The sequence below is a fragment of the Mangifera indica genome, chromosome 1, assembly GCF_011075055.1.
Source record: "Mangifera indica cultivar Alphonso chromosome 1, CATAS_Mindica_2.1, whole genome shotgun sequence".
NCBI lineage: Eukaryota > Viridiplantae > Streptophyta > Magnoliopsida > Sapindales > Anacardiaceae > Mangifera > Mangifera indica.
Genome location: NC_058137.1, coordinates 10257806 through 10329894, shown reverse-complemented (window position 1 = coordinate 10329894; position 72089 = coordinate 10257806). Strand labels below are relative to the sequence as shown.

Below are 72089 nucleotides of genomic sequence, written 5' to 3'. Positions count from 1 at the left end.
GATTAGTAATTTAATAGAATGATACTATTTTAATTAAATGATAGGTAAAAATACTATTTCAAATTATAAATATAAATCAAACTAAATCATAAATTTAAATCATAGATTCGAACTATAAATTTGAGACAAATCAAATTCTAAATTTGAATCATAAACTCAAACTAAACTTGAGTTAAAACATGTCGAACACATTCTAACTTGATTTCGGCTTAATTTAAAAAATAAATCAAATCTTTTAACTTGAATTTAAATTAAATAAATTTAAGTCATATTGAATCGAATCGAATCGATTCAACTTGTCCCAAATTGGTTTCTTCTCAATTAAGTGAATGGATTGGATTGGGGGAATAATATTTGATTACAAAGTGTAGCTTTTTTGGTTTATTCTATGTTTAAACAAAATTCACAAATCTGTATACAAAATATGAATATGAAAAATGAAACAGCAAACTAAGTTTCACACCTCTACAACCCAAGCCTGTGAGTAATTTGTTAATCAACTTCTTAATTGTCGTTATTGAGAGCATGTTCTTGGTACAAATTCCAATTATAATTTGAGAATTCATCACAGTACAAATTCCAATAACATGTTCTTGGAAAAAGAAAATGAATGAACTCAGGCTCAACATAATGAAAGGGCAGTGCTTTAGTGAAGACACCTAAATGGTGTGTACTGATATGTGTGTGCATGTGTCATGTTTGTGTATGTGTAGGTATATGAACAAAAAGAATACCTACAAGAACTTTACGGAGAGCTTTACTATTTTAATATGAAGACAAACCTGACAAGCAGAAAAATACTTTAATTTACATATGGATAAACAAAGAAGAATTAAAAGATGAAAGGAAGAAGCTTCCTCCAACTACAAGACAAAGAAGCTTTGGCTGGGAGAGGGAGTGTGCGATTGTGGAGTGAAAAATGGAAGGAAAAGGAGATTTAGATTTAGGGTTAAAAGATGGGTGGCAATTTTGTAATAAAAAATATTAAGGTTATAATTTTTAGTAAATATGTATGTGATTTAGGGTAATTTTGTAATAACATTAAATTTAACACTTTTCATTCACTTCAATTGATTTTATATATCCTCACCCCTTTCCCCATTTTTATCGGAGAATCTCTTCCGCATTAGAGTCGGAGAGGGTCGGGGCCCCTAAAATCGGGTTTAAATTGCCATCCTTAAGAGTTTTCATTATTTAGAGTGTTTGATGTGGCGATGGTGTTGGCAATTGCGTTTGCGTGAGTGGGGCTTGAGTAGTCCACAGTGTGTAAAGTGGCAAAGAAACTAAATCCATAGAAAATGAACTTGTTCTCGGCAATATTATTTTTGTTCGCGAGTTTGCCTAAGCTTGCGAAAGCCTAATTTTTGTTCTCCCTTTATGAAAAGAATTATAATCAACATTATTACAAAAGAATAAATAAAATCAAACAAAAACTTTATAGGAACCCTCAAAATGACCTCTTCAAATTCTTGAAATTTGCAAATTTAGTGTATTCCAAACCAATTCTATAAGGATTCATCAACTTCAAAAGTTGAGTTGTTTTCTCCTTTGTCAAATCATCACAGTTGCACTATAAAAGCAACACTAGTTTCAGATAACTATAACTTGTTAGAAATTTTTTGATGCGTGCTAATATTAATTATGAATTTGGTTTAATAAAATTAGATAATTGAATAGTCTAATGACAGTTTACAAATGAGCTTAAATGATCAATAAAGATAAACCTAATACACTTAAAAGTTATAATATAGGTGGACAGTATAAGTGTGGATCATAAGGTTTATTAGATTTTAATAGGGGGATCAATTAACCTAGTATATATTTGTTAGGTATCTGCTCCAAAACCTAATGCAGTATAGTTTACTCATTCAAAACTATTTTTAGGGAGATTTACGAAGTAGAAGACTAAGTCATATCGAGAAGTGATCTTGATAGATAATTTCAAATGTTTTATGGATTTAATTTGAATGACGATCTAGGTATTTCTAAAACCCTAAAGTTTAATTTTGTATTTTATAATGTATGTGTAGATGATGTAGTTTAGGATTGCATGATTTTATTTATTTGTTCATGTGTATTAAGCCTTCCATGTGATATTAGAGCCATATGCATTAGATTGTAAAATCTGAACTTTTGAAGTTGTAATAAGTTTTTTTTTCCCCATTCTGAATTAGGGTTTTTAAATTTTAGAATTAAGGAATGAAATTTTCAAATTGTGTTTGATTGAATTTCAATAGTAAGGTTTAGTTGAATTCCTATTAAAGTTTAAAATTTCAAAATTAGGGTTCTTTTGAATTTGGGTTTAATTCAATTTTAAAATTAGTTTAAATTGAATATGGTAAAATACTGTTGCGATCAGCGACATAATATGGGCAAATAAGCCAGTGGCGGGTGAGCCTTATCTCATGCCACCTCTTCATTAGATGAAACCTCCCATCTGTGAACGAAATCAGGATACAAAGACCAATCGAGCCAGTACATTTGACTTCTTGCTTCGTTTTTTAATCATATTTGGAGTTGGAGACGCTATTGGAGCCAACAATGACATGGTCTAAAGCTTCCTTGTCATCCAAGATCACAGATTGTTGCTAAAATAGAGTGAAATCAATGTCGACAATAAAGAAATAGTAGTCTAGGGTTTTATCAAATCAGGGGTCATAATTAGGTTAAGAATACCTAAAAAGTTGGCCTTCAAAGAAAATTGGTTAAAATAAATCGTAAGTCAAACATATGCTTGGTCAAACCAGATCAATTTAACCCATAAAAAACCAACCTGATCCATTGAAAAAACCCAACCCAGATAGAGATGCACATGGTTACAGGCATATGGAAAGGTGATAGAAGCATGTGCATATACATGTAAGAGCGTGAAAACACATGAGATAAAAAAAAAGTTTTTGGTTAGTGCATTGAAAGGATTTGCCATATGTGCAAGCCACCCCCTAGCTTGTGAAAGTGTGTAGAGACATTTTCGATGACGCATTTAGTGCTTGAAATAGTTATTTCGATGCTTTAGTTGTCCTTGGAGATGCATGTAAGCTTATGGTTGGTGCAAGTAGCATGTAGATAGTGTGTAATTCATTCATGGTTGTGTGTATACACGTATTAAGGATTTTTGGTCATATCAATGTGTGAGAGCATGTAATAAGGTTTTAAAATTTTTTTGGGCTACGTAAGTGCACATGAAAAGGGATTATATGGTGCATATGAGGGCATAAAGGTTATTTAAGCATGTTAGAGTGTGTAAAAGCCTAAGGTTGCATATGAAGAACAATAAAGACATGTGACAATAAGTGAGATCACATTAAAGGTTTAAGGATGCACTTTAGAACTAGTGAAAGACAAGCAACAATCCACAACGTGCATGAAGGACTTATGGTAGCATGTAAATGGCTTGTGATAACATATAAAGACATATTAGGCACCTTGCAAGTCTCCATTTGAAAGTGAATTGAATTCTTGGTTAATATTGTGGCATAAAGTATCGATAAATTTAAATATCAACTTTGTCATATGTGGTTAAATTACCAAATTAGGTCAAAATTATTGTTTACTAGGTTAAATGCAACAGTTTTAAGGAAGACTATTAGAGACATAAAATATCGTGTCTCATGAAATCTTAATTAAAATAATAGTGTTTGGTATCATTGGAATATTTTATGAGTTTCATGATATTAATCACTAAAGTGGTACATTATTGAGACATACAAAATTTTCCCTTCAATGATGATACATTCTTTGGTTTTTAATACTTAAATTAATTTTGGAAATGCACTGATTGTGAAGAACTCAATACACCCAAAGGTGTTTGGGCTTACTCAATTGACATGCTATTAAATAAAGGATGAATAGTGGTCTAAAAAGTATATCTACTCAAAGGTGATTTCTCTTTCAAAAGTTATATGTTCTAAAAGTCCTTTTATGGGCATGTAACATAGTGTCTGGGATTCTAATAGCATGTCATTTTTTCTACCCAATGGTAATTTAATGATGATATGGACATTATTAGACATGACATCAGCTAAAAAGATATGGACACTTTTTCAAGAAAGACAACGTATAAAAGAAACAGGGACGAAGTCGACATTAAAGAAAATGGAAAAGAAAGTGAATAAGGTGAAAGATCAACGAAATGCAACTCATCAAAGGTTGGAGCTATTGAAAGTTATAGGAGAAGTTTAGATGGATGAAGATTTTAAGATGAAAGGGATGTCTCTTAGGTCAATATGTTTTGCACCTATCCACCCCATATCATTTTGCTTCATTTTTCTCCCAAACCCAATCGATCACCACTTAGGCCCAAGCCATCTAATGCATTCAATCAATCACTAACCAACGCACCCAACACAAAATTAATTACAAAACCCAACAATGGTTCTTCATTCTAGCCCATATATAACTTGGACTATCCTAACCACATACAAGCCGTTACTCCACAACTATTTAATTAGTTCTAGCCTCATCGATCTCTTTAATCTGACCCAACCCAATCATCCTAACCACTACAATTCAAACCAAATTAACCCAACCTAACTTCTTTAAAAATTCTTGATCAAGTTCTTCTTCCCCAAAGCAACTCAAACATAGCAAGTCTTGCTACATTCTTGATTGAAATCAACTAACTATCCAAACATTATTTAAACAATTTATCATACCAAACTCATTCACAAGAAACCCACACCACAAATCTATCGTCCATATTATATACCTTTCCCACCTTCTCTTGTATTCCATTCCATAGTCTTATTCTTTTGATAATCTTCTTTGAAAATTATCACAAAAGCAACAACCCTATCCTTGTTGAAAATAATGCAAAACGGTAATTTATAAATATCATAATGACATCATTCCATCCTATCATTTTTCTTTTTCAACCCTTATGGCTTCTCAAGGAAAGAAAATTCATCAATTACACCAAAATAGAGTCTCAAGTAGCTCATTGAGTTGTTGCCACATGCCTTTTTAAACACCATCCTACTATTCTAAAGACCAACAAAGACATGATTTCCTACAATTCCATCTTAGAAAAAGTGGTCCATGAGTTAGATTTCTAAGTATGACCAATTAAATAGATTGGGGTATTTTTTATGAATTGAGTTTACTTCTTTGCTCTTAGTAGGTTATTTTAATTTTCGAAGGATTGTTCAAAATCATATCTTACAAATAAGCTTCCTAGATATTATTCATGTTGTGAATGAATTTCTTAGAATGAATGATGAAAAGAGATGAATTAATTATTATTGTGAGATGTCTAATAAAACAAGAAATCATGTTTCGAGGAATACCATGGTTTCTACCTTTGAAATGAACTATTCTCTTGATTATGGTTTTGAGATGAATAAAAAAAGGCAATTAGAAAAATTAGAGCCAAATCTTAATATGTGACCTTCATTCCTTGCAAGTTATGCTCAATACAAGTGGCATGAAGATATTGTTAAATGGTTTGATATGACCAGGATAAGAGAAATTAGAGTTAATGTTAAAGCCTACTAATTTAATTACCTTGGGAAAAGATATGCTCAATCATGCATGTGCTATAAATGGGGGGTTTGCAAATTCTCGATTTAAGTAGAATCAATTCCCAAACTATAAGAACTCATGAGAGTCATATAAGGCTCTTAAATGCCTATTCCCTTATTCGTACATTGAGGACTAGGTGCTTCTCAAGGAAAAGGGTAACGTTACAACCAATGTTTATATCAAGAAAAAAGAAGAGACAATACATTTAGTAGAAAATTAGAAGTAACAGATGACAACCATCCTGTGGGAAATTATGCAGTAGGTGTACGCCAATAGCAGCAACAACAAATTATAGGCAAACCATCAAGAACATATACTATAGCAGCACTCCAGGTTGAGGTGGTAGAAAATTATTGGCAAGGTTATTGTAATAGAAAGAAAGAAATAGTGAAGAATGAAAGAAAGTAGGATAAGAAGAAAATTTGTGAGGAATAGGGTTTAGGAAAGTCCTAGCCTTTCAAAAGCTTGAGTATTTATGGTTGTTTTGTTAATTTCCAATAGCTTACTTGTAATAGGAGGGATGAGAGGCATTCTAATGTAAATCTATTTTCATTTCTAAATAGTAATATTACAAAGAGTTTCTATTACATTAGAGCACCATTTTCTACTACATCTTATTCATTACATCTTTCAATTTCATCATATACACAAAATACTTTAGCAACATACATTCTAGGTTGCACTACACGTAAAGAGTTAAGTACTAGAGTTCCATTTAATAGTAGCAATCTAGACCAAACCATTTCAGGTACCCATCGGGGTTGTACTTATGCAAGATGGTAGACCCATTCCTTTTCTAAGTAAGGCATTGTCACTTCAAAATAAAGGAAAATTACTCTATAAGTAAGAGTTAATGGCTATCATCATGACATTCCAAAAATAACATCACTACTTACTAAAAAGGCACTTCAAGGTAAAAACTGATCTAAAAAGTCTAAAAATCTTAATAAAGCAAAATGTAGTAGGGTATGATCAACAAAAATGGTTGCTAGAAATACCTGTATTTGATTTTGAGATTGTATATTGGTCAGGTTGCAAAAATAAGGTTGTTGATGCCTTATCAAGAAGGTCAAAGTGTGGGAATGAATTAAAGACAGTTTCGGTGATTAATATGATGGGAATGGACAATATCCAAAGAGAAGTGCCGCATAATAATAATTTAAAAAAACTCATTCAAGACTTGTTAAGAGACTCTAGCTCTCATATGGGATATTCTTTAAGGAATAAGAATTAATTGTATAAGAAGAGGTTGGTAATGTCAAAGATCTCCATATTTATTCCTTAATTTTTAATGGAACTTCATTATTCTCCCTATGACATCCATTCAAGTTTCTTTCAAACTTATAAGAGGATTGCTTCATTTTTAATTGAGGGTTATGAAAATGACGTGAAAATATTTGTAGCTGAGTATGAAGTATTTCAACGTGCAAAGTATGAAGCATCATCGTCGATGAGTTTACTACAACTCTTTTTTATTCTAACAAAAATCTAAGAGATTTGTCTATGGATTTTATTTTGGGGCTACCAAAAATGAAGGGAGTGGATATCATATTAGTTATAGTGGATAGGCATTTCAACAAAAACCAAGTGTAAGCATTTCATTGTGATTTGTCACCTATTCACGACAACAGATGAGGTCAGAATTTTTATTAAAGAAATAGTTCAACTCTATGGGTTCCTACATATTATTGTATGGATAAAGACTGAGTTTTCATGATAAACTTTTGGATGAAACAATTTAAAGTTGCTACCACATTGTTGAAATTTAGTTTGGCCTACCACCCTTAAACTAACAGAAAAACTAAAATGGTGAATCAATACTTAAAAACATACCTCAAGGGCTTTTATTTTAGGTAGCAGAAAACTTGGTCAAAAAGGTTATCTTGGGTGAAGTATTGGTATAATACCACATTTCACAAGTCCACGAGAATGACTTTATTCAAAGTGGTTTATGGTAAAAGAAGTCTTGAAAGTAGAGGAAGTGAATGTCATGATTAAAGAAAGAAATGATGTTTTAGATAGGCTAAAAGAAAATCTCCACAAGGCTCAAGCTAGGATGAATAAAATGGCTAAAAATATAATGGAAGTTGATTTTAAGGTTGGTAACCATGTATTTTTTAAATTGTAGCTTTATCGTTTTTGTTCTATAACCTCTTGACCAAATGAAAAGCTTAGCCCTCATTTCCATAACATGTATGAAATTGAAGAATTGTCTACAAACTGAAGTTACTTGAGATAACAAAGATCCACCCGATTTTTCATGTTTCTTAATTGAAGAGGCACATTAGGCCTACGATTTTAAGTCAACCATTTTCAAAATATCTAAGTGAAGGAGAGCTGAAAGTTTAGTCGGAAGATGTGTCAAGCCTTTGATATTCCCCCTAAGGCAATCTAGATCTACTTATAAAATGGAAAGGATTGTTATACTTTCATAATTCGTCGTAGTTGTATAAGGACCTAAAACAACTTTTTTCCATAGCTACACCTTTAAAACAAAGTGCTTCTTTATAGGAGGAACAATTTTAAAACTCATGTCCATGTGAAGAAGAGAAGAGAGCACAAATGGCAAGGGCTTGAAGGCAACAAATAACAATCACCCAGTAATGGAGCATGTATAGACAAGTAATAAAAAAATTATGAATGTAGCCACAAAAAGAGACCAAAAAGATACTTCATGCTAAGGTGGAAAAACAACATTAGCAAAACAATTATAAAAAGGGAAAAAAATAAGGGACCTGAAGTGGAAAGAGAGCAAAGAAGATTTGTGAAGAATTGGGTTGTGAGAGAGCTCTAATCTCTCAAAAGCTAGAAAAATAGTGCTACAAAATTTTTTGGGTTATGTTTAGGAGTTTTCTATTTGGTTTATGTCAATTTACTAATGTCCTTATCTAATTAGAGATATGAGAGATAGTATGATGTAAAAAACTATTTCACTTCTATTTCAATGATATAATCAATACAAGTTTGCTCCCTATCACATTAGCTTTATTGATCTTAATATCTTAAACCTATTACAATTTATGTTCACATTATCAATCACATATATACCTCTAGCAAACCTTTTAAGACACAACATCATTAGTCGACAACAGGGAGTCTAGTTGTTAAAGTTCTTCAAATCTTCAATAGTTCAGGTCAAACCATCTCCAAGTATGTATTAGTTAGTAACAACTAATAAAAGTTAAATTTTTCCAAGAGATTGATTACACTATGGAAGCTGAGAATGCAGAACATTTTGCTAGTAGTTTCAAAAACATGGATTACTTTAAAGTCTCAACTATAATGTGAGAGTACACCACAACCACACCATAGGTTTAACCTCTTAAAAAATTACTTATTTGTTAGTAATTCTTCTCAAAATTGTATGCAATATTTCATTTATTTATTTATTTATTTATTTTTACTTGTAGGTTCTTATAATAGAATATGTCCTAGGAATCAAAATAAACAAGATACAAGTTTTAGATCAATTAGGTGTTGATCGAAAAAGGTAAGAAAATCATGATAATCTTTCCAAATTACATCATGCTATCATGCCACTCTCTACATAATGTTTTCAACAATAATTTCAATTTGAAGAAAACAGTTAACTTTTTTGCCAATCATAATGGTATACAGGTTGGATAGATATGTGGTTGAATCTTATATGGAACAAATTTTATCTCATGGTTTTTTCCATGATGACCTTGTGTGATTCTCCTAGTTACTATTACTAAATAAATTTTATATCATTATCTAACAGTTATGTGTTAGGGCAAATATGTGGAATTAGAAAGTGAATCTTGAACTCTTATAAAAAATATTCATAATGCACAAGAATTTTTGAGAAACTATTTGACCAAAAACTAAGTTTGAATAATATGTGAGGCACATGAATCAAATTCAACTACAACAACAAATACAATTGTAAACACATATACAACTTACTACAATCTCTCAAACAATAGGACATTTTGTTAAAAATTGTGCAAAGCTTTTGTTCAAAATTCTATATATATTAAAAAATATATGATAGCAATAGGGTGCCAACATGAGGATTTACATGGAATAACTTGTAAAGTGTCTGAAAACTACTTTGTAATTGACTTATCTATATAAAGAAAAGCAAATAAGTATTAAAAAGATGTTTTAGATCTTGACCTATATACTTGTATTATGATATAAAAATAACAATGGTGGTAATGCAATAAGCTACAAGGTGTTTTTCTCAAAAAAAAAAAAAAATTGTCTTTGACTTATTATTAAGTCTGAAAAGTTATTATTATTATTATTTTTGCCTTCAAGCCTTACAATTGGTATTAGAGCATTAAGTGTTCTCGAGGGATCTGTGTATGAAAATTGCTTAAGAGAGTGTGAGTTACTTTGAGGGAGAAGCACTTGTGACATATACAAAATAAAAGCTGAATAAAAATGGCTTCTTCATCAAATTCTTTTTTACTTGTAGAACTAGTTTTTAATAGAGTTCACTACCACATATGAGTAGTGAAAATGAAGAGTTTTTATAAACGCCTAATTTATAGGATGTTGTTGAAACAAATGGCAATTTTCCAACCATATTTGAGAATCCTACGATGACTTAAAAATAAGGCAAAAACCAAGAAAAAGAGCAAGGTTCAATCTTTCTTGCATTCAGCGATTGCTGACAATATTTTTATCAAGAATATGTACTACATTACTACCAAGCAAGTATAGGAGAAGTTGCAGCAAGAATATCATGGTTTAGAGAAGACTCAAACCATAAAGATCATCACATTGAAAAGAACTTGAGAACACTAGAATGAATGACACAAAGAGTGTTTCATAATACTTAAATAGGATTATGAAATTGGTGAATGAGATAAGAATTTTGGGGGAAGATTTTCTCTCTTACAATTGCTACCAAAAACAGAGGCAACAAAAACCAGCACTATTGGTCCAACAAAATCAAAATTTGAATGTAACAAAAAAAGAGGAGAATGAAGAATATTTGTTTATGATGTTGAATAACTAAGAACAAAACCACTCTTGAATTATTGATAATAGGTGCACTTAACACATGACAAGTAATGCAAAGTTGTTCACTCACATAGAATAGTCAAAGAGAGTGGTTCGAATGGGAAATGGAGAAAAAATGTTTATCATAGGAAACGACACTATGGCCTTACAAACAAATTATGATATCAAATTAATTTATGATGTACTTTGGTACCTAGCTTAGAACAAAATTTGTTGAGTGTTGGTCAATTAATGCAAAAAGGCTTTGTACTAGAATTTGAAAATGAAGTGTGTAGAATTACGGGTTCTAATGGTTTAGAATTTAAATGTGTTCCTATAGAAAATAAAAGTTTTGTGGTGGATTGGAACACTATAAAACCTTATGCATTGAGTAGTAGACATGAAGATGATGTAGGATTTTGGCAAGAAAATTAAAATTTTAAGATCATGTTCATATCATATGTAACAATAGTAATATAAAATTTACATGTTGTTTCAAAAAATAAAGCATAGAAATATGTAAACTACCTTGTACCTTATAATTTGATTTGAAGTTAGAAAGCTTGAATCACTAAAATAAGTGATCTCTTGACTTGCACCCTTCAAGGAAGAAAAATGAAAGCCTTTCCCGACAAAAAGAAAAAGAAGAAGAAAAATCCCTATATATTCTTCTTTTTTCTCTCATTTATTAAACTTAAACTTGATATTTATCAAGTTAAATCATGTGTTTATTTCCCATTGGTTGATAATTAAGAGTAAATTATAATTTGACACATGTTGAATAATTTGTGCCCAAAATTATTCATTCAACTTTCTAAACAATTTAAAAAGTGCAAAATGATAATTTCACCCCTTTTTTGAATCTTATTTGAAAAGCATCATTTTTATCTACGAAAAGTGCTAGCCAACCATGGATAAATATTTTTAGCTTCATAATAGCATTTTCTTCCTTGAAATATGGGTGTGACCTTAAAGGTTTATAGTGATGTAGTCGTGGGCTTCATATCAAACGATATGTTTCAATATATCACTGTATAACCCAAAACTATCATTAACCGATATATTTCATTTTTCACTACAAAACGAAGCTCCCATGATCATGTGGTGTCATCTAGCAATGTCCTATGACCCTTATATCACAATGAAGTACAAATTTCATATAATACTAAGTGAACCTTTCTTACTCATACTTACCATGTAGTATAATCCCTTTATCATTACATCCCGATTAAACTTGGATTCATGGAATGTCAAAATCCAATATTTAATCTTTTCGAATATCAAGTCATACCTCAGAACGTGCCATATCGAAACTCTTTTCATGTGGACTTTTATCTACACTGACCAGTGTCTTAAATTTTCATGTTTCTTGATATTCGTATAGGAACTCGGGAACAGTCAAGCTGACGGATCCCTATATGATCATCACTTGTCCTTTCGCTCAAGCAACATATGATGAAAGCGGCTTCTAAATAAGATATGATTAGCCTCATGATATATACCATATGAATTATACGTTCTGTAATGAAGCACAACTGTGATATCTCAAGTCAAGAGATCTATACACTAGTATGATTTACGATATGTCATTGACTACATATTAATGCTCATGTGATCATCGTTCAATAGTCACGTTCGATAAACAATATAATATAATAACTTTGATCAGTTCTCTAACTATCAAGCAGTTCTATTGTTTACCTATGTGTATATCCACCATGTTTAATATCATCCACTGATATACTATGGTGATATAGCACACACCCACTATGCAATACTATTGCCCAAATAGATTATCTATGTAAAGAACGATTTGATGATGTTTATTAAAACTCATCGGGACCTTTCACATGTCATATGCATGTAGCTAATATAGATATAATATATAACTACAACATAGATATAAAAGTGACGCAGAAAATATGTGAAGTATAATAGAACTCCTTTTTTTTTTTAAATTAATAATGTATATGCAAGATATACAAGCCTTGAAACCAACAAAACGATTGGTTTTTAGGGCATATTCTAACAAGAACTCCCACTTGCACTAAAGCCAATCATTGTAGTACCTAATGCCTATTCTCTCTAGATGTTGGTCCAACAATCTTTGTGTCAGTGCTTTAGTTAAGGGGTCTGCAAGATTGTTCATTGAAGTAATCTTCTGAATGGCAATATCTCTAGCTCTAACGAATTCTCTCAAGATGTGATATTTTCGTTGAACATGCTTTGACCTTTGATGCACTTTTGGTTCCTTTGCCTGTGCAATGGCACCGGTATTGTCACAGAATATAATTGTTGGTTGACTCATCTGAGGAACCACGCCCAATTTTGTGGTAAATTTATGCATCCAAACGACCTCTTTCGTAGTTTTTGAAGCACCAAGATACTCGGCTTTTGTAGTAGAGTCTATAGTAGTCGATTATTTGGCACTTTTCCAACTGACTATACCTCCATTACAGATAAAAACAAATGCACACGTAGAATTTCTATCGTCTACATCTGACTGAAAATCAGAATTTGAGTATTCTTTGAGTGTTAACTTTGAACCCCCATAACCCAGTATCAATTCTTTAGTCCTCTTTAAATATTTTAGGATAGCTTTTACTATTGTCTAGTGTTTTTCTCTAGGATTTGACTGATATTTGCTTACTGCACTAACTACAAAAATAATATCTGGTTGTGTACATAACATGACATACATGAGACTACCTAATGTCGAAGCATATGACACCTCACACATTCGTTGTCGCTCCTCATTAGTTTTTGGACACATATCTTTTAGTAGATGTGTTCTATGAGGAAACGGTAGAAGACCTCTCTTAGAATTTTGCATATGAAAGTGTTTCAACACTTTCTTTATGTACAACTTTTGAGATAAACCTATTAATCCTTTCGCTTTATCTTTATTGATGCGAATACTTAGAATATAGGTTATTTTTCCTAGATCCTTTATAGAGAAGATTTCGCTAGCCATAGCTTAACCTCAGTCATAGTGCCAATATCATTTCTAATTAATAATATGTTATCTACATATAAGACTAAGAAAATGATAATTATATCCCTATCCAATTTATAGACACATGACTTGTCTAGATTTTTAATGAAACCAAATACTTGGATCGTTTCATCAAACCTGATATTCCAACTTCTTGAAGCTTATTTCAATCCATATATAGATCGATGTAGTTTGCACACTTTATGCCTCTTGGTAGCGGATACAAAACCAATTGGTTGAAATGGCTAATAGGATTCTAATGGATTTAAGCATCGCGACTGATGAAAAAGTCTTCTCATAATCTAACCCTTGTTTTTTAATATAACCCTTAGCTACCAATCGAGCTTTATAAATTTCAACTTTTCTATCCTTGTCAATTTTCCTCTTGAAGATCCATTTACATCCGATTGAAACTATTCCATCAGATAGATCAACAAATTTCCAGACTTGATTGACATTCATAGATTTAATTTCTGAATTCATTACCTCTAGCCATCTACTAGAGTCAATATCTAATATTGCTTCTTGATAAGTTTTTTTATCATCTAGATGTTTAGTTTCTCCCATTAAAAGCGATTCAAAATTCTCATCTGTTAGAAATTTATATCTCTTAGGAGGTCGAGACACTCTAGCAGACTTTCTTACTTGAGCCATTGTAATCGATACAGGTGATTGTATACTAGGAGGATTTACCTGAATAGGCTCGATTACTAGCTCTCTAAACTCTTCTTCGAGCACAATTTTCTTTCGAGCACAATTTTCCTTCCTGCACTACTTTCCTCCAAGAATTTTTTCTTGAGAAATATGCATTTCTACTAACCATAATCCTTTGATCAGAGTGAAAGTAGAAATAATATCCTAAACTTTCTTTTGGATACCTAATGAATCAACCTTTTTCTGCTTGAGACTCCAATTTATCAGTTCTAACCACTTTGACAAATACTGGACATCCCCAGATTTTCAAATAGTTTACACTTGGAAGTCTCTCATACCATAATTCATATGGTGTTTTTTGAATAGACTTTGATAGTGCTTTATTCAACATATGTAGAGATGTTTGAAGAGCATATCCCCATAAATAAACTGGCAAGTCAGTAAAACTCATCATAGATCGTACCATATCTAACAAAGTATGATTTTTTCATTCAAACACACCATTATGTTGTGGTGTGAATGACAGAGTCAACTGAGATAGTATTCTTTTGTCTCTTAAGAACTCTTGGAATCTTGTACTCAAGTATTCACCTCTACGATCTGAACGTAAAGTTTTAATATTCTTTCCAGTTTGGTTTTCTACTTCCTTTTGGAACTCTTTGAACTTTTCAAAAGCTTCAAATTTGTATTTCATCAAATACAAATACCCGTATCGAGAATAATCATCAATAAAGGTAATGAAGTATGAAAAACCTCATCGGGTTATTTCATTAAAAAGGCCACACACATCAGTGTGTATCAATTCTAATATATTTTTGGCTCACTCCCTTTTATTCTTAAACAGAAGTTTAATCATTTTTCCTCGAAGACAAGATTCACAAATAAGATAGGGTTCTGAACCCAATGAACCTAAAAGTACATTTTCTCCTAATTGTTGAATCCAGTCCTCTCCAATATGACCAAATTTGTGATGTCATAGAACTATTGGATTTATATGTTCTCTTGTTTTTTTAGACGATATGGAAGACATGACGTTATGTAAATCAAGTTCTACCACATACAAATCATTTGTATTGATAGCATTTCCTATTAATCTATTTCCAAAATAAATTAGATTCATTCCCATTAAATGTAAACTGATAACCATTTTAACACAAAACTGGAATACAGACAATATTTCTAGTGGCATTAGCAAAATACAAAGTTTTATACAAAGTTATTACATGCCCAATAGGTAATTATACACTACATACACTTATAGCTTCTACGAAAACTCATGTCCTATCGGCTAGTCTCAGTGTGATCTCATCACATCTCAAGGCAGAATTATTCTACAGATACTGTAAATAAGCACAAACATATGAAGTTGTAGCATAATCAATATCTAAGAATCAATATCTGAATTAATATTTAATTCAAATTCAATTACATAACACTGATATGTACCTGTTTTACTTTTTCTCAGATCATCAAGGTATAAAGGGTAGTTTCTTTTTCAATGCCCATCTTGATTGCAATAAAAGCAATTGCTCTTCTTTTGTTTCTTTTCTTTCAGTGAAACAGATGGTTGTGGAGGCAGAGAACATGATAGCCGAATACCAAAACCCTTCATCCTAGAAGGCTTGGTAGTGGTTTTCTTAAAACCTTTTCTTTGTGCTTTTGGTCCACCAGATCTCATCTGTGAACCTCTCCTCCAAGGTTTTTAAGCTTGCCTCTTATGGCAAAGGTAGCTAGCAACTCAGCTAGTGTTTGCCCTTTCTTCTCATTATTGTAAAATTCTTGAATATCATTGAAAAGCTTAAGAATAGTGCGTTCAATCCTATTGAGATTATAATTTGTAATAAATGGCTTAAAAGTTGAAAGGAGTGAATGGAGAATCAAATTCGCCCGAACATTATGTGGCAAATATGTGCCCATAATTTGTAACTCCCCAGTCTTGTTAATCATTTTAATAACATAATCATTTGGGGAAATGCCCTCCTTAAGCTGCATACTGAATAGTGAAGTTATCAAATTATATTCCTTCACTCAAGCATTTTCACTATATAATTCTCTTAAAGTAGTGATAATTTCATACACACTTTGCACGTTCTCAAACCGAGTTTGAAGTTCAGAGTTCATTGATGCCAACATATAACTGCGGACTTGTAAGTCGACATCTACCCATTCAACATAAGCCTTTTGCTATTCCTCAGGGGTATCAGGGTCCACTACTGTTGGTAAAGGTGCCTCTAAGACATAAGTTGACTTTTCAAGATTAAGAACAATTGTCAGATTTCTCAGCCAATCTTTAAAATTAGGACCAATAAGCATATAAAAGTCCATCAATTTCAAAAGTATGTTGTTTGCCATTGACATTTTGAGATTTTATATCACAAGAGAGAGTGTTACAAGAAATAACAAATTCATTAGTAATTACCAATAAACCTAATCTTATTAACTCCCACTATTTTATTTAAATCTTATACTTCCCTGATTGAAGATTCGAAAAGTTCATTGGATCACTTTCTAGTGGGGAATTAAGTTCTTATCAAACTTGACAAACCACACATAATAGATCTAAGTCCGTCAAGCTCAATAAGTAGGAATCGATTCCTTTTTACATTCCAAATGCAAGCTATGATTTATGTGAGCCTCAAGTTTTGAACACCGCACACAATAGATCTAAGCACTCTAAACTAGTCAAATTCAACCCATTGTACTTTCCAGATATAATACCTCATCACTCCCGCACATAATAGAATCTAGGGAATGACATAAATAGTACTCTAGACACCAATCGACTAATTTTATGCCACATGACATAATATCCGTCACATAATAGAAATCCATGATTTCCAGCCTTATGACGTAACCCTAATCAACCCACAATGGAAGGCTCGAATTTGATATTGAAAATTTGGGAAAGATTTCATTATTATTAATTAGGTTCAGTTTATATCTTGAGTAGTCTAGTATGTATCTTTGGATACGTATTTGTCACCCAAGACATGTTACGAAACCATATTCTTACAATTTATGCCATTGAAAACTTTTCTAATATCCTAAATGGTATTATAAGAATATTTCATGCCTAAAAGTTTTAGTTCTCTAAAGCACAAAACTATGTATTATATGTCATAAATAAATTACATGATAATATAAAACATAAAACTTAGGCATACTATTGAACACATATCAACTATATTATTTAATAATCAAAAGAGATAATATTTTTATACAACTTAGCATATCACATATCTAAAATGTACATTAGGTTGATTTTGCATATAAGAGATTCAATATCTTATAACTTAATTCTAGACTAGCAAACTTGAGTTCTTATTTATGTATCTAAGACAACAAACATATCCAATATTTTAAGTCCATTTCAATCTAGCATACATAATGTTAAGCATTTAGATGCATGATGTCTAACATGTCATAATGTCTCATATATAACATACACATGTTACACATTAATGCTATCATATATACCTATAATAACATGACATTGTGGGCACCATATTAATATTTGTAACCCTATAGTCAAACATTCAAACTTAGAAATTAAATTTGTAATTTAGTAAACTTAACAAATAATTTATCATACTTTATGCTTTTTGTTCAAGTCTGCTAAAACACAAACACATCCAATGTTTGGTATCTACAAGATCAAACTATAACAAGTATACAAAGTAATTAAACCAAAATTTTATATTACATTTTTCTTGAAACCAACCATGAAACCCTAACTCTTGATGTTTCCAAAACACATACAAAGTTCACCAAAATCTCACTAAACATGTTTCAATTCATACTTAAACATGAATAGATTTTGAAATGATAAGCTGTAAAATAAATATATAACACATGTCTAATGTGAGCCAAATTCACAAGTGTCATGCATTTCACCAAATCATGACATATATGAATCATTCATCACTCAAACATAATCCATCTCACCATGTAATAATTATTCAAGCATGAATATGGTTACTCATAATGTAATTTATCTAATCCAAGCTATCAAGAATTCAATTGTCAATCAAACCAAGTCAAACACTAGTTTAATGAATTAATAACAATTCAATCAATATTGAATGTTATTTCCATCAACCAAACACATGGAAATCATGTCAACTTGTTCATGCCCTTCACTAGGTCACACAAACTAAGTTTCTTAAAAACACATTCCCATGTAAAGTCAAGATTAAAATTCGTGTGTATATCATGACAATCATGTATAAATCATGATTAAACCATTAATTTTAAAAACACTCAAATTTCTAAAATTAGGGGTTTTTTTTTTAATTATGTCAAAAATTATCCAACACAATTTCAACAATTTAAAGCTTCTCAAATGCTATAAGACATTCCTAATAACATATGTACACTTGGTTTGAACCAATCAAACATAACAAAACTTATATCTTAGGTTTTAATCACTAACACTTCCAAACACCTAAAAATATGACATGTTCTTGTCATTCAAAGATCAAACTCTTGCTTTGATACCATTTGTATAATTTTGGCAAGAAAATTAAAAGTTTAAGATTATGTTCACATCATATGTAACAATGGTAATATAAAATTTATATGTTGTTTCAAGAAATAAAATATAAAAACATGTAAACTACCTTGTACCTTGTAATTTGATTTGAAGTTAGAAAGCTTGAATCACTAAAATAAGTGATCTCTTGACTTGCACCCTTCAAGGAAGAAAAATGGAAGCCTTTCCCGACAAAAGGAAGAAGGAGAAGAAAAATCTCTATATATTCTTCTTTTTTCTCCCATTTATTAAACTTAAACTTGATATTTATCAAGTTAAATCATGTGTTTATTTCCCATTGTTGATAATTAAGAGTAAATTATAATTTCACACATGTTGAATAATTTGTGCCCATAATTATTCATTCAACTTTCTAAACAATTTAGTAAGTGCAAAATGACAATTTCGCCCCTTTTTCGAATCTTATTCGAAAAACACCATTTTTATCTACAGAAAGTGCTAGCCAACTATGGATAAATATTTTTAGCTTCATAACACCATTTTGATCCTTGAAATATGGGTGTGACTTTCAAGGTTTATAGTGACGTAGTCGTGGATCCCATATTAGACGATACATTTCATTATATCACTGTATAATCCAAAACTGTCGTTAACCAATATACTTCATTTTTCGCTACAAGACGAAGCTTCCACTGATCATGTGGTGTCATCTAGCAATGTCTCATGACTCTTATATCACAATGAAGTACAAACTTCACATAATACCAAACGAACCTTTCTTACTCACACTTACCATGTAGTCTAATCCCTCTGTTGTTACATTCCAATTAAACTTGGATTCATAGAATATCAAAATCCAATATTTAATCTTTTCGAATATCAAGTCATACCTCAAAACGTGCCACATTGAAACTATTTTCATATAGACTTTTATCTATATTGGCCAGTGTCTTAGATTTTCATGTTTCTCGATATTCGTATAGGAACTCAAGAGCAGTCGAACTAACGGATCCCTATATGATCATCACTTGTCCTCTCGCTCAAGCAACATATGATCAAAGCGGCTTTTGAACAAGACATGATTAGCCCCGTGATATACACAATATGAACCATACGTTTCAGAACGAAGCACAGCCATGATATCTCAAGTCAAAGGATCTATACACTAGTATGATTTACAATGTATCATTGACTACATATTAATGCCCATGTGATCATCGTTTAGTAGTTACATTTGATAAACAATATAATATAATAATCTTTGATTAGTTCTCTAACCATCAAATAGTTCTATTGTTTACCTTTGTGTATATCCACTATGTCTAATATCATCCACTGATATACTGTGGTGATATAGCACACACCCATTATGCAATACTATTGCCCAAATAGATTGTCTATGCAGGAAACGATTTGATGACGTTTATTAAAACTCATCAGGACCTTTCACATGTCATATGCATGTAGCTAATATGGATGTAATATATAACTACAACATAGATATAAAAGTGATGCAGAAAACATGTGAAGTATGACAGAACTCCTTTTTTTTTTTTACTAATAATGTATATACAAGATATACAACATTTGAAATCAACAAAGCGATTGGTTTTTAGGGTATATTCTAACAGATGAATCATTGTTTTGGCATAAAAGGTTGAGGCATTGTCATCTTAGCTCTATTTAACTAGCACAAAAGAAAAATTTTGTGAGTGATTTACCAATTATTGAAGTTAGTGATAAGGAGTGTAAGAGTTCCCAAATTGGGATTGTGTGATAAGGAAGAGTGTTGAAGATCGTGTGAACCTTTTATTCAAAATTATACACAAACACACATTAAAAAATATATGATAGCAATGGAGTGCCAACATGAGGATTTACATGAAAGCAGTTGAGAATAACTTGTAAACTATTAGAAAACTACTTTGTAATTGACTTGTCTTGTTTGAGATCCTAATTCTGACCTATATACTTGTATTATGATATAAAAATAAGAGTGATAGTTGCACAATATGCTACAAGATGTTTTTCTCAAAAAATGTCTTTGACTTATTATTTTTAAGTCTGAAAATTTTCTTTTTTTACCTTTAAGCCTTACACATTTGAATAATAGACCACTTGGTCAACTCGGCTTTAATACCACACTAGGGTTTAGGTTGGAGAAAAAAATTAAGACACAAGAAAATGGATTTTCTACCATGAACTTGAAGTTACTTATTATGTTTAATGATTACTTGATGGTCTAGTTTACACTGTCGTATAGCCTGGTCATCTTATTTTCTTTTTCCATTTTCTGCAGCATTCTAGAAGTATTGTTGTAGATTATGTAAATGGTGGAAAATTGATCTTTTATGACTTTGAGATGATGGGAAGGTACTCTCTAGACTTGATGTTGATTACTTGGGACAGGTTTTTTCAGTTTATGTGAAAGTTGGTGTTAACTCTGATTTATTCATGTGTTTTCTTTCATGGCACCATGCAGTATTCGTCTAAATATCAGAGAAGGTCTGCTAGAAATGTTCTGTGGAGTCTGAGAAGGATATGAACAAGGTGATTCTGTCCTTATTTTATTTGATCAATGATAATGTAGTTCTCATACATTGCCTTTATATACTTCCCCATTGAAACTTTTACCATAGTTCAGGTCCTTCAAGCAATGATTTAAATGGGCATTCTTATGCCTACTGGAGATATGACATTTTTAGAAAAACTGCACAGTTCTAAACAGGTGCTCCCATTGGAGACTGAAAACTTTTTTGTGCTCTTTTTGCTGCTAATATTAATGCTTCATTTGCTTGTTTGGACAATTATTCCATTAATGTCTTGTGAAAATTATTACAAAAGAAGCTTTTATGCAATATGATAATATACAAAATAGTTTGAATAATTGTCAAAAGACCTCGTTAAATTAGATTGAATAGTTATCCTCTCTTTTTCTTTTCTTTTTTCTTTCAAGAGGTTATAGTTAATTTACTTTTTTCTCTCATTCTTTGTTTTTAACCTCTCAACAACACTCTTATTCTTAGCCTATGACTTATCAAGGGGTTGCCATTCTGCCTTGTACCAGACTATTCCCATGATTGCAAGCCAATGGATTATTTCCCACCCAAGGTCTAGTGCAAAGACAAACATATACCCGTGGGGTTTCAAAAATCCAAACACTCACTCATCCCTAAACTTCTATTAAAATTGTAGTTAAATCTAAGAGTAAAACTATCATTTTAATAATAATATGAAAAAAATATATAATTTTATGTCATTCTCCCCCTCTCCAAAGTTTTAAAAACTAACGACTTCACTCTTACATAAAGTTTTCAATATTTGAAAAGTCACATTTTCCCCCAAATCTAGGTTTTTTTTTTTACCTCTCCAGCCACCGACAACCGTCTCTTTCCACCCTAAACCCAACCATCATCTTTGTTGTCATCTTTCTCTTCTCTTACCACGTCATCGAGTTCAAATGAAGGGATGACAAAGCATCATCCTTTGTCATATGGACAACAAAGGCATTGTCCAAGTGAAGGTTTTGTCCTTCGTCATCGCCGAAGAAAGAGTCATTGGGAGAAAGCGTCAACAAGAAAGAAACGCTAGAGAGGGAGGTCACTGTTCACTGGGTTAGTTGGCTGGATTTGTTTTCCAAACCCTAGGGGAAAAACTAAATTTTTCATCGTCTGGGTGGTGCAACGATGAGACCTTTGTCTCTTCTTCACATCGTGCGACAAAGAGATGAAAATCTTTTCATTGCACCACCGTCGTCGCACCAGGAGAAGGAGGAGGCCAGAGACGACGTCGAAAGATGAAGTTGAAGAATGGGGGTGAAACTGCTATTTTTGAAAGTTATGGGGGCGATTGAGTTCTAAAAAATATGAAAACCCTAGGTTTGGGGGTAAAAATGTTACTTTTCAAAGTTTGATAACTTCAGGTAAAAGTAAAATGTTAGTTTCTAAAATCTGAGGAGGTGGAGAGTAATAAACTTTATAACTTTTAATATAAACAGTAAAATAACTATTTTACCCCTCCCTTTAACAAAAAAAATTAACAAAAGTTTGGCTATGGGTGCGAATTGGGGTTTTTCATCTCCCCTGGGTGCTTTTCCCAATATTACAACTTGTGTCATCCTTTGTTAAAATGATGTGACTATGTATTAATGCTGGTTTTTCTTGGTTTAGCAGGACGATTTTGGTCCAACAACTTATTTGCACTCTGAACCAAAATTTATAAACCATTTAAACTGACAAGAAAGAGCTATCAATCATCATGGAGCTCCTTCCTATCATTCAAGCATTTTTGTGATCATGAAATTCATATTTGAATTATTGCAGCTTTGAAGAGCATCTTGCTACACAAAGGAGACACAAAGAAATAGCGACAGCAGAACTTGGATTTAAAAAGCCACTGAGCGAGGAGGAAAAGATAGCAAAAAAGAAGCAATGTCTTGCTGCTATTGTTAATTCACTTGTGTAATTTTATACGTTAGAAAAATAATATAAAATGGATTAAGTCTTAGCTAAAACCATATTATTTCTCGTGGATGTTAAGATTAGAATAATAATACATTTACTAACTTTTCTTAATAATTTATCCATACAAATTGGTGTATCTTAATGTGATTTGATGATTTTAAATTAAAAATAAAATAAACAATTAGATTATCCATTCACTTTAAGACACATCAGTTAGGTTTAATACAAAATTTGTAAGTGCAGTCTTTTTCTTAAGATTGTCAGAGTAGGTAATTTACTAGGTTGTCAGGTAACAGTTTGTCCACTAAATATGTTTTGTAAATTAATTTCGTAAATGTGCTAAAAGTATAAACAATGCCGGCATCAAATTTAGGACTGATGAAGTCATATCCATAGAGTATAGCTTGGTAATGTGTTACTAAATTGTGTTGTCCTCGTTGGTTTTGTTTCATTTTTTAATTTTGAGATACTTAACCAAATTGTCAAGGGTAAGTTGATCATGAAATATATGTTGATAGTATACAAACTCTAGGTCTTTAGACTTCTTTGATATGAGGTTGATTTGCGCTGCTCAGTACTCACAGTTATTATTTGCAATTTGCAGGGGAAGATTTGTTAGCCATTGCAGCAGATCAACCTTTCCGATTTCCTACCATATTCACATTTGTTGTAAGAGCATTTTCGTAAAACTTGGTGGATTTATGCTGTTTCATGTTTTATTCAACAATAATCTGAGTGTAGGGAAGGGTCTTGATCCTCGTTTTGATATTACTGAAATCGCAAAACCGTGAGTATGCTTAAGTTGACACTGTTGTTTCTAAATTTTTTCGATCATTTGAACTTTTAGAAACTTTATCAGCCTATTTTGTTGGCTGTATCTGAAATACATCGCTTTCTCTATTTAGCTAAGCACTAGAACTGATGCAATTTCGTGAAGCTGGAGTTGAATTTATCTTGAAGGCAAAACATCTCGACTCTACTCTGATTCTATATTCTGTTCTCATTGTCTATTGTTTAAACATTTCAGGATTTCAGAAATAGATAGGATCGTCGATCCCGTGCATTCTACAAGTTATTTAGCCAAGCTGACAGAGTTGAAAGAATTGCGGAGATTATACAACATTTGGTAGGATTTGGTATTATTTTTTGTGCTTTAATCTACATGGTTTATGTTATTTTATGTTGTCAATGCGAGACTTTGACTGATTTCACCAACTTTTTTAACTCTATCTAGAGGAGCAAGGTGATTTGAAGCTTTGAGTTCGAGCCTTGGACTCTGAAAGTACAGCTGTTCAGATGACAGTGGGGAGCATGAGTCTCTCTGCCTCATATTACTTATGTATCTTATTCAATAATAACTTCTCCATAACTATGTATTTGACCATTCAACAGGGTGTTGCAGCTGTAGGCCTGGTTAACTTTGGAACAATTTTGTATCTCAATTCTATTCGGGTAAGCTATCCATTGTTTCGGCTTGATAGGTTCCTAATTTACACCCACCTTCCAACTATTTTGATTTTCTACTGCAGACCCCAGCCATTTGGTTAGTAAATCCTCTTGTGTATCCTCCACTCATCTCAATCTGAAAAATGAAGCATTTTACACAACAGACTGGGAACTTTTGCAGTTGAAATAGAGTGAGTTTTCCACAAGAAAATGTTGTCAATGGGTGTCCTATATGAATACTTTCGGTATGTAAAATTTCTACGGACAGTTTGGGCTAAATTTGTGTGGCCACCCATTATTATTCTGCAAAATGGGCTGACCACACAGTGTATAATGTTATAATATAAGACAACTTTTTGTATGAAAGTTCTTAATTATGAAACTCAGAAACACCACCGAACGTTGCTCAAAAGTTTAAGAGACTTGGCCTTATTAGAAAGCTGATTCTGAGGATATTATTAATGGCGGTTTGTCTTGTTCATCTTCTGTATCTGCAGAATCACAGGTTGATTTAGATTTCATTAATTAGGGTGAGAGAATTGTCATTTTGTATATAACAGAACAATTTGCAGTTGCCTGCGTTTTTGTCTCTTGTTTTATTTGTTTCAGGGATTGTGTGATTGATGTTAATACCTAATTAAGAAATTTGATTATTTTATATTTATTAAGATACTTTAAATAAATAGATTTGATCATTAATTAACAAGAAAATTAAATCATTAATTTTAGAACTATAAATAATTTCACTAACAAATTTAGATGTGACAGAAAATGATATAAAGGGTGGGATTTTCACTATATTTATTAAATGCAAATCAGAGGACAATTATTAGATTGTTTAGTCTTCTAATTCAATGATGGAATCAATGTAATAGTTGTTATACTGTAATTTATTTATAAATAATTAAATTATAGTCTGTTTGGTCGACATGTTTGGAATCAGCTTTTTAAACTTTATGACTTTTCACTTTGGACTCTTCTACCAAACACCACTTTAACAGTTATTTTTTAAACTGTAAGAGTTATAACAATTTACCCCACTAGGTTTAGGAAAATTTTGTTAGATTCCATATTAAAAATAAAATAAAATAAAATGAGAACTGAAGTGTAATAACATAATAATAAAGAATACTAAAATATGTTTGAGACAATTTTTGGAATTTTTGTATTATAGTTTTTTTATGTGATAAAATAATCACTTGTTTGGATGCCTTTGTTATTATCTCAAACAAACCCTTCTACGTCTTTGTAATTTTCTCAAACCTTGATATAATCCCTTTAGTTTAGTTATATATTATTTTAATACCCATCGGTGCTTTGCACATACTCAAAATAGTAGTGAAATGGACGTTAAAACATTAAATAATTATAATAAAGTTTGGATTATATTAGTGTTATTTTGCATATTCATTTTAAATAAATAAATTGATACATATTTATTTATTTATTTATATTATTATATATTTTAATATTATTTTATTTTTTTAATTTAAATTTATTTAATTATATAATAATACATATTAAATAAATATATATATATTTATATATTTAAAATAAATAACTATAATTTTATTGCTACATCTAATTAAAATCTTTTTGCATTATGTGTGTTCAATTTGGAAGAAAATGTCTATTTTATATATATTAAATATAAAAATATAAAAATGTTAATATTAATTTAATCAAGGGAGAGAGCTGGTGTTGATGTAATGTTCATGCACTAATAGAGCTCTCTTTTGATTCTTGCTTGCACTCCACTTCCTTCTTTCTACACTCGACTCCTATTTATATTCATTTAATTACGTCCTTCAATTATGACATCATAATCAATATAAATAAATAACTTACATTTTCACACAATAAAAATATATCAATAAGATTATATATATAATTTTATTTTAAATTTTATAAAATGAATGAAGAAGCAATAGTGTATAGAATCAATAAAGCAAATACTCATGTAGAAAAACAAAAACAAACATAATTTATCTTAATTCATTTAAAACAAAGTTACGTTAAGCAAATTTAATATTATGTCCATATTTTTTCATTTCTCTAGATAAAATTAATGTATTTGTTAATAAATAATTATGTAACTCATACAAGAAAATAATTTGTTTATATAAACAAACAAATTATAATATCATATACATCAATGTAACACCTTATAGACAAAGTAATGGTCAATTTCAATGTATAATATACATTTATAGACCCGAACTTAAAAAAGGTGGCATAAATATATATACAATTAGCTTACACTCGTTCTACCTAAATCATTATTTTTACATGCATACTTATAATAAACTGACCACATTGTTGGCTGAATTCTGAGTACCACCAACGACAAGTTCCTTGGAAATATCCTCTTTCCCGCCATGAACAGAAACCATCAAGAAGAAGAAGACAAGAGCAAGAAAGTGAAAGAAAATTACTTGGAACTTTTCATCATTAATACAAAATGAGATATCAGAAATGATATCAAAATTTCAAAAATCAGAGGAAACAAGCTCTTGATGTTTCTTCCATTGCTCCATCTCTGAAGTGCAATAACTGAATTATACATTTTATATGGGCAAAATAGTGAGAGTTCTAATTAAGCTCTGTTTTGACCTGCCTCCTGATTCCTTGGCAGTAAACTCATGCCTCTAGAAAATGAGCTGAAACAAATTTTTGCTTTGTTAATCTTCAAATGGGATTTCTGTATGAATTGTACTTACCTTAATCTTACAAGACTGCGACACAAATTCTTGCTTATTAATTCGAACAATTAAGTCATTAACTTTCCAATGTTCAGCCATTGTAAATTACAGGCCAAGAATTTGCGTTGTAAATTTTTGTATCAATAAAACTATGTATACCTATTTTTGATACACAATTTATGTACACAGATGAGGTGTTATTATGTGATTGAATGTTTTTTTATCATATGATGATATATGTTTTAAAATCACCTAATTACATGATGACACATCACTGTATATATGAATTGTATATCAAAAATAGATACACATAGTATTACTCTTTTTGTATAGTCTGATCCATTATTATCGATTCTTGTTATATAAATTATATCAACATTTTTCATGTGTTTTTAATGTGTAGTAATTGCTAATTAATAAAAAAAAACTAAGTAAATAAGAGCATTATTTTTATTATTTAGAAATCAACTACAATTAAAGAGATATTTAAAACACGTTTTTCATGAAAATATTTTAAAAACCATTTTATAAATGCGATCATTTTAACTTTGAAAACAGTTTTTAAACCATTAATTAAAAAATTACAATTTTTATTATAATTATTTATTTATTTATTTAGTTATTTCCTTTATTGAAAATTTGTGGGCTATATCTTGGATTTGGTTGATGATTATTGGGGCCCCGTAAACTTCCCAACTAACTACGCAAGTGGGATGACTGCAATGGACTTTTTGAAAAACATATTAAAGGCATTTCTTTCAAGAAAATTATTCTAAGTTTAATTTATTATTTTTTTTTTTTCAAATAAAACGTTTTTATAATGTTATATATAAATGAAAGCTTAATTAAGATATTAAATAATTTGATTTATTGAGGATATTCAAAAATGCAACCTTTAACTCACATATCATATTCTAGAAAAAATGGTACACTAAGATCCAATGTTAATAAGATTATAAATTTATTTAATGTTAGATGTAAATTAAAAATAGGGATAGAAATATTTTTACATGGTTGTATTTTGAAATATCATAACATGTTATTTTAAACATATGTATTTGTATTTTGGAATATTATAACATGTTAACATACCATTTATTTTATTCAATATTATAGTTGTACATGCATAAGGTATCATTTTCTTGTTTGATTATGATATCAGACACCAATAGAATGTTGAATTATTCAAAAATATTAGAGATTCTCAATCAATTGATTCAATAAGTCACAAATTATAAAAAGGGTTATAAAAAAAAGATAATAATATATCGAAATATTAAACTATTACTTTTTTTTTTATTAATCGGGGTAAATTTTATTTATTTATTTTGAATATACTGAACTCTCATATTATTCTATTGAAGAGGCTAAATTTTTAGATTTTTTTATTAGCAAAAATACACTCTTAGAATTTTGTATTTAAATGAATTAAATTTTCAATCTTGGATTTTTCTATAAAATAGACTAAATTTTTAATATTTTCCCATTAAAGCTATCAAACCAACACAATTAGAATAGTTTGGTTTGTTTTAAAAATAATATAATTAATTTGATACTTTCAATAAAAAATAGTGAAAGATTAATAAAAAATCTCTTCCATTTGAAATCCTTTCAATAAAAAAATTTTAATGTTTAATTTTTAATTTTTTAAATAGAAAATTTTAAAAATTCATTCCCTTTAGTAAGAAAAAAAAAATTTGATCTTTTCAATGAAAAAAAAAATGAAATAATTTGATATATTAAATGTTTTCATCTCATTAAAAAAATTACTCCTAAAAGTATAAGCTAGAATGATGTCTACCCTAGTTAACTAAATTTACTCATATACATAAATTTATATAAAAATAAATATTAATCTTCTTTCATAATTTTTTTTCTTTCTATTTTTATGACACAAAAATAATTATTTAACTTTAAATATGAAAAGTTAGTATCACTAACAAAATTTAAAAAAAGATCCCAAAATTTTTTTGAATTATAATTACCCCCTAAAATTTCAAAATTTTAAAAAATTATAGTTTACCCCTAATGTATGATTTTATAACAAATACATCCTTATCTATAGGAAGAGAGAAAGAAAGGGTGAAGATGAAGGGAAATGAAAATAAAAGATCTTTTATATAATTTGAATATTTTTAAGGCTATTTTTTATTTATTGAGGGTTATATGATATTTTTGTAAAATAAAATAATAAAGATAAAATAATACTTTCAATTTATAATATTGTTGTTTCATTAATATAGTTTAATTTTGCATAAAAAAAATTATTTATGTTTGATTTCTACCAAAAAAGTATTATTTATATTAAATAAGAATGAAAAAGTATTTTACGGTCAAATCTTGGGTGCGAAAATGTAAATTACTCAAAAATTTTAATGCAAATTAACTTCTACAAACCCATGTGTTTTAAGACTTAGAACAATTTTAAATTAAAAGGTAAATCAAATAATTAAAACAAATTATTTGTCAAACGGATAAAATTGTCACGCTCGGTTATATTGAACTGTTTGTACATAGAGTTTGCACATGCGATGTTACACTTTTTAATAATATCATAATTCTATAAATATTTTTTGTTCTAAAATTTTTTTTAAAAGGGTATATAGTTTAAAAATATGCTTATAATCAAATCAATCCCAATTTAAAAGACAAAGTGTAATTGATAAGATATAATATAAGATTGTGAGTCCACTCTATTAAAAAAAATTCAAAAAAATTCTTAATTATTAAACATTAGTAAATAAAAAAAAAAACCCACATAAGTAACAAAAAAATGCATTTGAAGATAGAAGCAAAAATTATAATATTTCTTAAAATGTCAAAAATTATAATAGATACCGTAAATTTTATTAAAGATTAAATCAAAATTTTCATAATTCAATTGAGAAACTTCTCCTCTACATGAGAAATCTATACCTACTTTCCAAATCAAATTAATTGTTTATAATTAGATTAATATAATGATAATTTTAATAAAATTAGGTGTATTTGTAATAAGTACTAATTTATTTATTAATAATAACATTTTATTATACAATTAAATAATTTAAAATTTAAAATAAAGTAATAAAAAATCCAATATTAGTCTAAATAATTTTAATTTAATGATAATCAGATGCATAATTAGTTGTGATTATACTAATTCAATTATTTAATTATAATTTATTACTTCTTCCCTTAGAAGGCATATGCGTAAGGCCAACTAACGGCGTTAGGTTGTCATGAGTTGGGATATGTTATGGTACAAGCATGCCCATCATAGTAGATCTATATTTGAATCTAGGGACAAAGTCACAAAGAGAAGATTTATTTAATTCCACTCAACAATCACAATAATACTAATAATCATCATCATTTCTATGGAAAATTTCATTGACACCCTTAAGGTATTTTTGTATAACATCATCATTGAATGTTACAAGTTTATCTAATTTTTTATACAATTAAACCTAGCTCAAAATTGGAACAAAAATACACTTCATAATGTTCAGTAATATTTATTAGATGTTATTAAACCATCGTTCTTAATTTATTAATAAGTAAAATACATAGGAGTTGATCAATTTTACAATAAACCTGGGGGAATGTTATGATTTTTACAACTTCTAACGGTGCTGTTAGTTTAGTTTAGGGGTATGGTTGTTAATATTGAAAATATATGATAGTTGACTGTAATCTCAGTTATTTAAATTCCTTAAATTAGCCTCATGGATCTAATGAAATATTTTAATGATAGCATATGATGTAACATCCGCACGATTATTAAAAAAATAATGACTTTGCAATGGTCCAGTATTCCAATTTGTGGAGTGCACTATTAAATTATGTGGATTATTTTAGTCATAAATATTTATTTACATTTTTCATCATATGCTTAGGGTAATTTGTGGGGTGATTTCAATTGTCACATCGTATCAAGAGATAATTTCAATCATATTAAAAATTATATGATTTGATTAAATTTGACAGCATCCATCCATTGCTTGATTTGTGCCATTTGATAAAATTGCTCCTTCAAGTATGATTTTGATAGTTGAATCTGACTATATTTTGGTTGACCTTCTTAAAAGTAAAACATAAAATTCAAAAAGGTTAAATAGTTAAAATAATTAAATAATATGGCTATGTAAGATGAATATTATTATATATATAATTTTTGTATATAAATAATGATATATTATTATGTGATTGTATAATAAAAAATAAATAAAAAATAATAATATATTATTATTTGTACATAAAATTATGTATATAATTTTATTAGTTTAATATTATATGTGACAATTTTATTTTATGAGTTTAGGAACAATTTTAGGTTTTCAATTTTCACGGACCTTGTGTGGGAAAAAAGAATCAAACAAGACACATGTCCTAAAATATCCAGTTGTAAAATTTCGTCATGGAGAAGTTTTGAATGCAAGGAAATTGCCAATGCCGTCAAATGAGCCGCCATCACCATCAATCTCACAGCTTAACTCCAGCATGCTCCTGTCTTGGCCCTTTCTTCCTTTCTTTTACAGTGAATTAAAAAAAAAAAGTAAAACAAATAGAACAACACACTCACCCTCACAAACACAACAAAACATTCATACATAAAATACTGCAACTCTTGTCCTTTACAGAGTGTAGTTACTCATCCTCAACCACCGGCACAACGCACAATACTCAAAAACCAAACCCCAAGTCACACCCTCCTCTTCTGCTTCGTCTTCTTTTGAGATTTGTTGATAGGGTTCTGAGGTTTTTTGGCATATGAATCTATTTTATCTTTCTTAATTTCTTTATATTATTATGACTATAATATCCTTCCTTTTCTTCTTGTTGGTGTTGTTCTTGTGTGTGGTTTCGACTTGTCGGGGCTCCCAACTCGAAACCAGATCTCTGCTTGAGTTCAAGAAAGGCATTAGCAATGACCCTCTTGGGAAAATCAACTCCACATGGATTCTTTCTGCCCTACCCGACCCAGATTCTTGCCCCGAGTCGTGGATAGGGGTTACTTGTGACCCCACTTCCGGTTCTGTCATTTCTATTGATTTGAGCCAAATGGGTTTGTCAGGGGACCTGAAATTCAGTACTTTGTTGAACCTGAAGGGGTTGCAGAATCTTTCTCTTGCTGGGAATAATTTCACGGGACGGTTGGTACCCGCATTGGGATCCATGAGTTCGTTGAAGTACTTGGATCTGTCGAAAAATAGTTTTATTGGTCCGATCCCAGGCCGGATCATGGATTTGTGGGCTTTAAATTATTTGAATTTGTCTGTGAATAAGTTTGAGGGAGGGTTGCAGGGGAATTTCAGGAATTTGCAGCAGCTGAGGGTGTTGGATTTGCATTCAAACCAGTTGAAGGGTGATATTGGGGAAGTGTTGAGTGGGTTGAGAAATGTTGAGGTTGTTGACTTGAGTTTAAACCAATTTTATGGAGGTTTAGGAGGGGTGAGTGTGGATAATGTTTCAGGCATTGTGGAAACAATGAAAGCTATGAACTTGAGTTATAATGGGTTGAATGGGAGGTTTCTTCAGGGAGAAGTGATGGGGTTGTTTAAAAGTTTGGAGGTTTTGGATTTGAGTGGTAATTTTATTTCTAGTGAGTTGCTGGCTGGTTCATTCGGGAATTTAATGAATTTGAAGGTCTTGAGGTTGGGGAATAATCAGTTGTTTGGGATGGTTCCTGAGGACTTGTTGCAGAGTCTGATTCCAATTCAGGAATTGGATCTTGGTGGCAATGGATTCTCAGGTAATGATTTTGAAATGAAATTTTAGTTTGTTATGCTTCCTATTTGTTTATATGGATTTTAATAGCTTCCAAAGTCTAGTGTGCTTGGAATTATTTTGTTATAGAGATTCATTTCTGATTGCAATTGGTATATTTAATCAAATTAGCGTGAAACAATGCTGATGATAAGGATTCAGATTTTAGCTTGTTCTAGTTTTTTCCATGTTAAAGTAGTTGTTATGTTATCTTGGTTTTTCCTCAAAATTTCATCTGGACCAATTTGGAGACCCATTGTTATAAATGTTGATGTTCATGATTGAGGACTCGGAGAAATTCCGATGCCGTAGTATACATTATTTACATGTAGATAACTTCACAGAATTATTGAATTTTAGAGAGAAGTGTGGTAGAAGTTAGACATAATTGGCATTTTTGGCCTTTGGATCTTGTCATGTGAGTGCCTGATAAGCAATTCTTTATGTGATGTTGACAATACAGAGGATTATTTACAATTGTTGGTGCTATCTAAAATTCATTATTTAAATTTTTAAGTCATTAGATTTGTGAAGAAATTATATTCTGCAAGCTGATTTGGTGCTTTGGTTTTGATCTAGTTAAGAGGAGATAGCTTTCTTTAGGAGAAAGTGTCAATTCAAGAATGTGAAGTTGTGAAAAAGGTTTTCATGGGGACACTAGTTGAATTAATCATTTCTACATAAATGGTCAATGAAACTTGTACATTGCATTCTAAGCCCTCATAAACAGCTAGGCTGTTTATAAACAATATCTCTTAGGGTCGGAGTTATTTCAAGTTCAAGCTTCTGAAGAAAGAATGATTATTTAAGTTCATTACAGTTTTTTCTGTCAAAGAATACTGTAGCAAACTTATTTGTAATTGTTTTTACTACTGATAAAATTATTTAATTGCCACTTCTGATCTGCATTACTTCTTTTGATTATTTGTGCAATGAATTGTCAGCAACTTTTGTTTATGTTGTGTTTTGACTGTAATTGTTCTTCACTCTTATGTACAGGTTCTATTCCTGGGATTGACTCCATATCTTTGAATGTTTTGAACCTATCATCAAACAATTTATCAGGCTCTTTGCCATCTTCTTTAAAAAGCTGTAAAACAATGGATTTGAGCAGAAATATGATCTCTGGTGACATATCTGTTATGAAGGATTGGGAATCCAGTTTGGAGTTTCTTGATTTAAGTTCAAACCAGTTGTCAGGGAGCTTACCAAACTTGACTTCTCAGTTTGATAGATTAAATACACTTAACCTCAGGAATAACTTGCTAGTAGGTAACTTGCCTTCTCTGCTGGAGACCTCTTCAGGATTGGTTGCTGTTGATCTCAGTTCAAATGGATTTGGTGGGTCCATTCCTGTTAGTTTTTTCACCTCAAGTAACTTGGTAAGCCTGAATCTTTCAAGAAATCAGTTTGTGGGGCCTATTCCTCTTCAAGGATCCAGTGTAAGCGAGTTGTTAGTTCTACCTACTTATCCTCCGATGGAGTCTCTTGATCTCTCTGATAATTCCTTAAAAGGAGTCTTGCCCTCGGACATAGGTAACCTGGGGAGACTCAAATTACTGAATCTTGCGAACAATGACCTCTCTGGACAGCTACCTACTGCATTGGCCAAACTTAGTGACTTGGAGTACCTTGATTTATCTGGAAACAAGTTCACTGGTCATATTCCTGACAATCTTTCATCTAGACTGAATATATTTAATGTAACAAATAATGATCTATCTGGCCCCATTCCAAAAAATTTGAGAAACTTTCCTAAGTCTTGTTTCCATCCTGGTAATCGCTTGTTATTCATCTCAGACGACATGCTACCAACAAATGACGGTGAAGGCAAGGGTCCTGCTGAAGCAAAACATAATAGTTCAAAAAACAGTATTAGAGTAGCAATCATTGTTGCCTCAGTTGGAGCTGCTTTGATGATTGTTTTTGTTTTGCTGGCCTATCGTCGGGCACAACTGAATGAATTTCATGGTAGAAGGACATTTACTGGCCAAACTGCAGGGAGAGAGATTAAGGAAGGAAGACTGCCTTCCCTTTTCAATTTCCACTCAAATGTTCAGCGCCCACCAAATTCCTTGAGCTTTTCAAATGATCTCTTGCTTACTTCAAATTCAAGGTCATTATCTGGGCCACAAGAATTTGCAACTGAAATTACTGAGCAAACTGATGGAGTAGCAGCTGGTTCGGCATCTATGAATCCCAGTTTGATGGATATTCATCCTGCAACATCTGGAAGGAAGTCCTCCCCAGGCTCTCCATTATCTTCCTCACCCCATTTTATTGAGGCATATGAACAGCCTGTGAAGCTGGATGTGCACTCACCTGATCGGTTGGCTGGAGAATTGTTCTTTTTGGATGCTTCATTAGTATTCACTGCTGAAGAATTGTCTCGTGCTCCAGCTGAAGTTCTTGGTAGAAGCAGCCATGGAACTCTATACAAAGGTACACTAGATAATGGGCATATGTTGACTGTGAAATGGCTGCGGGTGGGACTGGTCAAACATAAGAAAGAATTTGCAAAGGAAGTTAAAAAGATAGGATCTATGAGGCACCCAAACATTGTTCCAATGAGAGCATACTATTGGGGACCAAGGGAACAAGAGAGGCTTCTTCTAGCTGACTATATCCATGGCGATAGCTTGTTCCTACATCTTTATGGTAAGAACTCTTCTGCAGTTATATTTTTGGATTATTGTTAATCCTTTCCTCCTAACTTTCTCAGTCACATTTTGAGTACACTACTAGGTCATGTAAGTCCTCAGAAGGTCTTGAATGATACTTTATGGTCTTGTTACATGTCTTTAGTACAGTTCTTCCTCCAATGGGAGAGTTTCCATTTGTTAGACATGATCCACATTGATATAATTACGCCTCAAATGCTGCCTGTGGGCCCGGCTTGCTATTCAGATTTCTTACAAGCCTTGAGATTGCTGAATGCTGATTATCGGCTGTTCTACCCTGTCATGATAATTACGCTTGACTTGCATGTGGATTTTGTAATATAGGTTGTGGCCTTGTGATAGATAATCTGCTGATTTCTTAGCAGACCTAAGTGAGGTTTGTTCCGTTATGTTTGCATACTATTAAAGTGCTCACATGGATAGATGACATATAGGTCATGTAGAAATTTGGCAAATGGAAAGTTGTTTCTGAGTAAAATCTGGTTCACAGATTGCTTTGCTCCTTTGGTCTTGATGTGTGTAAACTTTGGTTTGATTACAGCCCTTTATTCTCTTAACTAAGATGTATTAGATGATTATGCACTTCAATTTCTGGGTCAAGTGTAATTGGCTATTCAAGGTTTCGTGTGTGTGTTTTGCCATCTAGATTTACCTGTTCACAACCATTTTGTTTGCAGGAGCTTTCTGCACTGTGATGAGCTTTTTTCTTTAGTCTTTTAGTATTAAATCTGTATATACATTAATGCAGAGACCACTCCTCGAAGGCACTCCCCATTATCGTTCATTCAAAGACTAAAAGTTGCTGTGGATGTGGCTCGATGTTTGTTGTACCTACATGATAGAGGACTGCCACATGGAAACCTAAAGCCAGCAAATATACTTCTGACAGGCCAAGATTGCAATGTTCGGCTTACAGATTATGGTCTTCATCGCTTAATGACACCAGCTGGAATCGCTGAGCAGATATTGAATCTAGGAGCACTCGGATATCGAGCTCCAGAACTTGCTATTGCATCCAAACCAGCCCCATCATTCAAGGCTGATGTTTATGCATTTGGAGTGATCCTAATGGAACTGTTAACCAGAAGAAGTGCGGGAGACATAATATCTGGACAATCAGGAGCTGTCGATCTCACTGATTGGGTTCGGCTTTGTGATCAAGAAGGTCGTGGAATGGACTGCATTGACAAAGACATTGTGGGTGGGGAAGAACCCACAAAAGCCATGGACGATTTGCTCGCAATATCGCTCAGGTGTATTCTCCCTGTAAATGAAAGGCCTAACATCAGACAAGTCTTTGATGACCTTTGTTCTATATCTTTATGAAATTTTGTAAATGCGTCTTGGAATTATTTTTTGTTGTTCCTTGACCCAATTCTTGTTATTTTCTTTTTTCATCCCTTAATTCTTCTTTCAGTTAATTGGTTTCAAGCCTGCTGATTTTGGGCTAATCATCACATTTTTTCACTGAAAATTTCATTGTAAAGGAACAACACCATTGATTATTTGACAGTGTTTTGAGTTTGATCATCTTCAAATGGAAAAGGATTGCAATTCTTTTGTGTTCTTACAGTGTGTATATTTTGGTAGGAAGACATAGCTTTTAGCTTTTACCCATATTGTACTAGTTTGATACATTAGTGAGAAAGAATGAAAAAAAATCCCAAATTCCCAAGCCATTTTGTTGAATGGTCTATCTACGCCTGTGACTCTTTTGGGAACACAAGAATCCTTCTTTTAATGGGTTTATTGGTGCTGGTTAATGGATTATTACATTGGATAAAAATTAAAAGACAATATTTCTGTAAAATTTTTTCACTTTGAAACTTTCTTGCAGTGAAAAAGGATAAAAATTATGTTGCTATCACAGCAAAAGATCAGGTTTAGAAAAAATGTTTACATTCACTTCTGCAAAATTGACTGAGCGATAAGGTTTTGATTTGTCTTTCGAACTTATTGTTTGTTTGCCCTAGATTTCAAACAAATTTCAAAAACCGAAACTTACATTTTCTCTGTTTGAGTTGTTAAATAAGTCAATATATAAATAAATTCATATGGAAAAGTGATGCAGACATGGTATTCATCTGTATTTGTTTTGTTGCAGGTCTGGAATTTAGCTCCTACTGCTGCAAACTTCTCCTGCCTTTGGATGATATTTGTTGGATTGTGTAATGTTTGAGAATAAAAATATACAATGTATTCAACAGCTCAATGTTAATGGAAAAGTGTTTGTATTGATTGAAATACTAGAAATACACAGGGAAATGTTTTTACATCTGCTCATAGTTTCAATACAATACCAGCAAAGTAAAACAACAAATTACAAGAAATAAACTAATGATACTCAATATACACAATAGAGTATTCCCTTCCAGCTTTCGAGAGGCTGGAGCTCTCCCCTTCTCTTTACTCTTCTGATTCTTCTCTGCTGCTTCCTTCTTCCTTCCTCCCCTTTTGCTCAGTTTCCTTCACATAACCGCTTTTGCATTCTTGGCTTGCCACATCAGCAAAGGATTGCTGTATAACTGGTGCTTTCCCTTTTATGGATACATGACATTTGTAACTCCTAAGGTTCTGCCGCCTGTGCCCAAAACTTCCTTTCTTCTATTCTTCTTCACATATACATGGGTCCTAGCACTACCTCACCCATCAAGAGACACCTTGTCCTTAAGTTGGGATTGTTGAAAGAATTGTTGGAGATTCCTAGACAGTTCCTAGGAATTATGACAATCAGGTAACCCCTTTCACTTAGTGAGCAACTCCAATTCACCATGGGGGGAATATCTATAGTTCAATAAATTTCTTTTTCTGGGTTAACCTCCAATTTGACTTCTTCAGTTAAGCAATAGCTTGATATCTCAAGACCAACTCGTTTTTTCAGTTGTGAAACATGAAAAAGGGGGTGTATTCGCACTATTTCGGGTAATTTTAGCTTGTATGCCACTTTGCCTATCTTCTCTTCTATCTCATAGAGACCATAAAAACAGGGACTTAATTTTTCATTTGGACGGGATGCGAAGGAATGAAAACGATAGAGCTGTAACTTAATGAATACATGATCTCCCACCATATACTTAATTTCTCTTATATTTTTATTAGCTATTTATTTTATTCTATCTTGAGCCTTATGAAGGTTTTCTTTTAATCTATCTAAAATTAAATTTACTCTCTTTAATCATAGTATTCATTGCTTCAACCTTAGAAACCTCTTTTACTGGTCTCAAGAGATGGGGTGGATCCTTTCCATATGCTACCTTGAATAGGATCATCCCGCTGAATGGTGAAAGACAATATTGTACCAATATTCTACCTAAAACAACCACTTTGGCCAATTCTTTGGTTGCCTGAAACAATAACAACAGAGGTAGGTTTAAAGAGTTCTATTCACAATCTTAGTTTGCCTGTCAATTTACAGGTGATAAGTTAAACTAAATTTTGAGGATGTGTCGGCTACCTTAAACAATTCAATCTAAAAATTACTCATGAAAACTCGATTTCAATCCATGACAATACTACGTGGAAACCCATGAAGCCTCATTACTTCTTTTATGAAAATTCTAGCTACCTTTTTTGCAGTAAACGAGTGCTGAATTGAGATGAAATGTCCATATTTTTTTAATCTATCCACAACCACCAATATAGCATCCACTTTCCTTATCTTTGGTAACCCCAACACAAAATTTATGGATATATCCTTCTAAATATTTGATGGAATAGGAAGGGGTTGCTGAAATCCAACTGGGGACATTGCCTCATATTTCTCCTTTTCACAATTTTCACATTCTGCTCCAAATTTCTTCATATCACTTTTCATTGCCTCCCAATATAAAACATAAGCTATTCTCTTATATGTCTTGAAGAATCTTGAATGACCACTATATAAAAATGAATGAAATTCAATTAAGAACAGAGGAATGTATCTAGAATTTTTAAAAATGACTACAGTGCTCCTATAGTAAATTGCCATTCCTCAATGAGTATCCCATGTGTGCATTAGGATCAATTAATAATTCTTGGATGATCTGTTGCAACTTTCCATTTAGGTTATTTCTTGTAAAATGTCTTTCATACCCACCACTTAGGTTGTAGATATTGCTTGTAATTCTTCCATGAATTTAGGATTCCAAGATAATACATTGGTCACATTATTTTCATAATCAAGTTTGTACACAATCTTAAAATTATATCTGAGCATTTTTACTAGCCATTTTTGTTGATAATGTCCCACAATTCCCTGTTTAGTTTAAAATTTCAAACTCTTTTGATTGGTTCGTACCTTGAAATGTCTCCTTAATAAATAATGATGCCACACAATCTTGAAATTATATCTGAGCATTTTTACTAGCTATTTTTGTTGATAATGTCCCACAATTCCCTGTTTAGTTTAAAATTTCAAACTCTTTTGATTGGTTCGTACCTTGAAATGTCTCCTTAATAAATAATGATGCCACTTTTGAAAGGCCATAACAATTTTCATCAATTCTCTTTCGTAGATGGATTTTCCTTTGTTTCAAAGAGATAATGCTTTACTTAAGAAGGTTATTGGCCTACCCTTTTGCATAAGTGCAACCCCCAAACCCAATCTTGAAGCATCAATTTCAATAATGAATTTTTTAGAAAAATTTGACATTGCTAGCACTAGAACTGATACCATTGCTTATTTTAATGCTTCAAACGCCTATTGTGTTGCTCCACTCCATTGAAAGACGTTCTTTTTCAACAAATTCGTTAATGGCTCAACAATTTTCCCATCATCCCATATGAACCTCTGATAATATCTAGTTAATCCCAAGAAGCCTCATAATTCCCAAAGGTCACGATGTACATGGCATTTTATCATGTCTCGCAATTTCACTAGGTTAACTTCCACTCTTTTTCTTGACACAATATCTCCCAAATATTCTATCTCATGCAAGTCAAATGTACATTATTATTTTTAAGAATGCATCGTATTTTCTTCAAATGGCATATGTGTTTTGCCAACCTATCATTATAAACTGAAATATTATCAAAGAACATCAACACGAACTTGTGTGGGAACAACTAGAATTATTCATTAATCAAACTTCGAAGTGTAGTTGACACATTCAACAACCTAAACGACATCATCAAGAATTTATAATGGCTCTCGTGAGTTTGAAATGTTGTTTTTTTCTATATCCTTTTCTTTTACTCTAATTTGATGGTATTTTGATTTCAAATCCAATTTACTAAACATTGCCATGCTTGCTAATGCATCAAACAATTCATCAATAGTCGATATTGGAAATTTGTTAGGTATTGTGATTCAATTCAATGCCTAATAGTCTATACAAAATTTTCACCCGTCATCCTTCTTCCTTACTTGATGACTCGAATAAGGGCTTAATCTCTCTTATTATACCAACTAACTTGCTAGTAGTTGGTTCTTAAGGCACAATTGAAGCTCTTAATTCCAGGGGAGGAACTAGGATTTTCGCAAAAAGGGGCCTCCACGACTTCGAGATTATTCACCAATCAACACATATATTATCTTGGACTAACACTCAATGAAATGTTAAAACTATACAAAAATTGATGATTTTCTACTTGCAAGGCAAAACACCACCAAACTCATATGGTAAATACAAATTTATACATAAATCATCATATAAACTCACATAAATAGAAGATAAAAAGATATAAACTTTACTTTCATCAAACTTGGCAATTTGTTATCAACAAAGCATAACACAACAAATTTCATTAAGTTATAGCAAAGTTTTAGCCACATAATTGAAATAAAACACATTAAATCAATAATACTAACATTATAAATTTGAGATACACTTGCCTATAACACAATTTTTCATTTCATTAACACTTGAAAGCATTCAACAATATTTTCATTGTCAGTTATATCAAAAAATTTCCTATCAATGTAAACCACCACACATTTGTTCATCCAATGATTGTCAATTCAATTTCGCAAATTAGTTTTTATAAGATTTATTGCAACGAACACCTTTTCAACTGTTGCAATAGCCACAGACAAAACTAGTGCTAACTTAATAAGAAAATAAAATTTGTTGTATGCTATATCCTTTTTTAACTCAACTATTTTTTTAGCAAGGCTAGCAATCCATTCAACTTGAGTGAAATTGACATTGGTTCTAACATCCTCATAATAGTTTTTAAGTTGATTATCAAGCAACCAAATATCATGTTTAGGAAAATCAAAAGGATAGAATTTTGCAAATTCAAGTAATTTATTTTTGTTAAATGTAACAAAGGAGTTGCCTAGATCAAAAGATGTCATACACTGAAATAACCTTACATTTGCTTAATCAAAATGATTATTGAGTTCTTCTTGGATGTTATCTAACATTGTATATATAAGTTTAACCTTAAAATGATACTTATTCATAATTGGTGAAATCCCTTGATTTTTCCTCCCAAAGTTATCTTTCAGGTTCTCCAAAAATAGTATGTCATTATCTTTGCACATATTAGAAGCTTTATTCAACAAGATGTCAAAGCAAATTTCTTCATTTCTCATTTTATTCAGTCGACTCTTTGAAATTTCTATAAACCACATTGCATTAAGAAGATCTTGATCCTTTCTTTATAAGACTTCTAATAATTCATTGGTGATTCCCAATACCTTTTTCATTAAAAACAACAAAAAAAAAAAATCTAAATTTCTCCATGATTTGTAATAAACTCCTTGTCTGACTTTTGTTTTGCTAATCATCTCATTCAATTTCAATCACCTAAACCATATAAACAACATAAGAAAATAAATTTATCACACTGTAAATTGTACCTAGATGTGAACCCTAAAGTGTATCTCTTGGTTGTTTAATAGTTGCATTTTTAATTTAAACCTTATCTTGTATGAAGATAACCATTAGAAATTAAAGATATCACATATTCGTATTGTTTTTCATGTAAAAGATCTCTATGCTTGCAAGATGCCCCCACAATATTTGATAACATAAAAAGAGATTGAAAAAATTCACCCAATGCCGAATGATTACTTACAACTTTGACTAGCACAAGTTGAAGTTGATGAAAGAAATAATGAATGTAAAAAGCCGATTTATTTTCTTTCATTATCAAAGTCTTCAGACAATTGAACTCACCTTTCATATTGCTTGCTTCACATAACCTTGCCCCTGACTTGTCATACTCAATCCATGTTTTACAAAAAAAGCATTTATTGCATATGTTAAAGACTTTGTAGAAGTATTCTTAACATGCACAATTCTAATAAAATGTTTAATAATATAACCTGTTTAGTCCAAATAATGAAAAAAAATAGTCATTTGTTCTTTCACTGTCATATCATGAGATTCATCCACTGGTAAAGAAAACAATTATTTATCTCTTACAATTTCTACAATGTTTGCTTTGATCATCAAAGAGACAACACTAGTTATTTCCTTCTAAATTTTGGGTGAATTCATTTTATGATTTTTTGAAGCATTTGCAAGCATAACTTTCTTTATATCATCCTTACGATTAGATAAAATCTTTAATAGTTCAAGAAAATTATCTTGATTTTCATATTCATTTGACTCATCATTACTACAAGATGTGAAGCCTTGCTATAAAAGAAATCTAATTTAGTTAATTGATGCATTCAAGTGAATTTGGTAGTCTAATTTAGCTTTTATTTGACACTCAAGCAAGATTTACATCGATATGTTGCTTCTAGTTCATCAAAGTAACACACTTGACATGACATTTGTTATAACTGCTAGAGTGATCACTAATATATTTTTTCACTTTTGTGTTGTTTCTTTTCAATCATTAAATCCCTTCCTCATAAAAGTTTCACCACTTGCTTTATCACCATAATCAACTACTTTAGATCTAAAATATTACATCTTTCACCACACTACAATCCATCTAACTTAGACCTTCTTTATACCATTATGATGTAAATATATGTTTTTTATGTCTAAGAAGGCTGAAAGGGAAGTCATGATCTTTAATTTAACAAGAACCTTTCAACAAGTGTATTATTTGAACTTCTTCTTTTTGCTTCTTGGTATAACAAAGCTCGTTAATTGGTATCCTCAGCCCTGAATTTGCTTAAAGCTCATCTAAATTGAATACCCTATTCAAAGGTTGAGTTTCTTTTACTTGTTATTATAGTAGAGCTTTTTCTCAGTCAAGCTCAGTTACTTGTTATGGAACTTCTTCTTTAAATTGCATTTGATTAACCTATGTACCAATAGTTGAAATAAGTGGTGCTGAGAATTTGTCGTTCTTACAGAAAGATTGTAAGACTTACATTGAGAAAGTAAAGAGGCTACAACTTGGTGTTGGAGATGCTTTAGTAATTCAAAAATTTTTTCTTAAAATACAAAATGAGAATTCAAATTTCTATAAAACAATGGATTTAGATTAAGAGGGTTGTCTTAAAAATATTTTATGGGTGGATGCTAAAAGTAGGACTACATTTAAAGAATTAAGTGATGTTGTGACATTTGACACTACGTATTTGACCAAAAAATATAATATGCCATTTAGTATTTTTGTTGGAGTTGATCATCATAGTCATTCAACATTGTTAATTTGTGGGTTAATCTCCAATGAGGGCACAAAGACATTTGTATGGCTTTTTCAATCTTAATATGCATGTATGTTGAACTATGCTCCTAAGACACTAATAATTGATCAAGACAAGACAATGTAAAATGCAACCGAGATTGTGTTCTCTGATACACGACATAAATGGTGCTTATGGCTTTATAATGAAAAAATTGTCTGAAAAGTTAAGAAGTTATTGTGAATATGAACATATTAAGTTTTCTTTGCAAAATTTGTGTATGATTCGTTAACAAGTGATGAGTTTGAAAAGCATTGAAATAAGTTCATTGATAAATACAACCTTCACAACAATTCATGGCTACTTGGATTATATAATAAAAGACGACATTGGGTGCTAGCTTTTGTAAATGATACTTTTTGGGTAGGTATGTCTACTACACAATGCAATAAAAGTATGCATTTATTCTTTGATGGTTATGTCAATTCAAAAATTATTTTAAAACAATTTGTAAAATAATATGAAAACACATTGCATGATCAAGTGCAAAAAGAAAGGGAGACTAACTTTACATCTTTCAAATCATGGATCCCTTATATAACCTTTTATCTAATTGAGAAACAATTTTAAGGTGGATATACCATTACGAAATTAAAAAAATTTCAATAAAATCTTGCTTTTATGATCTATTATGGATTGTCTTCTTCTAAAGAGATTGATTCATATATGAAATTTATAATAAAAGATGTTACGGTTGGAGAAACTCATTGTTGTGTTCCTTTTATGGTTTGCTTTGATGAAACAACTTGTGGTATTCATTGCAACTGTTGAATGTTTGAGTTTAAAGGAATTCTATGTTGACATGCAATTGTCATGCTGATTCAAAAGCAAATTTCTCATGTACCAGAAAAGTTCATTTTAAGGCGATAGAGGAAAAACATAAGCAGGTGTTATATTAAGGCAAAATAAGTTATAAAATTGCAGCACTAATCTGGAAGGGCAAAGGTTTGATAAATTGTCTAATTTATTCAATATTGTTGCAAATTTGGCAACAAACAATGATGATGGAAATGATAAATGATATAAAGAACAAGTTGATGTCAAGTGAAAGTGCCAAAAGGATTTATACAAGTCCAAACATGTCAAATAATAGTATGACAAATCGTGAATTTGTTGATGGTATTTCTAATGAGGGTGATAAGAAAACTTTTACTCCATGGGTTGTTTGCAATAAAGGTTATCCTCTATTCAAAAGAAAATAATCAAAAGTTGATCAAATTGTTTGTAAAGTGAAAGAAAAGAAATTGTGTATGCAAACAAAACAAAAAAAGATTAAAAAGGGCAAGGTGAAAATTCAGTGTTTTAACTTAACTTAGTATGTTGTTATTTTTTTATTCATTTCATGATAAATAACAAATTACTTGTATCACATTAATGTTGTAGGAGAGCTTTTCTGAAGTGTCATTTGCCAAGTGTATGTCTATATCAGTGTGAATTCTTTTGTTTCATATAAATATGTAAATGATGGAAGATAACTTTACAATAGGTGTAACATCGATGGAGAAACTTTTACAAATTTAATAAGGGAAGTGGGGATAGTATATGGATCATGTTGCAAGAAAAAATATATATAGAATTTAAAGAATTTTTGTATATTTTGGTTCTTTTGATATTATCAATGGAAGCTTGTTGATTTTCTAGTTGATGATGTAATAAATTTTAACATATGATTGATATTTGAAGTCATATTGTATGACTTTGATTTGAAAATTTATTTTTAGTTTTTATAAGTTTTTAGTTTTGTTTTGTTAATCTAACAGTCGATTCTTGAATGCCACTAACCATATAAAACATATGAAAATACTCTCCATGTTTGTCACATAAAACAAGATTTAAAACCAACTACACAAGTTATTATACAAGATATAACAATAGTTTCAACATTTGAAGTTGAAAGATTTGTATTAAAATTGCATGCTTAAGGATAATAGGTTTATTTAACTGAACCAATTTATTATTTTCTACATAGGCATTGTCATTGAAACTCTTGCAGAGGACATGAATTTGACACAACAAATTTGGTTGCATATATAGCCATTTAAAATAGCAACATCAAAAGCAACAATGTAACTCCATCAATATTGATTCCCTAAATACTATTGCATTTCACATTACAAATATAAATAGAACGCCATTATACTTTTTGTGATGAACAAAAAAATTCCTTTTGAAGATAACATCTATTATGACATTTTCTCTTCTCCCAATTTGATGGTCTTTTTGCTTGCTTATATAAACTGCAAAATAACTCCCTTAACATACTCATGAGCTTTATTTACTATCATCTTCTTACCTATCTCATTGGGGAATTTGCTTAAGTAGTGATCCCTATTGAAAACAACTGCTAATTGAACTGTCTCACCCTTAAAATTGGATAGCCTTCTATTTTTCTTTTGTTTCATTACTTCTCAATGGTGTAACATCAGACAATGTCTTTTCAAAAATATCATAAGAAAATGTTAATGTATGCCTTAGGAATCATTCGTGTTGTTGGTTTCAAGGCTTTTCATCTTCTATATATATAATAATGATTTATTAATAAAAGAAAGTGTTATTTTGTTCATATATGTAAACTGTTTCTTTTATTTGCTTTAATAGAAAGTATGTATATGAACTGTTCAAATAAATTTACCTAATAAGTAAAATTGGATTATTGAATTATTCCCTATGGACATAATATTAATTGGGTAATAATTTCACGTAGTAGACATATTCAATGCTTTCAATTGAGTATCGTGAGATGATGTTTGTGTGGGTGATGATGATGGTCATGCCACTATGGTGTTAGTATGAATTAACTGTTAGTGAATCATTTTTCAAAGATAACCAATAACAATAAGTCACATGGTCATTGCAACGTAGTCATGACTTATCATATGATTGTACTGGTATATAAAATAATTTTTTAACCTGAGATATCATAGTCAGATCTGATATGAATGCGTGTAGTTCATATGGTGTATAAATATGAGACTAGTTATGTTTCGTACGATAAAACCAAGTTGGTTATATGTTATTTGTATACGGAGATGAATGATGATTAAAAGAGGATCCGTTGACTTGAAGTTATTAGATTCAAAATATCCATTGACTTGAAATAATCTAATTGTAAGTTCTTGAACAAATGTTAATAAATATTGAAAATAAAATCTTCGTCTAGGGTATAGTAAAATGTGAAGATGTTCATGAGGATACATTCTAAATATATTAATCGATGATTTGTAGAATATCAAGATTAGGGTTTTGATAAACTATGAGTTTGAACTCGATTAAGATTAGACAACGAAAGGATCTTACCTATACAAATGTACAATTGAAAGAATAGGTTCAATGAAGTATTTCTTCATCGTGGTTTAAGGGTGTATGACACATTACTAGATGTTTACCATAGTCATTAAGTTTTCGAATATAGTTTTTGAATTATCCAAAAAAGGCTCACGACTATGTCATAATGAATTTAACGGTCATATCAATAAACTAAACATTTTAGAGAGTGAAGAATGATTATTTACGGTTAGCTAACACCTTCCGAAGAATAATAATTGTAACATCATATAAAGTGTTATATAGTTATAAAAGTAACACTTTAAAAGAGTTAAAATGTTTATGAGATAAAATTCAGACGGCATATGTGTGTATATATATATATATACACACACACATATATGTGTGTAATATACATGTATGACTATTGTTTAAATTAAGAATTTGCAAAGGTCATGCAACAATTATTGAATTGCTAACTAAACCACCATTATATAAATATGGAGTCTAGTTCATTTTATAGATGAAATGTTCATTTGGTCTAACTCTCACTAAAACTACTTTCTCCTCATTCTCTCTAACTTTCGGCCAAGACTTATATTGCTTGGTTCGGTTTTATTTTTTGGATGCTTAGCAAGTGAGAAACTTATCTTCATCAAATAAGCAAGCTAAGAGTAGGTATACAATCTAACCTTCTTCATGTTTAGCTTGTATTCGATTGATCCTTGCCTAAATGGTGCATGCATGTTACTTTCATCTTAATCTTCATCATGTATTTTGAGGAAACACATTGAATTTTTGCATAAAGTTTTTATCTAGCTATAAAACTTGAAAAACAAATTACAAATAAGAAGCACTAACTGAATATTTTCATAAATTCTTGTGTGCCTAACTAATAATTGAATTCTTTTTCCCCATTCAAAGTTTGTTAGATTATGTGGTAGAATTTTTGTCAAAGAATTTGGTGACACAACATTCAAGAAAATTGGCAAAGAATTTTGTTAGTAGCCTCACACTAAAGGAAACGTATAACAAGTCAAGATTTCCACAAGAGACGAAAGAACATCATAATATATAGGGAAAAAAAAACATATGTTACCTCTACCTCTTGTTTATGCATTTCTTCCTTTTTCGCTTATGATCTAGAACTTATTTGCATCTCAAAGATCACAGCAGTGCCGACAACCTACATTCACAGAAAATGAGGTGTCTCATGATTCACAAATAATCAAGTCAAGCCCAGAAACACCAAAGAAAAGTAAAAGGAAAAAAAAACTTGCTAAAAAGATGAAAAGTTCCCCGGTAAGGTCTACTATAGTCTGAACAACTTTCTCCCCATTTAATGGACATATCTCAACACTAGTTGCTTGACAAAGAATGCGTCTTTGCATTCTCGTTGTGATTTGATGATTTGCCTATTTTCAACAAGCAGTAAGCTAGTTATAAATTTGAATTTTTATCATTTCATAAGCTATATAACTACATGCATTTTTGAATTAAGAATACCGCAAATGATATGAATTAAGTAATTAATCACATCCTCAGCTTTAAACTAAACAACTAAAATAACAATTTTAAATAATTGCAAAAAATTTATAAATGAAGCAACATATCGTAACCACCCTAAAATTTTCATACTTTTTGGACCTATGGATATTTAACTAATTATTCTCTCTTTATTAGCCAAAAATCTGTACTAAAATACCTAAATTATCATAATATGTCAATATGATATCCAAGCACAATAAATTATGACATTAACTCAAAAATTATTGAACTATCAACAAACAAAATTCAAGCTAACAAATAAGATTACTCAAAATTTCAATTATTCTTAGACAATATCAAATGATGATGAAATCAAAGTCAAAATAGTTGACCTAGGGTGAAATTAAACTCACAAGTTATTCGATAAAATATCTTTGTTTTAGTGCTCAAAAACATTTACTCACGGAAGAATCAATGAAAATTAAAAATAATCAACAAAAGACTAATCAGATTGGGTACGTATAATCACAAATTGTTTGCTATTTGTGAGTCAAAAAGAGGGCTTACTATCAACTACAACAGGAGCCTTGAAATCATCATGTGCTTGAGTAACAGTTTTCTCATTTGTTAGAGTTGTAATCGGAGCAATAGTAGTTTCATGAAACGATGGTTGTTGCTGGTTTTAGAAAGCAACAACCAATGTTGGTGGAGGTAGAGGGGGGATAGATGCTAGAGTGTGTTGGATGTAAAATGTAAAAAGAAAAAAAAAAAAAAACAATTAATTTATGTCTGGGTTGGCAATATGCCGATGTGGTAGATGATGTTGTATCTGTAATGTCAGATGCCATTTCAATGGGTATCAGACTCTGCATCTAGTTTAAGTACATAAACATGACAGATGATGTGACAGCATCATGTCAAATTCTATATCAGTGGGTAAACTATATACCTAGTTTGGGTATATATAGTATTTATAAATAACAACAAAATTATGCGTACATATTTTTAATATAAAATTTTAGTATATAGATAATGTGTTATTATATGATTAGATAATTTTAAATGAATGATAAAATAATATCAAATTATATGATAATATATTATCTGTATACTTAAATTATGTATCAAAAATATATACACAATAATATTCATTAAATAAATGTTGTGAAACGTAGCAAAAGACAAATATCAATAATTGCATTAATTAATAGCTGAACATTGAAAATGAATTTTAAGTAAATGCTTTTGTTTTGGAGAGTTTCCACCGACTATGCCATTAAAGAAGTGATTCACATTCCAGTTTTCAAGAAGTTCTTAATGTTGATGATGCTAACATTTGTGAAATAGGCCAAAAGAAACCTAAACTACATAAGCTACTGGTAACAGAAAAAAGAAAATTTTATATGAAATTGGAAGCTGGTGAATGATAGAGAACGGGAGAGGCAAAACTCAAGGAAGCTTAGTTGTGGATTGTTAAATGCAAATAAGGTTGCGTTGTTGGATAACATGAAACTGGTTCAAGTTATAGTTTTGAAAAGCAAATTTTGAGAGAGAAACATAGTGGTGGTGGTTTATATTAGAGTAGTAGCCAAAAAGAAAAGAAACATTTGATAGGTAGAGTTGATTTTGTAACGGCTAGGAAAATTCATGATCATGTTGAATATAGATAAGAAGGTTCACTTGTGTGCTTCTTAGATTTCTTTATGCTTCAGATTTGACATAAACATTGAAGTGATAAAATCTCATCAGGCTCAACTAGAAATTTTGGTTGCTTTGAAAATTGGACTACCAGAATATATTCTATGCGATAATGGTATTTGTTCAACTGATATGGCTGAAATGTTTTTCAAACTTAGATGCAAAAATCTTACATGCCGTTATACTTTGCCTATGGGTGACTGTGATTACAACTTCTGGACTAAGAAGAATGATTTTTGTAGCTTAGATTTGGGTTTAGCCATATCGAATTATTCAAAGTGGAAATCCTCTCGAGTAATTGTTGGCATGGTGTTGCATTGCAAGAAACATGCAAACTCGATGCTTTTGTTTACAACTTCAAGGCACTTTGCACTGAACGCATTAGTAATTGTCTTCACTATGTACCAAGGCATCCTTGATCAACTAATATCGTGCATATCATACCCTAGATGATGTGATTTGATTGAAATTACACTTAGCATTGTGAGATACACCAATCCTAATGCAATATAATCGAATTGTATTTTGACGATGCAATTATAGTTAGAATCGTATGCTGTAATTTATTTTGAATCACACTAGAATGATGCATTTCAAACTAGATTCAAGCTAAATTTAGTTTCATTGACAATCTGAAGTGTGTATCTAGCTAGATTTCACTATTTTGGGTGTGATTTGATAGAAATTACATTTGTTAACACTATTTCAACCATTTGAAATATTTTTAGTTAGAGTTTTTATTTTTTCAATTGAATATTGAGCGAAGACAAATAATTCAGTCATATCTCAGGAGTGTAAATAATATTAACACTAATTTATACTTTTGCAAACAAATGACAATTAAAACAAACAATCAAATTTTAATGATGGCCGGAGATTTGACTTTTTAAACTCGAAGGGTTGAAACTGAAGACAAACTTTGGTGGGAAACATTATTCTCAACTCAAAATCGAATTCCAAATTATAAGAAAAAGAGACTGAGAGAAGGTGAAATATTGGCCTTTTATACAATGGCTTGGAGATGTGACTGCATTTTTGAAAGAAAGGCCAAAATATTATTTTTTATTCAAGTTTTAATATAAAGACGGAGACATATATATGAGATTTCAAGAATCTAAACACTTATCCGTCATATTATTTCCATTAAAATTTGCTATTAATTATAAGGGTAAAACCACCATTTAATTAATAATATTAAAAAAATAAATTTTATCTCATTCTTCCTCTATAGTTTAAAAAATTAATAATTTTTTCTCACTTAGAAGTTTAAAAAGTTACCTTTTCACCCCTAGGGTTTCATTCTTTTCCTTCTTTCTCTAGCAATGTTCTCCGACCAACTTTTCATTTACTGGCGCTCCCTCCCAAATCTCGAACAAAGATGCGACCACCGTTCTCTGGCCCACAAATGCGACAAATCATCTAGATCCATCGCTTAACGAATGCGTTTCTTCCCACCATTTTTGTAGCATTCACGGTCAGAGAACAATCCGAATTTGGATTGATTGACATAAGAAGATTTGTTTGATGTTAATTCGTTGGAGAGATGAAGATTGTTTGTCTTTGTCCAACCAAGACGAAGACAACGAATCGACTTTATCTTTTTGTTGGACGAAGATGGTTCGTCTTTGTTTGACGAAATTGATCCGATTGAAAGGTTGACAATGGGAGAAGAAGGTAAGAAGGTCGACTTGACAGTGGGAACCACATCCGGTTGTCGGAGAAGGAAGAAAAAACCTAGGAAGGAAATGTAACTTTTTAAAGTTTAATTAAGAAGGAAAATTGTTAGTCTTTTAAACTAATAGGGAAAAATTATATAAATTTTTAGGGTTTAACAATAAAATGACGATTTTACCCTTGTTTCTAACATAAAATTCTAATATAAGTTAGTCTATGGGTTAGTGTTTGAAACCCTTTGAGTGTGTATTTGTCTTTGCATTAAAATTTGGGTGGGAAATAGTCCCTCGGGCCAAAAAAAACTATGTGCACATCTTTGTACACGAATAATAACATGTCACAATGTGATTAAGTGTTATTTTATTTCTAATTTAATACTATCCAATCGTATAATGACATGTCATTATTTGTATACAAAGTTATGCATATTATTTATGTACATAATACTTAATCAATTTAACTGTCATAATTGTTGAATTATATTGAAATAGTCCTATTACATCATGGCAACAGCAGTAGAAAATCATTCTAATTAAGTTAACAACAGAACTGACTTAAATTGAACAAATCAAAGGTGCAAAATTTGCTAAAATGAAAAGAATGTGAACATGGAAAAAACCCATCACCATTTATTGATGAGTAAGAAAACGAGAAGATTAGCATTATCTGATTTGGTCACAACTTAAATAAACAACTAACAAGCTCCTAAATTCAAGCACAATAATCTCACCACAAACTCAATCAAATGGTAAATCCCGGAAAACAAAAAATTGCGATTTCTGAGTGTAATAACCTCAAGAATTAAATAATATTACTGTTGACGGCTTACACACTAAGGTGAAAGCTTTTGAGTCAAATAGCAACACCAAAGTATGAGAGCTATGTGGGAGAGGAAGATTGAATATTCTCTATGTTCCTCAAAATTGTCGAACCACAAATGAACCATTAGAAATTCTTGCCTCAAAATTAAGAAAAAAATTAAGTCATAATATTATGAATCAATGTTAAGAATATATACAACAGAGGGATTCAGTAAACCTCTTGAAATCTCAATTTACATGATGCCGCTATTTGTCAAATTGCCCACAAAATGGAAACTCGATTGCCATCTCAAAGAATGTTTCGTTCAAATCTAACATATAAATGTTAAAGCAATAAAGATTTTCTTCCTATTCATGCTGTAAAATCTCTCCTAAATGTGGTAAGTATTCTTTTTCCTTTGATTGAAAAGTCAAACAATCCAACAGTGCATAGATTATTCTGCCTTCAGGATGATCTCTATCTTCAACTGTAAAAGTACTAGTCTTACCATTAATGTGAACAGCGCTTTGTCCTGGAAGCTTCCTCACATTGTTACATTTCATCATTGATCTTATTTTCGCGACTCCATCCCACCTTCCCAAGACAGCATATATATTAGCCATCTCCACATATGATGCTGCCACTTGAGGCTCCAATTCGAATAGATGAGTAGCCACATATTCACCCGTCTCTATGTCTCGGTGAATCTTGCAAGCACTGAGCAATGCCCCCCATATGCCAGCATCGGGTTTGATAGGCATGCTTTTAACAAAATCCAGTGCTTCCTTTAGCTTTCCTCTACGTCCAAGAAGGTCTGCCATACAAGAATAATGGTCTAATCCAGGATTTATATTATATACCTCAGTCATCATATTGAAGCACTCCCATCCACTTTCAAGGAAACCTCCATGAGTGCAAGCTTGAAGAACTGCAAGAAATGTTACATGATTTGGTTGGAAACCCAATTCCACCATCTGGTGGAAAAGGTTCAAAGCTTCAAAGAACTCTCCATTCAAAGCACAGCCTGCAATCATAGTTGTCCATGAGACAACAGTCCTCTCATGCATAGAAAGGAAGAGCTCTCGAGCATCACCAATACTTCCACATTTTCCATACATGTCTATCAATGAATTGCAGACCATTACATTATCTCTTAACCCTTCAGAACTGGCATAACTGTCAATCCATTTTCCAAGCTCAAGTGTACCCCCTTGGCCACATCCCGAAATCAGTGAAAGCATGGTAACCAAATCAGGTTTTTCACCAGCTGCTTCCATAGCATAAAACAATTGAAATGCCACATTCATGTCCCCTTTCTCAGCATACCCACTAATGATAGCAGTCCAAGAAACACAAGTTCTATCATACATAGTGTCAAATAAAAACCTAGCTGAAACAATATCGCCACACTTGGAATACATTGAAATCAGTGTATTAATCACAGATATATCTAGATCACAGCCCATTTTTATTCCATGAGAATGAATCAACATACCCTGTAATAGTGCATCTGGTTGCACACAAGATGAAAGTAGGCTAACAATGGTACTAACATCAGGCCTAAATTCATCATTCATCATCAATTTATAGAACCTAACTGCATCAGAAACCTTACCATTGTTTGCATATCCTGAAATCAAAGAATTCCAGGAAATGACAGTCCTTAAACCCTCTTCAATCCCATTAAAAACCAACTCCGCAAAGTCTAAGTCACCGCATTTGGCATACGCAGAAATCCATGTATTAGCAACTGAAATATCAGCATCCATCCCCATCTGAATCCCAATGGAATGAACAGCCTTCAACAGGTTCAAATTCTTTGGCTCCAAAACCGACTGTGAGATCCCAATAATCGTGACTGAATCACCCTTAATCCCCAAAAATCTCATCTCATAAAAAATTCTCAACACTTTACCAACAAAACCCTTTTGGGCGAACCCCAGAAGCAAAGCGTTCCACGACGCAACATCTCTTTGAGGCATCTCATCAAACACATTACAGGCATAATCCAATCTAGAACATTTTACGTACATATCGACCATTGTGGTTTGCACATAGATATCAGGCCAAAAGGGGGATTTTATGATGTGGGTATGGATCATTTGCGAGTACCTGAGATTGGAAAGCTGGGCACAAGCTTTGACTATGAAGGGGAAGGTGAAGTTGTTTGGAACAACGTCGTTTTGTTTCATTTGGCGAAAGAGAAGAAGGGCTTGGTGGGCATGGTGTTTGCTCACGGCTGCTCTTATTTGAGAGTTCCATTTATCAATAGTTGAAAGATTTAAAAGTCGGTTGAAACGAAGAGGAAGAACAGCTGTGACCATTACGCATCGTTTTAGAGGGTAATTCAAATTGATCGGTAAGATTTAAGTTCGGTGGAATCTTGATGGTTTCCGATTGAAGAGTACTACAATGTTAGTTTAGTAAACTTGAAGTCAAAGAATGAATTTTGGGGTGTGTGTGCGCGCGTATATATATATTCTTTTAGAAAAAATTCCAAATTCTTAATGGTGTACGGGAGAGTACAGTAAATAATTTCGAAAAGTAGAAAATATTAGAAAGGCCAGTCGCGACAACGTCCACGCAAGTAGGGATGGCAATGGGGAGGGGCGGGGAGGGGATATCAATCCCCGTCCCCGTCCCCGTAGGGGATATCAATCCCCGTCCCCGCCCCGTCCCCGTTACGGGGATAAAAAATAATCCCCGTCCCCTCCCCGCGAAGGAAAATCCCCGCCCCATCCCCTCCCCATCCCCGCGGGGAAAAATCCCCTCTCCATCTCCGCCCCGTCCCCATGGGGAAAAATCCCCTCCCCATCCCCGCCCCGTCCCCGAGGGGAAAAATCCCCTCCCAATACCCGTAAATATAAATTTTAATTCTTTTATGTATTTCAATAAATAAAATAAATCATATTCTCCCAAAATATCACTTGCTACAAGAGCTACAAAATATTCATTATTATTTTAGTTCAAATACAAAGTTTTCATAAAATCTAACAATATGCAATAATCAATCTCTTCATTAGTAGCTCTTCATGTATGTGATTTAGGGTAATTTTATAATAACATTAAATTTAACACTTTTCATTCACTTCAATTGATTTTATCAAGTTTATAATTTGTTTTTTTTTTTTTTTTGTGTAAAACCTGGTGGATTGACTAACTAAGTTTTGAAGTTGAAATAAAATTAATTTGGTGCATTTGCATTTTATGATAATGAGATTCTGGGGTCTTTTTAATATATTAGATTAATAGTTCAGAAATTAGTAAAAGTTGATAATTGATAATTCAAAAATTAGTAAAATTAAAGTTATAATTTTAATAAATCATAATGTAAAAATTTCTAGAACTTAATAGTTTAGAAGTTATTATATTAATATATTAAATTTAAGGGGTGGGAAGGGGTGGGGTGGGGAGGGGATGGGCCGGGCCGGGGCAGGGAGGGGAGGGGAGGGGCGGGGCGGGGAAATATTTATCCCCGTCCCCGACCCGTCCCCGACTACGGGGATTTTTTTCATCCCCATCCCCGCCCCTTTCCCCGTTTTTATCGGGGAATCCCCTCCCCGTTAGGGTCGGGGAGGGTCGGGGCCCCTAAAATCGGGTCCAAATTACCATCTCTACACGCAAGGTGTGCTAAAATAACAAACTCCCGCCCTTTAGTTTCAAAAAGCTAGATTCTCATTTGTCATCTACTTTTTAGTAAATATTATGACATTCTTAGATAAATCTCACATTAATAAAATATAAAAGAGATATTAGATATATATGTGTATTTCATATCATTTGGAAATACTAAAATATAATTGGTTAAATAGTTTTTGAATTTCTGAAACTTTTTGATATGTTTTAGGTTGTAAAACTTAAAAACAAAATCATGATAGACTATATATTTAAAATAGATAATATCTTGATAATAGATCAAACTATTGGACTGAAGATATTACAAGTGATATTAAAACTATCTCACATGTCATCTTTAGCGATAGTAAGACAAACTTTAGTAAGGACGTTGAATGTCGTAAGGAGGGTATTTGTGATGCTTTTAGATAAATCCCACATCCGTAAAACACGAGACAAGTGCATCCCACATCGCTTAGAGATGCTAAGATGTGAACTATGATAGATTATGTATTCAAAGTGGACAATATCTTAACAGTGGATCGAGCTATTGGACTAGAGGTATTATATAATCACAATCAAATCTTATTATTCCTAAGTGATGTAAGATGTACACAGATGTTTAACATCTCTTTCGTACTTTGTCGATATGAGATTCGCTTAAGGATGTCACATTCAACTCTTTACAAGACTTAGTGTTTTCTCTTAGGTTTGCCACACCATTGCTCAATAAGACACATAGAGTGACTCTAATATAGGGATGGCAATGGGGAGGGGTAGGGAGGGGATATCAATCCCCGTCCCCGTCCCCGTAGGGGATATCAATCCCCGTCCCCGCCCCGTCCCCGTTACGGGGATAAAAAAGAATCCCCGTCCCCTCCCCGCGAAGGAAAATCCCCTCCCCATACCCGTAAATATAAATTTTAATTCTTTTATGTCACTTTCTTCTTCAGGTCCTCCAACGCCGCCTTCAACTGCTGAAGCTGCGGCATACTTAGCTCATTCACCGGATTCGCCCACCAGCACTGCACCTGAGTCGCCTTCCGTATCTGATTCAACTCTTCACCACGCTTCTTCTCCACCTCCAACTCACTCATCACCTAAAATAGTCATGTTTAACATTTATTATATCATCAAGACTCCTCCATGGCAAAATAATAATAACAATAAAAACTGTTTAGCACAGGTGTTAGGGTTTATCTCGGATTTTATTTTGCCCCTTGTTAATTGCACAACTCTACTCTGGAGCACAGTGATTGGATCAAGGGATTCCATTTTCGAATCTGGGTATATATATACATATATTTATATATATAAACTTGGGTGAGTTGCATGTTGAGCTCGCGAACGGTGGCATTGCGGTGAGCCTCAATGAGTTGATGGGTGCCGGAGACCGGAGGGGTGGATTGGGTGAGATAACGGTCGATGACCGTCTCAACACAAGGGTGGCCAAAAGAGAAGACCTTTTTGCCGGGGGAGAAGACCACCAGGGCGACTTCAGCACCGCAGAGAGTGCAAAGTTCGCTGGCCTTTTTGAAGAGGCCAGAGCGGCGTTTCGAGAAGTTCACCTGGAGATTGCTTTCATTATTCATTTTCACCATCTCCACCTTTTGGCGACCCTTGCGCGTTCTTCTTCAGGGGATGGGCTGGGCCGGGCCGGGGCGAAGTGGGGAGGGGAGGGGAGGGGCGGGGCGGGGACATATGTATCCCCGTCCCCGACCCGTCCCCGACTACGGGGATTTTTTTCATCCCCATCCCCGCCCCTTTCCCCGTTTTTATCGAGGAATCCCCTCCCCGTTAGGGTCGGGGAGGGTCGGGGCCCCTAAAATCGGGTTCAAATTGCCATCTCTACTCTGATACCATTTGAAATATTTTTGGTCTAATAACTTGACCCACTATTAAGATATTATTTATTTTGGATGCATAGTCTATTACGATTTTGCTTACATAATTTTTCTATTATATCTTATTTTTTCTATGATCTCTTTATCCTATTTTTTATTTTTATTTTCCTCCTTTCTATTTCCAATTTCAAAAGTTTGAGAGGTAAAATGTAATATTTGAAAATTTAAGAGATGTTATTATGAGATTTTTAAAGGATTTTATTATGCATTTGGAAATCTAGATATTCACAAATTTTGGGGGGATATGATAAGGATCATATGAACAATTGTGCATGGTACATTAATGGTCATTTCTCCTCTTCCATATAAACGAATGAATTTTCAACCTTTCTAACATTTGTTATTTTAACACTTACATATATAGTCTCTTTTAGAGGTTTTAGTAGACAAAATTAACCCTATTCACACTCTTTATCACCCTGTGTCTTGTGTGAATATTGAGATGCCATTGTACACTTGGAACAAAAACGATTTTTGCACAATTGCCAAAATTGATAAAGATGGAGCCACCAACATTGAAAATATATCCTTATATAACATGTTTTCCAAATTATACTCTCTTAAATGGATCTTGCAATGTCTATGGTTTCTTAGTTATTTATGTATGTACAACAATTTTTATTTCTTTCTGTTGCCCCTATGCATGTTATTATGTACCATAAATAATCAATATGATGGTATGTCACCATATGATTGAATAACTTTAAATTAAAAATAAAATAATAACTAATTATATGATAACATATTATCATTGATATCTATTATAAGTATAGATAATTTTATTGTTTTCATAAAATAAATACGGCCAAATGACTATTTTCATTCTAAACTTTGATGAAATGATAATTTTCATCATCTAAATTTGAAAGTTTCATATACTCACCTGCTATTCATTTTTATTAATGAAAATAGTTACATAAATGGGTAGAGGGATTATTTTTTTTACTGATCCGCAGAGGAAACTTAACATTTTGACTGATACCCATTTGGCTTCATTCTTCCTAGTCCTTACCCTCCTCCACCTACATTACTAGAAGACCTTACCATCAAAGGAAACTTACTTTTTGGTTGGTCTTTAATATCATCAAACATATGCAAAATGACCACTCTTTTGTTATAAGCTCCCTAATTTCCCTCCGCATCTTCATAAATAACTCTCTTCCTTTATCTCTTATCCCTTCTTCATTTGAAAGATTAGAATAAAAAAGGTAGTCCAAGTGATGAATTAATCTAATTATTTTCTCTTGCTAAATATACTAATATTTGTAGTAGTAGTTGGATTGATAAATTTTAACTAAGATAGCTCTGACTTTCACCAGAGAAGATCTAGCAAAAGACAATGAGCAAGATTATGAATCGCCAGTCAATGATGTGGCTGAGCAGTCGACAAAAATGGACGGCATTTGTAATTTTGGCATTAAGCATTTGATAGACATTAAATGTGATATTGGTTATGGTTGTGATGAAGAGAGATTCAAGTGTCTTGGATTTATTGATGTTGAATCGATTTAAGGTGATTGTTTAATTTTGTTGTGGATTCTAGAGATGACAGTTGTTAGGGTTCGTAATAAGCGACTTGTAAGAAGGTGAGTTGATTTTAAAATGATAATTGTTAAGATTTACAGTGAAGGAAGGAAATGAATGTGCGATGAGGCCAAATATCTCGATTTGATGGGATAACGAAGTTCAGTTATGATTTCTCGGTGTTGCAAGTGAAAGGAATGTGACAAGAAGTTGACAATTTTATTCAACAATGGTTTGGTCTAATACAGGTAAAACCATTGGAAAACCTATAACACCCTAAAGAAAAAATTGAAAAAACTAAGAAATAATATAATTAAAATCAAGATTTTAAAATTAGTTTAAGGTATTTATGTGATTTTAATAGAAAGGACAAATCTATACTTCAAATGTGCGTTAAGTATTCAAGGGAATTTTGTATTTTTATTTGAAATAAAAAAATAATAATTTATAGTAAAATCAATCCGATTTTATTAATGAAAATAAATAACAATGGGTTAACTAAATTTTTTAAACTTAAAACATAAAAAATTATTGTTTCATTCAAGTGTAGGTGAAAGATTGTCATTTGGCCAATGAATAAACTTCAACTAGCAAATTATCACTGTTATTTAATTTTTTTTAATGAAAAACTCTTCTTAAATTAGATCAACTTAATCAGGTTTAAATTGACTAAATAAAATAGGTAAAAATCTTAAATTTAGTAATTAACTCAATATTAGATAAATTAAGAGTTTAATTTTAATATATTTTTAACACATTTCAAATATGTATAGTTTAATCGAGTATGAACAATCCTGTAATATTGATTTCAATCACAAATTCAAAATTGTTAAACCTTAATTTCAATTTGAAATTCAAATTCTATAATCTCATACGTCTAACTCTAATACTACACTTTAGTTTAAATTACACAAATTTGCACAACATAATCCATGATTCTTAATCAATTAAATTTCATCAACAATATATATCCTCATACATATAGGTTATAGAATACTAAAACTAATGGGTTAGACAATAAGACAAAGCATGATTGTGTCATAATTAATGCAAAGTTACTTCTTAATTTTATTGATTGTTAATCTAATGAGACTAGTCTTCCTTTTCCATATGTGTGCAAATAAAGATAGTGGAATTGGAATGGGGTGTTTTTATCGTGTGTGCATTGAGAAATAAAACCTAACATCTTTTTAAACTCTCCTACAAGTCTAATAAATTTAATTGCTTACACTTACATTGTCATAACACATATTTAATATATTAAGTGCATTGGATATTTAACAAAATTGATCACCATAAGACCACAAAAATAACCCATTAGACTGTATATTTACCAAGAGCTTTATTGCACATATGAAAATTTCTAAAATTAAGTACATTCATCATGGAAGTGGTTAACTCTTTTTCACAATTTTGCAACTTAAGGAACATCTATGAGAGAATTCTCTTCTAATTTCATAAACTTAATTCGTGTCGAGTTTTCTAATAAAAAACATTCTTCTTTTCTTTATTCATAATGCATCTTCATTCATTGTTTGATATTATTATGAGGTAAGACTTGTTGCATTCCTACTCACAAGGTGTTTGTTTGGTCTATTGACGAGCCGCCGAGAAGAAAAAGCTTGTTCCAATTAAAAATTCTTTGCGGTTGGTTCTCACCTTAAATAGAACTCTATCCTCATAATTTCTCATAGCTTTGACTGGGACCTATCATTTGGTGTCAAAGCTACAAAAACATGACTACTAACAAAGAGAGAATAGAAAACTTGGAAGCTAGTCTTGGGGATCTACAAACTAACTTGAATCCAATGGAGCTGGGGGTCAACAATAAACTGCGACAACTCGAAGCTGCTATTAGCAAAATGTCCGACATTCTGACTACTAGGCAGGAGGCTACCTCTGACAACCTCAATGAACACAGCAGGCAATCCTTCAATGGGCGAGATCATGATCATATGAAAGGCAAACCACCAATGTTCTCTCCTAAATTGGCTAGACTCGAATTTCCCAAGTATTTGGGTGATGACCCAACGGAATGGTTCACACGTATGGATCAGTTCTTTGAATACCAAGGTGCTTTAGAAACATAAAAAGTATCCTTGGCTTCTTTTCATTTGGAGGGCGACACAAATAAGTGGTGGCAGTGGTTACAAAGAGCTTATCATGAAGAGGGAAATGAGGTGACATAGGGCATTTTTACAGAATAGCTATGGTCCTATTTTGGTCCTACTGACTGCAAGAACTTTGATGAATCATTATCAAAATCAAACAAGCTAGATCTTTATGTGACTATCAAAAGGAGTTCGAGGTTAGACAATCAGGTACAAGGGTGGACTCAAAAGGCGTTAGTAGGAACATTCATAGGAGGACTCAAGCTGAAATAGCTGATGGCATAAGAATGTTCAAACCTAAAACACTGAAAGAAGCCATTAGCCTTATGAGGATGCAGGATAAGCAACTGACACGCTAGAGAAAAGTAACAAGGCCTTTCAACAAATTCATGGCTAACACTTAATCCCCAACAAAACTTAAGACAACTATCCCAATGAAAAAGCTCACGTGGTTGCAACAAAGAAGAGCACAAGGTCTATACTTCAATTATGATGAAAAATTCACAGCGGGGAATAAATGTTGAAGACCAAAACTTCTACTTCTGGAAAGTAGTAACAAAGAATCAAACGAAGAAGAAACAGTTATGTCAATAGAATTGTAACCTAAAATCTCCTTACACGCACTTACAAGGTGGTCGCCTCATAAAGAGATAAGGGTGATGGCAAAAATAGGATCACGTGCAGTCGTGGTTCTGATCGATAGTGGGTCTACGCATAATTTTATTAGTAAGAAAATGGCCAATATACTGCAACTACCAGTGCTGTCGACTGAAGCTTTTGATGTTAAAGTGGTAAATGGAAAACCATTAAAGTGCCAAGGCAGATTCGAAAATATTTCCATTGATCTCCAAGGTATTCCTTTTGTCTTTACTTTATATGCCTTACCATTAATAGGGTTGGACTTGGTTCTTGGTGTTAGTTGGTTGGAGCAATTAGGAATAGTGGTATGTAATTGGAAGACTCTAACCATGGAATTCTAGTGGAACAACCAAACCTAAAAATTACAAGGAATAAGAGCACAAACCATCCAAGCAGTCTCAATGAAAGCTATCACCAAAGAAGGTCGACAACGAGGGTCTATATTTGCTATTTCTTTTCAACCTAACCCAGATTCTACAAGGCAACACCTGAATCCTGAGATGCAATAATTGCTGGGAAAATTTGAGGATGTCTTCCAAGAACCTACACAACTTCCTTCTACGAGAGAAGTTGATCACCACATCAATTTGAAAGAGGGAGTTGAATCTATTAATGTGAGACCATACAAGTATGCCCATTTTCAAAAAGCTGAAATTGAAAAACAAGTTCAGGACATGTTAAAATTGAGGCTAATAAGACCAAGTACTAGTCCATTTTTGTCTCTTGTTCTATTGGTTAAAAAGAAAAACAGGTCTTGGTGGTTTTGCACAGATTATCGAACACTAAATGCAGTAACCATAAAAGATAGATTTTCTATCCCTACAGTTGATGACATGATTGATGAGCTCCATGGAGCCACTTATTTCACCAAATTAGACTTACAGACAGGCTACCATAATGTACGAGTATACCATAATGATATTCATAAAACTATTTTTCGTACCTATAATGGTCATTATGAATACTTAGTTATGCCTTTTGGTCTTTGTAATGCACCTTCTACCTTTCAAGTTATTATGAATGCAATCTTTCACCCTCATCTTCACAAATTCATTTTAGTTTTTTTCAATGACATTTTAATTTATAGTCCCAATTGGAACATGCATCTTGAACATGTTAAAACAACTTTAGAAATATTAAGGCAACATCAATTCTTAGTTAAAATCAGCATATGTGCATTCGACTTACAAGAATTGGAATATTTGGGATATATTATGACCCCTCAAGGGGTTAAGGTTGATCAAAGGAAGAATACAACTATGATAAATTGGCATAAATTGATTAATGTCTCTGAGTTGCGTGGTTTTTTAGGCTTAACAGGTTATTGTAGAAAATTTGTTTGCAATTATGGCATCATAGCACGACCTCTCACCAACTTACTAAAAATGGGGCACTTTGGATGGAATGAAGAAGTCGATAATGCCTTCCAAAAGCTCAAAGAGGCTATGACTGTTACACCAACACTTGCATTGTCCAATTTCAATGAACCTTTTGTCATTGAATCAAATGCATCCGGTCGTGGCATGAGAGCAGTCTTGAGTCAACATGGGAAACCTATTGCATTCATGAGTCAAGCCTTAGGCAACAAGTTCCTTAACCTCAACCTTGAGGACAAGGTTCAAGTCAAAGGGAGGGGTATTGATGAGCCGCTGAGAAGAAAAACCTTGTTCCAATTAAAAATTCTTTGCGGTTGGTTCTCACCTTAAGTAGAACTCTATCCTCATAATTTCTCATAGCTTTGACTGAGACCTATCATCTATTAAAATCTTCCTCCTTTTTATGAGGTTCGCTTGTGTAGGTTAGACCCCAAGCAATTGAGAAGCACTCTAGGGACTGAGAATGAAGAATCCTACACAATTTATAACATGCTAAAGGTACGTTTAATGCTTATAAATCTTATCAATCAGACATTTGTAACTGATCTATAATAACTATCACGATTTTATAGGTCGGTCGACATTTATTTAGATGGACGAAAGAACTGGAATATGTAGATTGCTATGAGCGTGCCTTGAAAAATGGTGTTTTTGGCATCCAACAAGGAACATAGCCCGAGAGAATGATTTAGGTCATGGAGTTTCTAAGGCCAAAGCAATTTGGGTCGGGTTACAAAGTTATGTAGGATTTTAATAGTAGCTTGTAATATTATTACAGGCTAGAATCCTATTTTAAAATAGGAATAAAATGCATTAAATATGGATAAGATTTTAGAACTTGGAATAGGTTAGAATTTAATACTAGCTTGATAATTTGACTAGGAATGTGCATTCTAAACTTCTTTCAAACCTTGAATGGGATGTTCTTGAATAGAACAACTTGAGATATATTAGAATAAGTTGACAACATAAGATTGTTATTGACTTCAATCATATGAAACAAGTGTTCCAATTACGCAGTGGGAGTTCCATGTCTAATTTCTTTCAGTAGAACGTGGAATGACCAAAAGAATAATCATGTTCCATCAAGATTGAAGCTTTTGGAATGGGCATTCCATAAGTTCTATAGAATTTTATCAATGTTCAATAAAACATACTATATGTCATATTTTAGTATTTGACATATTTTATATCAAAATCAATTATATTTCAAATATTTAACAATTATATGAATTATTCATTTGAATTTAAAATGATTTTGTAGAAAGTAAAGGTTGTGTTCATTTATAAGTAATGATTGTGATTATTCACAAACCAATGTAATAGTTCTAGTACATATTACTAACCATTACAATTGTTTAGGTTCCAAATCACAAACCAAAAGGTGCCTTTTTGTTTCCTATATAAGTCATGGTAAACTGATTAATTGGACAATTTTTTGCTTTTCACTTGACAAGCTTGATATCATTCACTTGAAACACACTCTCTCTTTAGAATTTCTCTAAGAAATTTTCAGTGTTTACATCTATGTTGTATCTTGAAAGAAAATTTGTATTATCTCAAAACTGCAAATAGAGATCACTTTAAGAAAAGTACTTACACATTTTATAGCCTATTGACTTTATTCTATCAAATTTCTAATAATATTAAAGTACTATTTCTGCTATAGATTTAAAGTTGATCAATCAAGACATCTATAACTTGAGCGATTTGATGGTTTCAACTTTATAAGCTAGAAGGATAATATGAAGTTTCTTTTGATTGAATTGAAGGCTTTTTATGTTGGAACAACCTCTGTTACCTCAATCAAGGCTGAAACATTATGATGAAATAAAGTTGCACATAAATAGAGAGACGAAGATAATTTGCATTGTAGCGATGACATCATGAATCATCTTTTAAAATGTTTATATGATCTATTTTGCTCTATTGAGTCTTCTCAAGATATTTGACTCACTCTAAAGGAGAAATATACAACGGAGAAACAATATATGGATCGTTTCACTTGTAAAAAGTATTTAGAATTTTTTATAGTAAATAATAAATCCATCATGAATAAAGTTGATAAATTGCAAGTATTAGCTTTTAAACTTAAAGATTTGAAGGTGGAAATGTATGAATCATTTCAAATTATTGCAATTGTTTCAAAGTCGTCTTCAACTTGGAATGATTACAAAAAGAAATTATTGCCAACTTAAGAAGATCTAAGGCCAACTGCCAAACACATACAAATTAAAGAGGAAATTTGAATTCATGAAAATAAGTTCATTATAGAGTTTGGTTGAAACAATGTTAATGCTATAGAAACTAATACTAAGCAAAATGGAAAAAAGAGAAAACATTTTGATGTATTAACCTCTTCTAACTACAAAAAGAAAAAGTCTTGTTATTTTTGTGAAAGAAAGGATAATTAAAAAAGAAATGTAGATTCTCATAGAAATAGAAAACTGAAAATAATAACTCCAACAAGGCTAATATGACTGAATAAGAGCCCATTGAGTTGATTGCCATGATATTTGAACTTCACATGACTACAACAAATAAATGTTCTAGTTGGTGGTACGATTTTGAAGAAACTATACATGTTTACTATGACAAGCCTTTGTTTAATTGAATTTTGATGATGATGAGAAAATGCTAATAGGAAATAATGACACTGATTAAGAATGTCATTGGTAAAGGAACAATAGAACTATAGTTTAATCCCCAGAAGAAGCTTACTTTATTTTACAAGTGACTAGAAAACATTTTCAAAGGTGGATGATAACGTTGCTAATTGTCATTATTTTGATTTTTAATTTTCTTATGTTGTGTGAAAATTTAGTTCAATCTAATGAGATTATTTATCTCTTTATACTTAATAAGCTTTAAATATTTTCAGAGTTAAGTTGGGCTAAGAAGACTAAAATTGGAGCATACTTACTAATCAATAAAATCTGTGATGCTGACTAGGCGTGGGCATGTGCAATGACAAGAGCAAATTTCAGAATTTAAATTTTGAAGTCCAAATCAGTTGAGATATTCCAAAAAAGTCAAAATTTACTTCCTAGAAAAAGGATGATTATTAACTGGAAAAGAGGTATATTTTAGATAGATAAAAGATATAAACAAGGAAGAGACGAATTTCATTCTTGGAGGGAAGGGATATATATGGATATATATATTTTCTTAGAGATATATAGAGATCATTATTATCATTATCTAATATGGAGGATATATATATATATATATGCTTTTTCGGGGAGAAATAAAAAATTTTTTACCATTACCCAGGCTAGACGATTGAAAAGCTGGGCATGACATACAGTGGTTAAACTCTCTTCTCTTGGTTGAAAGAATCTGAAACCATAAACTACAAGGATTGAGATTTTTGTTCTTTAATGTATCTTTTTAATTATTTAAATATTGATTATCTTTTTGAATTATTTTTCATGATTGTGTTGGTTGATTGCTAAGACACGTGATTAGTTAATCGATTAATATAACATACTGCTAGTTTAAGTGTTGAATCCATAATTGTTCAATCTATCTAATTGAAGTGGCAATTGGGATTTATTGTTTGTTGTGTTAGAAACTGTAATTTTTAAAGAAAATATTCAACTAGATTAAATGCAACGTCATACGCTTATATTGTTTTATTTCGTTAGTTTTCCTAATTCTTAATGTTATTGTTTAATTAAATTCGAGATCATATCTGAGTTGTTAATTAGTAAAAGTTAACTAAAATATATGTTTTTGGTTTACTAATAATAAGGAAAGACAGGTAATTAATATCACAATAAATATTTGAATAATTAAGTTGATATTTTTGGATGTCGATGATTAATCGTAGTTTCAATGGTGGATGTGATTGTAGACCAATATTTGTTTAATTGATTATTTATTTTAGATTATTTTATTGAATTTTATTTATTGCTTTTAATCACAAATCATATTCAATACAAAACCCCCCAGTTTCCTTGTTTTGGCGTGATTTATAACGGTTTATTAATTAGAACTCCTCCAGTAAACGATCTCTACTTTCCTTTACTATATTTTCGTTGCAAGAATTTGAGATTTTAATTTGGGTGTAGACGACAACACTGTCAGTGGATAGAAATTATAGTACTCTAGAAATGTTTAGAATATTTAAGGCATTAGTAGTAAACCAAAAACAAAAGAGAATAAACCTTTTAAGTAGCGATAAAGATGGTGAATACTTTCCTATGGAATTCAATAATTTTTGTGAAGAAAATGGAATAATACATGAAAGAAGTGCATCATATGCTCTTAAAAAAATGGATTAGCCGGAAAAGCAAATAGAACTTTGGTTAAAATGGCGAATGCTATGCTTTTAAATGCAAAGATTCCAAATAATTTATAGGGCAAAGCTTTGCTAATTGTATGCCATTTACGTGATAGAATACTTTCCAAAGGGTTGAATGTTTCACCTTATGAAATGTGCAAAGGAAGAAAACCAAATCTCAATTTTCTTAGAGTGTAAGGTTGCATAGCTTTTTATAGAGTTACTGATCCTAAGAAAACAAAGGTAGTACCAAGAGCAATCAAAAATGTTTTTGTTCAATATGCTGAGAATTTTAAAACACATAGATTATTGGACTTAGATTTAAATGTCATTGTTGAGTCTAGGGATGTTGATTTTTCAGAAGAAAAATTCATTTATTACTCATTTTTAACACTACAGGAAGATCCTAATTTAGATATCAAGGAAAAGATTTTTTTTAAAAAAAAAAAAAGAAACTCCTAGTGGACCTAGGAGTGAAGGAGGCAGAAAAACGAAGAATCTAGAGATTGATTTTATATCTTATGATGCTTTAATATTTCTTGTGGAAGGAACAAGAGAAGTTGTTACTAATAAAATTTCTATCTTGCTCCATGTTGAAGAAAATCCTAAAACCTATAGTAAAGCTATAACATATAGAGATGTTGCTTTTCGGAAAGAGGTAATAAGTGATGAAATGGATCCGCTTTTATATAGAATTGTGTTATATACACAAACAAAACAAACAATGACATATCACCATATGATTGAATAGTTTTAAATTAGAGATAAAATAAAATACAATCATATGATAACATGTGATTGTTTGTACACAAGGTTGTATACATAGTTTTATTATTTTATCTAATAACACTTGAATATTAATGAATTCGACTTCTGCTTTTAAACTCATAAATTGCAAGTGAGAATTTAGAAAGAAATATAATACTAATGGATCTCTACAAACTTTTAAAGCAAGATTGGTTGCTAAAGTTTTTGAATAAAAAGAATATATCGCTTATGTCAATACATATGCGCCTTTAGAAAGAAGCACATCCATTTGAGTTTGGATTTCTTTAGCATCAATATATAATATTTTTATATATCAAATGAATGTTAAAGCAACTTTCTTGCATGGAGAATTAGAAAAAGAAGTGTATATAGAACAACCTAAATGTTTCAATCTTCTTGGAAATGAAAATAAAGTTTGTTAGTAAAACATTTTTACCATCTTATGCAAGCATCCAAACAATAGCACGAGAAGTTTGATTATGCTATTTTTTTATTTTAATTTACGTATAACTCTGTTGACAACTATATCTATCTTAAGTCTACAAACTATTATTATATAATTGTTTGCTTGTATGTATATGAAATGTTGATATTTAGTACTTTATTAAATGAGTATCTGACACTAAAAAGTATCTAAAAATGAAAGATTTATGAGAAGTTGATTCTTAAGTATTAAAGTTAAAAGACATAGTGAGGGTTATGCATTAAATTAATCACATAATGTGAGTAAAACGCTTATGAGATTTAATCACATAATGATAAATAAGTTAATACTACTTTTGATTCCTATGTGAAAATGACTGAAATCTAGGAAGGTCAATAGCACAACTTGAGTACGTAAGTGTTATAGGAAGTTTGATGTTTGCAATGCATCATACAAAACTTGAAATAAGATTTTCGGTATGTAAAGTTGTTAGATGTACACATAATTCAAGTATTGATAAATGGAAAAACAATTGAAAGAGTTTTTGGGTATTTGAAAAGAACACAAAACTATTGTTTATTTATAATAAGTTTCCAACAGTACTTGAAAGTTATTCTAATGCTAATTGGATAATAAGTTTGTATTAGAGTGGATGTTTTTCTTTCAATAAAACTATGTGTACAAACTATGACATATCTCCTTATGATTGGATGTTAGTTTATGTTTAATTTTTAACTATTAAATTACATAATAATACATTGTATATAAAAAAAAATAAAACTAATGATAAAATATTGTATGCTGAACTCACCAGCATGGTATTTTATGATTGGTTGGTTTTATATATATCTATTGCAGGAATTATTTTATTTTATTTTATTTTTACAATAATCTTTAAGGATGAAGAGGAAGCTTCTGTAGGTTGGTATCTTGAGGAGGATAAGTATTGCAAAGATGAAAGCACGTGCAGATTTCGCTGCTGCTGCATGAACCCCAAACTGTTACTTTCTGGTAAAAAAGAGAGCAAAATAGGTAACATTCTGGTTGCTTGCATGGAGACGGTGAACCTGCTGCATTCAGGGTCTTGCATATATGCAACCACTTGTAGCTTTCTCCTGTTAACATCATAAAACACTTCTCATTTACCTACTGCTTTTCAATTCAAACTTACAACTTGAAATGGGTTATACTTCCCATGTAAAAGAGGTAACATTTCACGCTTATTTTGTAAGGCAACATAGATGATATATAAACATCTGACTCAATTTCAACATTTAAGCTTTAACAATTTTTACCTCGATGCAAGGAGGTGAAGAAGATGAGGAGGACTAAAACTGTTGCAAATGACTTCATCTTTCGACGTGGTGGTAGAATAAAGGGGATGATAAAATAGTCCCCGTATTTTATTGACAGTTAATAAATGAAGCAATGGAGGAAATTAATGAAATTGAAGAAGGAAGATTTACTGTACTGATAAAACTGGCTTTTGTATATTAATGAGGCTATATATATATCACCAAAAAAAGGTTTGTTTTTCTGAGAATAGTGAGTGCAACGTAACTTATGTGTTGTTAACTAGAATGGCATCGAGTTCATGACCTAACTACTTGATATGGAATGTAAGTGACTAGATATTTCATGGTCTCCGGGCCTCCTTGCATTTGTTTGACTATTATTTCATGTTAAATTTAACATTATCCCGTCAGTTTGGATCACAATATTGGTTATACATTTTTTTTAGCAAAAGTTGAGTTTACATTATCCCTGATTTCTTTCCACTAAAACATGGATTGCATTTCTTTGACAATTGTCGTATCAAGTGAAAAAGAAGGATACTTGAGAAATTTTTTAAAGCTATTAAGGTTGTCTTTGTGAAAATAAAAGGCTTATTTTAGAAGGGTTGTGAAAGAAAAGGAATGAAATTATATTAATCCAGGTCATATGAGTCAAATTAAAAAATGACCATGAAATTGTTGGGAGTTGATGATAGCAATAGGGTGATGGCATCATCCATGCGATGGGAAAATGGTTTTAATTGAAAGGCTTTGCAGGCGACGTAGGAGTGAAGATAAATAGAAGGGTGATTTTGTAATAACAAAAAAATATATATATATTAAATTGTGATGAAGCAAATTAAGATTTGCCAAGATTACTTGTTGTCGTAGCAGTTGACCAAAGAGATTTTTTTCTATATAATTACTCGTTCATAATTATTTGGACTCACAAAACAACGGAAGAAAGATATGATGCAAGAGAAATATAGAA

The 72089-nt window shown here is 31.6% G+C and overlaps 3 protein-coding genes across 3 annotated transcripts; 1 reads left to right on the top strand and 2 right to left on the bottom strand.

The window, feature by feature from the left end:
- Positions 1-31696: 31696 nt before the first annotated feature.
- Positions 31697-37243, top strand: LOC123202316 (probable inactive receptor kinase At5g10020). Its single transcript, XM_044618221.1, has 3 exons — positions 31697-32980; positions 33994-35652; positions 36424-37243. Exons 1-3 carry the CDS (start codon positions 32038-32040, stop codon positions 36999-37001), a joined length of 3180 nt encoding a protein of 1059 aa, XP_044474156.1. The 5' UTR covers positions 31697-32037; the 3' UTR covers positions 37002-37243.
- Positions 37244-53345: 16102 nt separating this feature from the next.
- Positions 53346-55596, bottom strand: LOC123216513 (pentatricopeptide repeat-containing protein At4g19191, mitochondrial-like). Its single transcript, XM_044636944.1, has one exon. The coding sequence runs from the start codon at positions 55500-55502 to the stop codon at positions 53547-53549; it is 1956 nt and encodes a 651-aa protein (XP_044492879.1). The 5' UTR covers positions 55503-55596; the 3' UTR covers positions 53346-53546.
- A 2129-nt stretch (positions 55597-57725) lies between these two features.
- On the bottom strand, positions 57726-58394 carry LOC123214229 (agamous-like MADS-box protein AGL62). Its single transcript, XM_044634029.1, has 2 exons — positions 58113-58394; positions 57726-57893 (listed from the first exon to the last, which is right to left on the bottom strand). Exons 1-2 carry the CDS (start codon positions 58392-58394, stop codon positions 57726-57728), a joined length of 450 nt encoding a protein of 149 aa, XP_044489964.1.
- Between the last annotated feature and the right edge of the window lie 13695 nt (positions 58395-72089).

Bases quoted from the DNA above. Each gene is read 5' to 3' on its own strand.
- LOC123202316 (XM_044618221.1), top strand. From the start codon at position 32,038: ATGACTATAATATCCTTCCTTTTCTTCTTGTTGGTGTTGTTCTTGTGT. The intron at 32,981-33,993 runs GTAATGATTTTG...TCTTATGTACAG, and splicing joins TGGTGGCAATGGATTCTCAG to GTTCTATTCCTGGGATTGAC. The intron at 35,653-36,423 runs GTAAGAACTCTT...ACATTAATGCAG, and splicing joins CTTGTTCCTACATCTTTATG to AGACCACTCCTCGAAGGCAC.
- LOC123216513 (XM_044636944.1), bottom strand. From the start codon at position 55,502: ATGGTCACAGCTGTTCTTCCTCTTCGTTTCAACCGACTTTTAAATCTT.
- LOC123214229 (XM_044634029.1), bottom strand. From the start codon at position 58,394: ATGGTGAAAATGAATAATGAAAGCAATCTCCAGGTGAACTTCTCGAAA. The intron at 57,894-58,112 runs GTTTATATATAT...TGACTATTTTAG, and splicing joins TCAACATGCAACTCACCCAA to GTGATGAGTGAGTTGGAGGT.